Source organism: Bubalus bubalis, chromosome X (genome assembly GCF_019923935.1).
Source record: "Bubalus bubalis isolate 160015118507 breed Murrah chromosome X, NDDB_SH_1, whole genome shotgun sequence".
NCBI lineage: Eukaryota > Metazoa > Chordata > Mammalia > Artiodactyla > Bovidae > Bubalus > Bubalus bubalis.
The window spans coordinates 63,632,384-63,698,497 of record NC_059181.1 but is presented as its reverse complement, the minus strand read 5'-3'; the positions used below and the strand labels follow the sequence as shown (position 1 = coordinate 63,698,497).

The following is a 66,114-nucleotide window of genomic DNA, read 5'->3' as shown; positions in this document are numbered from 1 at the left end:
GAAAGCTGAGCACCAAAGAATTGATGCTTTTGAGCTATGGTGTTGGAGAAGACTCTTGAGAGTCCCTTGGACTGCAGGGAGATCCAACCAGTCCATTCTGAAGGAGATCAGTCCTGGGTGTTCTTTGGAAGGAATGATGCTGAAGCTGAAACTCCAGTACTCTGGCCACCTCATGCGAAGAATTGACTCATTGGAAAAGACTCTGATGCTGGGAGGGATTGGGGGCAGGAGGAGAAAGGGACGACAGAGGATGAGATGGCTGGATGGCATCACCGACTCAATGGACATGAGTTTGAGTGAACTCCGGGAGTTGGTGATGGACAGGGAGGCCTGGAGTGCTGCAATTCATGGGGTCGCAAAGAGTCGGACACAACTGAGCGACTGAACTGAACGGAACTGAAGCTATACAGTAGAACCTTGTTTATCCATTCTCTGTATAATGGTTTTCATCTGCTAATCCCACACTCCTAGTCCTTCCCTCTCCTACTCCACCCCACTTGGCAACCACAAGTCTGTTCCCCATGTCTGTGAGCCTGTTTCTGTTTTGTAGATACGGTCATTTATGTCATATTTTAGATTCCACATAAAAGTGATACCATATGGTATTTGTCTTTCCCTTTCTGACTTACTTCACTTAGTATGATAATCTCTAGGTCCATCCATACTGCTGCAAATGGCATTATTTCATTCTTTTTTCATAGCTGAGTAATATTCCACTGTGCATATGCATCATTTATACACACACACATATCTTCTTTATTCATTCATCTGTCAATGGACATTCAGGTTGTTTCCACGTCTTGGCTGCTGTGACATAGTATGAACATAGACATGCAGGTATCTTTTTGAATTACAGTTTTGTCTGGGTATATGGCCAGGTGTGGGATTGCTGGATTATATGGCAGCTGTATTTTTAGTTTTTTGAGGAACCTCCATACTGTTTTTCATAGTGGCTACATCAATTTACAGTCCCATCAGCAGTGTAGGAGGGTTCTCTTTTCTCTACATCCGTTTCAGCATTTGTAGACTTTTTTGGGGCTCCCAAATCTCCATGGATGTTGACTGCAGCCATGAAATTAAAAGATGCTTGCTCCTTGGAAGGAAAGCTATGGGAAACCTAGACAGTGTACTAAAAAGCAGAGACATCACTTTGCCAACAAAGGTCCAAAAAAACTACTGCTTTTTCCCAGGAGGCATGTATGGATATGCGAGTTGGACCATGATGAAGGCTGTGCACCGAAGAATTGACGTTTCTGAATCGTGGTGTTGGAGAAGACTCTTGAGAGTTCCTTGCATCACTAGGAGAGCAATCCAGTCAATCCTAAAGGAAATCAACCCTGAATATTCATTGGAAAAGACCCTGTTGCTGAGAAAGACTAAGGGCAGGAGAAGGGGCTGACAGAGGATAAGATGGTTGGATGGCATCACTGACTCAATGGACATGAATTTAAGCAAACTCCTTGAGATAGTGAAGGACAAGCAAGCCTGGTGTACTGCAGTCCATGGGGTTGCAAAGAGTCGGACACGATTTAGTGACTGAACAACAACAGACTTTTTAATAATGGCCAAGCAAATAAACTTTGAACATGCTAGAAATCTCCTCAGCCCCCAACACGGGACCGGACAGAGCCTTCTTCTTATTATCTCTGCTCTTAGAAGACTAGCCACAAATGTGGTAGAATGGCTGGCATGAAGCATTAAGGGGTAACACGCTACTGGATGTCGCCAGATTGAAGCAGAACTATAGGTAGTCTCTGCTGGTTCTTGGCACTCAAGCAGAACACACGGGTTTAACCATAACCATCAAGTAACGCTAGTCCTTTTCTGAGAAAATGAGCCCTCTTAATTTCAGGGCTGACATGGCTCTGGGCACATGCTGCTGCTGCTAAGTCACTTCAGTCGTGTCCGATTCTGTGCGACCCCATAGACAGCAGTCCACCAGGCTCCCCCGTCCCTGGGATTCTCCAGGCAAGAACACTGGAGTGGGTTGCCATTTCCTTCTCCAATGCGTGAAAGTGAAAAGTGAAAGTGAAGCCACTCAGTCGTATCTGACTCTTAGCGACCCCGTGGACTGCAGCCTGCCAGGCTCCTCCATCCATGGGATTTTCCAGGCAAGAGTACTGGAGTGGGGTGCCACTGCCTTCTCCATCTGGGCACATAGTATGTGGTTAATAAATATTTGCTGAATGAATTAATGAATAGAGAGAACACCCTGCTAGAGTCTGATGGAGAACCGGGTTCATGGTTCAGATGTGCAGGTGGGATGAAAAGATTATAAATGTCACGCTCCTTGCTGCTTGAGGCACATCACAGAGTCATTTCTGAGGAGAGTGATGTGATACCATCATACTTGTCCTATGAATGTTCTGAGAGAATTTATCAATATCCTGAAGCATGCAGACAGAACTGGCAGAATCAGTAATGAAAATTGCTCTTCGTAAATATCCAGGTCAGTAAGGAGAAATTTTTCCTGCTTGCCTCTCTCCATGGGTTAAGTCACAGAAGGGTTTGAAGCTACCAAGGCGTGGAAGTTCTCTTCCCATTGCCCTCCACCTGGCTCACATTTATAGAGCCTCACATTTTAATTTAGAGTCACAGCCACTAGGAAGCCTTCTCTGACAGCTAAGTTACTGGGTGTTCCAGTTACTATTGCTTGTAAAACAAATTACCCAAAAACCTAGTGGTATAAAACAGTCATTATGTTCAGATTCTATAGGTCAGGCTTTCAGGCAGGACACAGTAGAGATGGCTTGTCTCTCCTCCATGAAATCTGTAGCCTCATTGGAGCCTCTGCTGAAAAGACTTGAAGGCTAGGGGTGGTGGGAGTCATTTGGATGTATCTTTACTCACATGTCTGTTAGTTGATGATGGCTGTCAGCTGGAATGACTACGTGACCTCTTTCTGTGGGGTCTCTGCATGGGCTAATATGGGCTTCCTTACAACATGGTGGTTGGTTTATAAGAGTGAGCATTCCCAAAAAGAACCAGCTTGAAGCTGTATCACATTTTAAGACCTAGCCTTGAAGTCACATAGCATCACTTCCATGGTCACAGGCCCACCCAAATTCATAAAAAATTAAAAAAAAAAAAACCAGATACCCCTTCTCAATAGGAAGAATGTCAAAGTCACCGTGTAAGAAGGGGATGTGGGATGGGAGATAGAGTTGTGGATATCTTTGTGGACTATAACCTTCCACACTGGGTGAGATGTGTTTCCTGACTCCAGCTCCTCCTGAACTTAAAAACTGCTTGTCTGCCTCCTCCTGAGACTGTGAGCTCAGTGAAGGAGCTGTGTGACTCACTCACCTTCTGTTCCTAGCACAGGGCCTGGCACACACGGTTATTGAATTGAACCAAATAAAAAGGAAGAGTCAGAAGGACTCTTGGAACCCCCTTTCATGCTGGCTGTTGGCAGCATAAAGGAAGTCTGACCAGGGCAATAAAAGAAACATGACAGAAATGTACCCAAACATATTTCTGCAGCCTAAGGCTATTCCCTGTGAGCATATCACGTATGATAAAGGAGTTTGCTTCCTTACGTCTCTCAGGTTGTACAGGAAATAACTTTAAGAATTATAACTGACTTCATGTGTTTCTCTTCTTGAACTTTTTGGCAGTATGTTTCCTCCTTATATCTCTGTGCCATAAAAATGGCAAGTATGAGAGGAGAGTACCCAAAAGGCTGCCTTTATTTATTATTTTTTTAATACACACACTCATGGTACAGCAGAAAGAAAGGAGTCAGAAAACCCCAACTTCAGTCTTGGTTTCAGCCACTGAGCAGAAGCCCTGTAGCTTTGATATGCTGGCTAATTTTTCTAAATCTCAGTTTTCTTGCCCATAAAGTGGGTAGAAAAAAGGTGATAACACAATATACAAAAAAACAAGATGCTATTACAAAGTATGTTGGTTTTAAAATATACTCACACATTCTTTGACATGCCTCCTTTTAGAAGATGGACTTTAATTTGTCCCATAAATGTGGGCCTGACTTCGTGATTGTTTCAAATGAATAGAGTATGGCAGAATATGCTGCTGACTTTCAAGGCAAGGTCTCAGAAGTCACTCACAAGCCAGCCATCATGTCATGAGGACACCTGAGAAGCTCATAGAAAGGCCCATGTAAGGAGGAGGAGAGGACGCCCACCAGTAACCAGCACTTCTTCGCCAGGATGGGGGAGTAACCCACCTTGGAAGGAGACTCTCCGGCCCTGTCAAGGCTCCTTCAGATGATGCGGTCCTGACCCACCAACATCAGGACTGCAGCCTCCTAACAGACTCCGCACCCAAGCTGCCCAACTAAACACCTCCTGGATTCCTGACCCACAGAAACCATGGGAGGCAGCATTTACTTTTAAGTTACTAAGTCTTGGGGTAACGTATTATACAGCATTAGGTAACATATATAATTACACCCCACTAACCAACCAAAGGCATGGCCAGCATTTGTTTCTCTGAACACATGATGGGTTAGTTTTGATCCAAATACTGTCACTCAAGGTCAGGAGGGGCAGCGGTGAGGAGATACCCCTCGTCTAAGGTAAGGAGCAGGGCTGCGCTTTGCTGGAGCAGCTGTGAAGAGATACCCCACGTCCAAGGTAAGAGAAACCCAAGTAAGATGGTAGCTGTTGCAAGAGGGCATCAGAGGGGCAGACACCTGAAACCATAATCACAGAAAACTAGTCAATCTAATCACACTAGGACCACAGCCTTGTCTAACTCAAAGAAACTAAGCCATGCCTTGTGGGGCCACCCAAGACGGGCAGGTCATGGTGGAGAGGTCTGACAGAATGTGGTCCACTGGAGAAGGGAATAGCAAACCACTTCAGTATTCTTGCCTTGAGAACCCCATGAACAGTATGAAAAGGCAAAATGATAGGATACTTAAAGAGGAACTCCCCAGGTCAGTAGGTGCTCAATATGCTACTGAAGATCAGTGGAGAAATAACTCCAGAAAGAATGAAGGGATGGAGCCAAAGCAAAAACAATACCCAGCTGTGGACGTGACTGGTGATAGAAGCAAGGTCCGATGCTGTAAAGACCAATATTGCATAGGAACCTGGAATGTCAGGTCCATGAATCAAGGCAAATTGGAAGTGGTCAAACAGGAGATGGCAAGAGTGAACGTCGATATTCTAGGAATCAGCAAATTAAAATGGAATGGAAAGGGTGAATTTAACTCAGGTGACCATTGTATCTACTACTGTGGGCAGGAATCCCTTAGAAGAAATGGAGTAGCCATCATGGTCAACAAAAGAGTCCGAAATGCAGTACCAGGATGCAATTTCAAAAACGACAGAATGATCTCTGTTCGTTTCCAAGGCAAACCATTCAATATCACAGTAATCCAAGTCTATGCCCCAACCAGTAACGCTGAAGAAGCTGAAGTTGAACGGTTCTATGAAGACCTACAAGACCTTTTAGAACTAACACCCAAAAAAGATGTCCTTTTCATCATAGGGGACTGGAATGCAAAAGTAGGAAGTCAAGAAACACCTGGAGTAACAGGCAAATTTGGCTTTGGAATACGGAATGAAGCAGGGCAAAGGCTAATAGAGTTTTGCCAAGAGAACGCACTAGTCATAGCAAACACCCTCTTCCAACAACACAAGAGAAGACTCTACACATGGACATCACCAGATGGCCAACACCGAAATCAGACTGATTATAGTCTTTGCAGCCAAAGATGGAGAAGCTCTATGCAGTCAGCAAAAACAAGACTGGGAGCTGACTGTGGCTCAGATCATGAACTCCTTATTGCCAAATTCAGACTTAAATTGAAGAAAGTAGGGAAAACCACTAGATCATTCAGGTATGACCTAAATCAAATCCCTTATGATTATAGAGTGGAAGTGAGAAATAGATCTAAGGGACTAGATCTGATAGAGTGCCTGATGAACTATGGATGGAAGTTTGTGACATTGTACAGGAGACAGGGATCAAGACCATCCTCATGGAAAAGAAATGCAAAAAAGCAAATGGCTGTCTGGGGAGGCCTTACAAACAGCTGTGAAAAGAAGAGAAGCAAAAAGCAAAGGAGAAAAGGAAAGATATAAGCATCTGAATGCAGAGTTCCAAAGAATAGCAAGGAGAGATAAGAAAGCCTTCCTCAGAGATCAGTGCAAAGAAATAGAGGAAAACAACAGAATGGGAAGGACTAGAGATCTCTTCAAGAAAATTAGAGATACCAAGGGAACATTTCATGCAAAGATGGGCTTGATAAAGGACAGAAATGGTATGGACTTAACAGAAGCAGAAGATATTAAGAAAAGGTGGCAAGAATACACAGAAGAACTGTACAAAAAAGAGCTTCATGACCAAGATAATCATGATGGTGTGATCACTCACCTAGAGCCAGACATCCTGGAATGTGAAATCAAGTGGTCCTTAGGAAGCATCACTACGAACAAAGCTAGTGGAGGTGATGGAATTCCAGTTGAGCTATTTCAAATCCTGAAAGACGATTCTGTGAAAGTGCTGCACTCAATATGCCAGCAAATTTGGAAAATTCAGCAGTGGCCACAGGACTGGAAAAGGTCAGTTTTCATTCCAATCCCAAAGAAAGGCAACGCCAAAGAATGCTCAAACTACTGCACAATTGCACTCATCTCACATGCTAGTAAAGTAATGCTCAAAATTCTCCAAGCCAGGCTTCAGCAATATGTGAACCGTGAACTTCCAGATGTTCAAGCTGGTTTTAGAAAAGGCAGAGGAACCAGAGATCAAATTGCCAACATTCGCTGGATCATGGAAAAAGCAAGAGAGTTCCAGAAAAACATCTATTTCTGCTTTATTGACTATGCCAAAGCCTTTGACTGTATGAATCACAATAAACTGTAGAAAATTCTTCAAGACATGGGAATACCAGATCACCTGACCTGCCTCTTGAGAAACCTGTATGTAGGTCAGGAAACAACAGTTAGAACTGGACATGGAACAATAGACTGGTTCCAAATAGGAAAAGGAGTACATCAAGGCTGTGTATTGTCACCCTGTTTATTTAACTTCTATGCGGAGTACATCATGAGAAACGCTGGGCTTGAAGAAGCACAAGCTGGAGTCAAGATTGCCGGGAGAAATATCAATAACCTCAGATATGCAGATGAAACCACCCTGATGGCAGAAAGTGAAGAGGAAATAAAAAGCCTCTTGATGAAAGTGAAAGAGGAGAGTGAAAAAGTTGGCTTAAAGCTCAACATTCAGAAAACGAAGATCATGGCATCTGGTCCCATCACTTCATGGGAAATAGATGGGGAAACAGTGGAAACAGTGTCAGACTTTATGTTTTTGGGCTCCAAAGTCACTGCAGATGGTGACTGTGGCCATGAAATTAAAAGACACTTGCTCCTTGGAAGAAAAGTTATGATCAACCTAGATAGCATATTGAGAAGCAGAGACATTACTTTGGCAACAAAGGTCCATCTAGTTAAGGCTATGGTTTTTCCAGTAGTCATGTATGGATGTGAGAGTTGGACTGTGAAGAAAGCTGAGCGCTGAAGAATTGATGCTTTTGAACTGTGGTGTTGGAGAAGACTCTTGAGAGTTCCTTGGACTGCAGGGAGATCCAACCAATCCATTCTAAAGGAGATTAGTCCTGGGTGTTCTTTGGAAGGAATGATGCTAAAGCTGAAACTCCAATACTTTGGCCACCTCATGCGAAGAGCTGACTCATTGGAAAAGACTCTGATGCTGGGAGGGATTGGAGGCAGGAGGAAAAGGGGACGACAGAGGATGAGATGGCTGGATGGCATCACCGACTTGATGGACGTGAGTCTGAGTGAACTCCGGGAGTTGGTGATAGACAGGGAGGCCTGGCGTGCTGCAATTCATGGGGTTGCAAGAGTCGGACATGACTGAGCGACTGAACTGAACTGAACTGAACTGACTGTCTTGCCTGCTCTCAGTGACTCAAAACATATTTATATGTGAGGTGGCAGGCTGAGGAGGAGGTGGGGGGCGGTGGCTGGTGGGGGAGTCCAATTTCACCTTCAGTAAGAGCCACACTAACCCGACCTTTTATCTTTAAGTAAACTGACTTTGGAAACAGGCCCTTACCTAGTCAGTATTACAACTGCTTTTTAATAAGTGGGAAACAGCAACAGTAACACAAACCACCAAATTAACAACAGAATGCAGATGGTCAGAAGCCAAAGCAGACGAGGCGGCCAGGAAACCGGACTCCAGGGAAGTGACTTCAGCGCTGACCGAGCACCATCCAGTGGTGTGGCTGCATCGTCATCCACTGGCTGCGAGGGTAGGCTGGAGGGCAGGGGTGGCTCACGGCTGGCCTCTGGAATCTTAATCTCTGAGCTCTTTCTCACCTGGACGACATGGCTCTCCATCCAGTACTCATCACTGAGGGCCATTTTTCTCACCTGGTGTCCCCAAAAGAGCAAGACCTGTGCCCCTGGCTAGCCATGTTTTGTGGCGGAGCCCCTCCCCACCGTCCCTAGCCCTTCGCTCGTCTGTGGGCTAGGTGTGTGGCTGCAGTCAGGTGTGGGGCCGGGGTCTGTAGGCAGGCAGTTTTCTCTGGGCAAAGACTAACCAGCTGGTGTAACAAACAATCTGCAATACCACTGTGTTAATCATCTGTGTTAACCCACTCGGCTAATTGGCCCCGACACTCAAACGCCAGCAGTCGTAATCAGCAGGTCTCCGAGGACCAGAGGCCTCAGGGAAGGAGTCAGAAGAGCCCGGTTACAGCCGTGGCACTTGTCACTTCCCCCCTACCCTCCTGCCAGAATCTGAAACCCTGGGAGATGAAACACGAGTTGGGAACTGTTCCCACCTGCTCTCCTGAGAAAGAGTGACTTTTCATTTGCTCTGCTACCAACCTGCCAATCCTTCAAAGGAAGGGACATTTGGTCTCTTCCCTTCACCGTGAAACATCACGTTCTTTTCAACATTCACTGTTGAAAACCCTCCTTATTTAAATGGCATGATTTGTCTCCCAGATAACTTATGGTCCTCTCTCCTAACTCATTCACTGGTTGGACTGACCTTGATGAAAGTACTCACAGAGATTTAGTGATGTTTTAATGGAGGCCTTGTCCCCATCTTGCCCCAGATTATACTCAGGAGTTTCTGAAGGCTGTGACGGCTGCAGGGGACACAGGTTCTGGCCATGAAGCAACTCAGGCAAGCTGTCACGCTTTGTTTTTCTGCTGGTTAAATCCGAATGCTCCTAATTAGTTATCCTGCCCGCTAAGGCCTGAGTGGACAATGGCGCGGGGATCAGGGGTGCTGAGAGGCCATGAATACAAGTTCCTCGGGCTCCTGAGGTCTCGGCACCAGTGACTGGGTTGTGGGCACCGAGGCGCTGTGTTCCTGCGGGCTGTGGATTCAAAGACGTCAGCCCTTGTGTGAATAAAGGTCATCACCTGTTACTTCTTCGGTGAAAGGGCAGCTGCACTGGGTGCCCACTTAGGCTTGGCCTTTGTCTGCTGACTCTGTGAATAGCGCCCACAGAGAATAACATTCTCTGATTCTGTGTTTGCTTGGTGGGGCAGAGCCATGCAAAATAACTTGCATACTTCCTCAGAGAAGAATTCGGCCAAGTATGTTTTTAAAAAGTGGCCTCGAAATGCCTTAAACATCACCTTTTGTGATCATACTCACTAGCAAGAACACACTAGAAAATCTTCATGGTAGGGCTGGCCACCGCTTGTGTTATTTCTTCAGGAGCCAATTCTGACAAATGTTTAAGCCCCAAGGAGGACAATTCCTGAGTTCTGTGGGAGTGGAAAACTAGAAAAAAATCTAGCTGAAAAGTTAGTGAGCTGTTTGGGAAGGTTTAGTGTTCAGAAAATTTGCAACATTGAACAACCTACTGTTGTGCCAATATGTAAAACATTGAGATTTTATTTGCTTTCAGAATTCTGTGCATTATTTTACAAAGCAGCATTTCTAACATTGTTTTGTTTAAGGGCTTATGTTAAATTAATTTGTTTGCTTTTCTTTTATGGGGAGAGAGTGCTAATGAGTTCAGGACTGTGTACGTACAAGCGTGTGTATCCATCCATCCATTCATCCATCTGTCCATTGTGTCATCGGAACATTCACATGCTCAGTTGCTTAGTATAAATGTTCACTGCTTTAGCATAAAACAAACAATTCAGACCACCCGAGGCCCCTCTAGAAAGGCAGCGGGCTTCTGATTTACCCCTCTCTCTCTCCATGGCTCTTGAGGGCTGTGGGTCCTCCGCTCTAGCGCTCTTCCCACTTCACATCTCTTTCGGAAGTACTCCAAAGTTCAGATTCTTCCACCTTTCTTCATAATTAAAACTCACCTATTGGAATTTATCTCCCCTCAGGTATCATTCTGTGCTTTTGACTTAATAAGACAAAAGAATTTGTGCTAAAATAATAATTTACTCCTCTCAGGAAATATATAGGCATACCTCAGAGCTACTGTAGGCTCAGTTCCACACCACTGAGATAAAGCAAATATCATTGTAAAGCGAGTCACATGAATTTTATGGTTTCCCACTAAACTGCTATTAAGTGTACAAGCATTATGTCCAAAAAAAAAATCACACACCTTAATTAAAAAATACTTTATTAATAAAAAATGCTGATCATTATCTGTCAACGCAGGGTTGCCACCAACCTTCAACTGGTGAAAAACACAATATCTGCAAAGTGCAATAAAATGAAGTATGCCTGTGTTTCATATTAACTAGAATCGCATTGTCTTAAGCTGGAGGTAGGGGCTAGTCTGGACAGTTAGGGCCCAGGAAGGTGAACAATGGGGAAATCAGTTCTGAGATTGGCCTACAAGAAGAGCGTGTGTGTGTGGTGTGTGTGTGTGTGGGGGGGGGTGTGTGTGTGTGTCTGTGTGTGTGTGTGCTGGCAGGTGAGACGGTGAGTGGTGGAGGGAGTGGTAGGGAAGGGCTGCTCTAGCCAACTGCCTCACCCCTGGGATCAACCAGTATCCTTTCTCATGAATCGTGTACAAATGGAATCATTCATTGCTTAACTTACATACGTCCCAAAGGTGAGTAACACCAGAAGAGTTAGTCATTTACATACATCTTAGGCTTTTGTCACAAGAGCACAGGTAGCCAAAATTTAGAAGTCAAGTCTGACCTTTCCTTTCAGCAAGTAGAAAGAACTTTAGAAGAAGCCTTCATTCACTTACACAGCCCGAGGAATGACATATTAAACCGTGGTTCTGATTTGCTCCTTGAGAGCAGCTAGGATCCAGTGAATGCTAATTTGCATATACTAATGTATTCTACTGATAAAATGTGGACTTTGCTTATCAGTGTTAAAAGAGCCAAAGGGATCTGAGTAAGGAGATGTCACACATGCAACAGAGGAAGGGGAGAACTAATACAAAAAGCCAAGCATGGAGGGTTATGGGATTGTTTCCGCTGTCCCACTGGAGTGTATCTTTTTGTTGTATTTCTGTTGTAAAGCCATCCCATGAATCTCCAATAATGCTGGGCAGATTGAAAATAACGAAACACAATTTCTATTCTACTTTCCTTTCTCAAAGCATCAAACTGGGAAAAAAATCTCTAAAAAAGTAGCCTCGTTTCCCCATTAAAAACATGCACCAACACTTGTCCATTCATTCTCACATGCTTAAGATAGACACTGCCTGCCAAATCCTTTCTGAGGAACTGCTGTGTCATTTTAAAACACCACTATCCATTCAAACCTCCTGAAAATGTGTAAGATTTTATTTGAAAGGAAAAAAAAGCACATTCTGTCAGGTTTATATTCAAAGAGCAAAGATCGCATGTTTTTCTAACAATATCTACTTTACTGAAAAGAAATTCATTTGCAATTCCAAACTTAAATGAATAACTCAAGCTGGTGTACCCACCCCATCACCCAGCTGCTGGGATTCGGAGAGTCCCTGCCCCCATCTTCTGTGCCCTGCTGCTAGGGCAGGAGAAGTACTTGTTCTGTCCTACATTTTACAATGCTGTCACTGATTGCTGTATTGCTTTAGTTGCTAAGTCATGTCTTTTGCGAGCCCATGGACTGTAGCCCACCAGACTCCTTGGTCCATGGGATTTCCCAGGCAAGATTACTGGAGTGGGCTGCCATTTCCTTCTCCAGGGGATCTTCCTGACCTAGGGATTGAACCTGCATCTCCTGCATTGCAGGTGGATTCTTTACCATCTGAGCCACCTGGGAAGCCCCTGCCACTGATTAGGAATGACTGTGGGAGTTAACTGCTACACGTGCCACCTGCTAGTTAAAGCCAGTGAGCAGCTTCCTTACTGGTGAGATAAAAAGACAAGTAAGCCAGAGCAAGAGAAAAGTCATATGACATCCCTTATATGTGGAATCTAAAAAGAAATGATACGCATGAACTTATTTACAAAACAGACTCACAGACTTAGAAAAGGAACTTATGGTTGCCGGGGGGGAAGAATGGGGTGAAGGGATAGTTAGGGATGGACATGTACACACTACAATATTCAAAATGGATAACCAAGAAGGTCCTACTGTATAGTACAGGGAACTCTGCTCAATGTTATGTGGCAGCCTGGATGGGAGGGGAGTTTCGGGGACAATGGATTCAGAATGTATGGCTGAGTCTCTTTGCTATCCATCTGAAACTCTCACAGCATTGTTAATCAGCTATTGTTGTTGTTGCTCAGTTGCCCAGTCATGTCCGACTCTGTGACCCCCACGGACTGCAGCACGCCAGGCTTCCCTGTCCTTCACCGTCTCCCGAAGTTTGCCCAAGTTCATGTCCATTGCACTGGTGATGCCATCCAGCCATCTCATCCTCTGACGCCCTCTTCTGCTTCTGCCCTCAATCTTTTCCAGCATATCCAATATACTGGATTATATCCAGTTAAACTCCAATACAAAATAAATGGTTAAAAAAAAGACAAGATTTGGCACTGTCATAAGCTACCAATGGTGCCAATAACTGGCAACACCACTCACTGGCCAGTGGGCAAGTGATTAAAGTGCCCAGAACAACTGAGGAAGTCTCATTTGCTGAGGAGTGTCAGTCTGTGCTATTTATTTCCCATGTTCAAGTGTACAAAAGTAGACAGAGTGCATGCAAAGAGGCCAATGAATTCAAATACTAAGAAGACGGGAGAATTTTTTCTTGAGTGTAATATCAGAGGCATAATCTGCTGATTCGCTGAAGTGAATCTATCTGCTAAAACTTTGGGGACTATTACTTATAAACATGAAAACAGCAAGAAAGAAAAAGGTTGCACATTTTTTGATACCACAATTCTTTCAGTGTCTTTAGTTAGGGTGGTAATGTTGTGTACTATATTATTTTAAGATTTTTGGATATATACTTATAAATCCCCTTTTATCATGTTTGTTCAATTTTTACCTTTTTCTCTCTGGAGAGGAAGATATTTACATTTTGTGTTTTAAATAAAAGCTAATAGGAAAACTCAAATTCACTTGAGAGAAATTTGTAGAAAGGAATCTAGGCCCTTAGGAAAGAGATACTTATATTGACATTTGTAGTCGTGGTTCAGTCACTAAGTTGCATCTGACTCTTGCAACCCCATGGACTGTAGCCTGCCAGGCTCCTTTGCCCATGGGATTTTCCAGGCAAGAATACTGGAGTGGGTTGCCATTTCCACTACTCAAGATTAATTCTTCAGTTACTTACTTGAGTTTCTTCCTTTCCCTTGCAAAATTTATAAACTGAATTCATTTTTCTATAGTCATTTCACTTGATAGAAGAGACGCTTTTATTTGTTGTTCCATTGTTAAGTCGTGTCCTACTCTTTATGACCCCATGAACTGCAGCATGCCAGGCTTCCCTGTCCATCACCATCTTCTGGAGTTTGCTCAAACTCATGTCCATTGATTTGATGATGTCATCCAACCATCTCATCCTCTGTTGCCCCCTTCTCCTCCTGCCCTCAATCTTTCCCAGCATCCAGGTCTTTTCCAGTGAGTCAGCTCTTCGCATCAGGTAGCCAAAGTATTGGAGCTTCAGCTTCAGCATCAGTCCTTCCAATGAATATTCAATTCAGGGTTGATTTCCTTTAGGATTGACTGGTTTGATCTCCTTTCTGTCCAAGGATGCTTTTACAGAGACCTTTATTTTAGGAGTGAGGATGGGAATGGAATGGAGGAAATATTCTGAAACTCCTGAAGCTGACTTGAAACAGAGTGGCATAGCATCCAGACAGAGGGGGAAATGGTACAGGACAACCTGGGCTGGCAGCTGGGTTAGTGAGGTGGGATTTCCTGCTATGTCTGACATGCACTGTCACAAAGCAATAGTATTTTTCCCCATTCTTGTGTTCACTTATCAATTTGCAAGAACAGTTCAGATTCAGAAAACAGACCAGAAATTTACTCTGAAACCAAGGGAAGATGGGGCAGAGGTTTCCTTCAATACTGATAGCCTAGATGTAGATAGATCAAAAGCTAAATCCAATTTAACCCACCTCAGGCAGAAAAAGTAATTGAATTAAACTTCCTCTCAATATGATAGATTTGGAGATCTTAAAGCCAGGCACAAAGAACCAGGTTAGAGAGAACTGTGGAATAAATAGACGCATGGAGCTCTGGCCACCCCCGCCTACAGGGAGTTTGATAAGCTGTAGATTGCCTCTGTTGCTTTACGATGGAGGCTGAAACTGATTAAGCTGCTTATGGGGCTCTGAGGCTAATGGTCTCGCCCACCAAGATTACAGCTGCCACTGATTTAGGTAAGCTGCTTGGCATTGTATGGTTTGATTATTACAAGGGGGAACAAAAAGAAAAAAGACAGCAGGGTATAAGAGAGCTTTTTAAAAGAGAAGGCTTTATTATGCCAAATAGCTACACTACTTTGACACCCTAAAATGAATATGGAATTACTGATTCTTTCTTTTCATCTGGTATCATAACTTGTTTTTGAAAGGCTTCCTCAAAAAGTACTCACTCTGGAGCCTACTCATTCTATTTCAAACCACCTTTACAGAATATACCACTTGTGCCTTTAAACTCACTTCTCCAGTGCTAAGAGTCTGGGTCCTTAGATCACTGATCCTGATCCTAGAAATACATAGGTGTACACTGGGTCTTGTAACCAATTCCTCCCCATGAATACCACTGGGCAATCACAATTAAAACTGCATCTCTTTCCATACCAGCCAGCAGATCACTGTTTGATTATGTGGTAAAGGGCAGCAGGACTGAAGGGGTGGAGAGAGCTGGTAGGTGCAAATAGATTTTAAGTTGGATGCACAAATGGAAATCAAAACCCTAGTGTTCACTCAGCCCTCTCTAATAAACACTCTAAAACTATTCCTACCATTTAAAATAAGTTGCCTGCCTCTGGGGAAGCCAAAAAAAAAAAAAAAAAAAAAAACATAAAATCCTTGAGGTGAAATTACTTTTCAAGGTTTTATTTATTTTTTCAGTCTTGAAAATGAGTGAAGGATCTAAACACAGATTAAGTTGACCTTCTTTCTTCAGGGCAAAACAACAAAGAAAAGAACCGAATCACAGCAGTTTGATATGTTCTGAAAGTTGTCACAATTACTACTACTATTATTATTACATAATAGACCAGGAGCTGACTGTGGCTCAGACCATGAACTCCTTATTGCCAAATTCAGACTTAAATTGAAGAACGTAGAGAAAACCACCAGACCATTCAGGTATGACCTAAATCAAATCCCTTATGATTATACAGTGGAAGTGAGAAATAGATTTAAGGGCCTAGATCTGATAGATAGAGTGCCTGATGAACTATGGACAGAGCTTCATGACAAGGAGACAGGGATCAAGACCATCCCCAAGAAAAAGAAATGCAAAAAGGCAAAATGGCTGTCTGAGGAGGCCTTACAAATAGCTGTGAAAAGAAGAGAAGTGAAAAGCAAAGGAGAAAAGGAAAAATATATCCATTTGAATGAAGAGTTCCAAAGAATAGCAAGAAGAGATAAGAAAGCCTTCCTCAGTGATCAGTGCAAAGAAACAGAGGAAAACAATAGAATGGGAAAGGCTAGAGATCTCTTCAAGAAAATCAGAGATACCAAGGGAACATTTCATGCAAAGATGGGCTCAATAAAGGACAGAAATGGTATGGACTTAACAGAAGCAGAAGATATTAAGAAGAGGTAGCAAGAATACACAGAAGAACTGTACAAAAAAGATCTTCATGACCAAGATAATCATGATGGTGCGATCACTCACCTAGAACCAGACATTCTGGAGTGTGAAGTCAAGTGGGCCTTAGAAAGGATCACTAAGAACAAAGCTAGTAGAGGTGATGGAATTCCAGTTGAGCTATTTCAAATCCTGAAAGATGATGCTGTGAAAGTGTTGCACTCAATATGCCAGCAAATTTGGAAAACTCAGCAGTGGCCACAGGACTGGAAAAGGTCAGATTTCATTCCAATCCCAAAGAAAGGCAACGCCAAAGAATGCTCAAACTACTGCACAATTGCACTCATCTCACACACTAATAAAGTAATGTTCAAAATTCTCCAAGCCAGGCTTCAACCATACATGAACTGTGATCTTCCAGATGTTCAAGCTGGTTTTAGAGAAGACAGAGGAACCAGAGATCAAATTGCCAACATCCGCTGGATCATCGAAAAAGGAAGAGAGTTCCAGAAAAACATCTATTTCTGCTTTATTGACTATGCCAAAGCCTTTGGCTGTGTGGATCACAATAAACTGTGGAAAATTCTTCAAGACATGGGAATACCAGATCACCTGACCTGCCTCTTGAGAAACCTGTATGCAGGTCAGGAAGCAACAGTTAGAACTGGACATGGAACAACAGACTGGTTCCAAATAGGAAAAGGAGTACATCAAGGCTGTGTATTGTCACCCTGCTTATTTAACTTCTATGCAGAGTACATCATGAGAAATGCTGGGCTTGAAGAAGCACAAGCTGGAGTCAAGATTGCCGGGAGAAATATCAATAACCTCAGATATGCAGATGACACCACCCTTATGGCAGAAAGTAAAGAACTAAAGAGCCTCTTGATGAAAGTGAAAGAGGAGAGTGAAAAAGTTGGCTTAAAGCTCAACATTCAGAAAACTAAGATCATTACATCTGGTCTCATCACTTCATGGGAAATAGATGGGGAAACAGTGGAAACAGTGGCAGGCTTATTTTTTTGGTTCCAAAATCACTGCAGATGGTGATTGCAGCCATGAAGTTAAAAGATGTTTACTCCCTGGAAGGAAGGTTATGACCAACCTAGACAGCATATTAAAAAGCAGAGATATTACTTTGCCAACAAAGGTTCGTCTAGTCAAGGCTATGGTTTTTCCAGTGGTCATGTATGGATGTGACAGTTGGACTGTGAAGAAAGCTGAGCGCCGAAGAATTGATGCTTTTGAGCTATGGTGTTGGAGAAGACTCTTGAGAGTCCCTTGGACTGCAAGGAGATCCAACCAGTCCATCCTAAAGGAAATCAGTCCTGAGTGTTCATTGGAAGGACTGATGTTGAAGCTGAAACTCCAATCCTTTGGCCACGTGATGCAAAAAGCTGACTCATTTGAAAAGACCCTGATGCCGGAAAAGACTGAAGATGGGAGGAGAAGGGGACTACAGAGGATGAGATGGATGGCATCACCAACTCAATGGACTTGCGTTTGGGTAAACTTCAGGAGTTGGTGATGGACAGGGAGTCCTGGCGTGCTGCAGTCCATGGGGTTGCAAAGAGTCAGACATGACTGAGTGACTGAACTGAACTGAATTGATTATTATTATTTAATTGACTCTTGAAAGAATCCAGGAAATACGGAAAAGAAAGCAATGCTTTCATGTAGCATCTGAAAACATGTTAGAGAATGAGCTGTTGATTTAAATGATTAAGCAAAGCCTAACATATTCAGAACTTTGGGTTGGTTTTCTTCCTGGCTATTAACTTGGTCAATCATTGAAAGGATATATGTATACTAATAAAAGTATAAAAAGATGATTTTCACTCCTACATGCTCTGTTCTGTTGTTTTTTTTTTTAATGTAACACCATCCAACTGTTTGGTTTGAACACAAGTCAGAGTTTAATATATTCATTGTCCTTGAGGTCTTTTTTCCTTGTACAATTTTTTTTACTGATTCAATTCACCTATCATAAAATTCACTCTTTTGAAGTATACAATTCACTAGCTTTTAGTACAGTTACAAAGTTGTGCAACCATCACAAATAATTCCAGAACATTTTTATCATCCGCAAAGAAAGCCCCACACCATCAGCTGCCACTGCTCACCCCATGGCTTGTCCTGGGCACTGGCAATCACTCACCTTCTTTGTCTCTAAGGAGTGGCCTATTTTGGACATTCTAAGAAAAGACTACATAAAATAAGGACCATAAATATCTATTCTTTTCTGTCTGGCTTCTTTCAGCATGATGCTCTTAAGGCTCATCCATGTTGTACCCTTCATTCCTTTTTATGTCCAAATACTATTGCTTTAAGTGGATATACAACATTTTGTTTATCCATTCATTAGCTAATGAACACTCAACTTGTTGCCACTTTTTAGCTATCATGAATAATGATGTTTGAACACTCCCGTACAAGTTTTTATGTGGACAAATGTTTTCAGTTCTCTAGGGTATGTACCTAGGAGTGGAATGGCTGGGTCACAGGGAAACTCTACATTTAACTGTTTAAGGGACTGCCCAGACATTTTTCTAAGTGGCTGCACCACTTGCCCTTCCTACCAGCAAGTGTACGAGAGCTCCAGTTTCTCTAAATCCTAGCCTGCATTTCTTATTGTCCTATAATATCTTTTTACATTAAGCTTTCTCATTCTGAATAGAAAATAACTATCTGGGCTTGTGAATATAACTACACTAATGATGACAGAATTCAGTACCCAGAACGTAAGCAACAAAAACACGTGCCCAGGGAGAACACAGGCATGCAACGGCCCCATGAAGCGCTTACCTGCTGCAGATCAGCGAGGGAATACAGGTGGATCTGTTGAAGGAGGTATTCTCTGGGGAAAATTCTGAAAACAAGGACAGAAACACAAATTGTGGTACTGCCACAAAACACTTTTTTCTGAGAAGTTTCTAAGTTCTCATTCAAGAATCCTTTTCCACATAATAACTCCTCCTCCCCACATCCTCTGAGAAACCGATAATAATACCTTTTCCAGATATTTTTCTTTCTAACACAGATACCAAAGAGGAAGTAAAAGTGTGATCTTTGATTTCTGATGTACTCCAAGATACTCGGAGTACAGTGCAGTGGTCCAGGCCTGAGGACCAGAGCGCCAGGTTTCTCCCTGAAAGGTGTGTCATCTCAGGCAAGTCCTAAAATCCATGTACCTTCAGATTCTTCATTGTTTAATGAAGATGACTGAACTCGGTATCTTAAATATCTTTCCAGCTCTATTATTCTATGTCTAAATGAATAGATTGTGGAGTTGAGAAAATCAACGAGAGTAGCAACCTGTGTGTCTTTTTCTAGAGGCTCCTGTGGCTTTCACTAATGAGGATGGTGGTGCCAGACCTCACATTAATGAACTATCCTCTTACGTTTATAGGGATGAGCTTTGGAGACCAGGTATGGATGGAAATAATAGGACAAAATATTTCAAGTTGAGGCTCCCTGACAAAGTCCAATATCTTTGGATGCTGTCAGTTCATAGAATCTGGAAAAGTGACAGTGAGTGAACATGGGGAAAAAAAAGAATTAGGGACAAGTATATAGACACTAAAGCATAGATGGCTACAAAACACCACACACACACACACACACACACACACACACTCATATAAAACAAAACTCACAGTGTTAGCATTTTCTGTCTTTGCCTTAGGATACAAGAAAATTGCATAGAACCACCCAAGTGAAAGAAACCATCTCAACTTAATGAACATTAGTGATGATCTACTATATGCCAAGCATGTGCCAGGCAGTGGAAGACAGTTATGAACGAGACAGTCCCAGTATCAGAGCTCAAGTAACATAAAGTCAAGTGAGGGAAAGATCATAAACCGTTAATTACAATTTGGTGACTGGATGTAAGAGCTATGCACGGGGTACATACTTTTAGACTGGTCCAGCATGGTAGGTGCCCACCTTGGCTGTCTATTAGAATTATTTAGGAGCTTTTAGAAAATAATAGGGCATAGGAATCAGTAGAACCCAGAAATCAGTCTTAAAACAAAAACTCTCCTGGTGATTAGAGCAGCCAAGGTTTAGAATCACTGGTCTAATACCTAGCTCATTGGGGAATTCATTATTCAGTCTTTCAACTAAGTGTGCATTACTGGACAAATCCTAGAGATTAAATCCTTCATCCTTCCATTCATCTTTCTATCCATTCAATTCTGATTAAGCACAGATATGTGCCAGCTACTGTACTAGCCCACTGAAGAAAGAAAGGGCATTGAACCAATGAGAAAAAGTCCCCGGCAGGGAGGCCCCCAATAGGCATTTTGTATTAATAGTTTGGCTTTCTCCTGGGAAGAATGATAGCTTCTGAAGAATTCTGCTGAAAATCCCTGTTTCATCCACAGAGTGAGAACAGACCATTGAGTGACACGGTCCTTGTACTCTGAAGAATAGAATTCACTTCCTGAGGCCGGGATCCCTTCACCTCTAATGGTTCGGGGCTGCACATGTGACAGGAAGCAGCACACAGTCCCTGCCCAGCTGGGAAGGGTGTAGGCAAAGTGCTCAGTCCCTCCATGAGGGATGAAGCTTTCCTACTGAGAGGCCCCTGATGTAGAAGGTAGACCATGGGCCCAGGAGGGCTCGTGAGACATGACCAACTTCCATTTTCAATTCACAATCTTAGGGTACAGAGATTGTCAAGAGACCTGTTCCTCATGACCCCTGCAGGGTTAACAATGAGAAGAGCCTGCTTTGGGTGTGGCCCTCAATAAACATCTCATTTTAGTTCTCACAATAGCCCCATGTGGTAGGTACCACCTCCATTTTACATAAGAGGAAACTGAGGCTCAGAGGCAAAGACTAATTTGTCCAGGGTCATAGAGTTGGGCTTCAAGGCCAGGACTTTCTGACTCCAAAGGTCTGTGCTTTCTCTACTTTCCTGGAGATAAGGATGGAAGAAGGAGAGACGTGGGTATGAACTGACTGTCTAATATAGCTGTATAATACATCTCTCTTCCGGGTAGGTGTTTATTACCATTTAGGCCAGCAGCAATATAGACCAATTGTTATTTTTTAAAAGAAGGATACTGACACTGATGTGCTGGGTCATGCCCACTTCCTGAAGGCAGTGGGGAGGGTGGCAAGACTGCAGGTAGGGACAGTCCTGACCAGGTACCTGTGGCCTAGGGTGACCACATGGTGAAAGGAAATGGGTGAGTACATAGACACAAGAGACCCTTTGGGAGGACTGACAACACTTGGAATGGGTGAAAAAGGAGAAAGGAACTGAAGGTGATTCTGAAATACTTAGCTGGGATGTCAGGATGGTGATGTCACTGGCCAACACAGGGCATGCTGCTGGGGGACGGGATAAAGCACTGAGATTTATCTGTGCTGGACAGCAAGTGCTCATGTGGGGGACAGCAAGTGTGGCCCTCAGGGATGTGGGGTTGAGAGACGCGGGAGAGCCAGGGGCACTTCTGACATCAGCACAGAAGCTTTGGGGATGGGGTGGGGAACGGACCTCCGAGGAACCCCAGTAGGAGAAGGCTTGGCATGAACAGGGGTTGTTTTATTTTGTCTATCTTACAAAGCCTAGAAGTATCTGAAGTACACTTTGGTAGTCTGCAATTTTTCTCATGCTTGAAAAACTGCTTTGAAAAGAACCAGGATGTTCACATATACTTGATTTCCCAATACATCCTCCCTTTGTGAAATGTTTGTGATCTTATACCTATTACCCGGCTTCCCCTAATCTTACACAATCATGAGCCATGGTTCATTGATAAAATGAAGAAATGAACAATTATGTAAATTAGAACTTATTCAGATTTCACCAATTGTTTCACTAATGTCCTTTTTCTCCCCAAGGGCCTAATCCAGAATACAAGATTACATTTAGATATTTTTAAATATATATAAACACTTGCAAGTTGAGACCCAAACATATGTGCAGAGAAGCAAGCCTAGGATTCAGTCTTTCTGTGGGGTCACTAGGGCAGCAGAATATGGTCATCTAATATGGGGACAAAGGATGTTTGAGTGTGGTTGAATAGGAGGAATTATCTTTTTCAGAGGCAACTGCTTCGTAATGAAGTCTCTTAAATAAAATGAAAGCAATGTGCCAGCAGAGCTAAGAAAAAGAGAGTGAACCAAACAAGTAGGCTGGAAAATCATTTCAAGGTGAGCTCCTGTCTTTTCTGTTGGTTTGAACACATGAAGGTCAGCTGGAGAAAATGTTAGAAGGAAGGTGACTGAAATGAACCCTAGCAGGGTAGCATATCGTTAATGTTTTGCTACTTAAAGTTCTTCTCTAAAATCTTTAAACTTCCACAACTGAGAGTATACAGGATGTAAGAATTAATTACAGATTTACAAGTGGAATCACACTGGTTTACCCTTACTGGGGTACTACAGCCAGTTGGTGATCCAGTCAACAAACAGTACTTAGTGCCTGAAATGAGCCAGTGTTGTGCTAAGGGCTGGAGATGGATACGTTCAATGAACACAGCTGATGAGCAACAAAGAGGATTTCTACTTTCTCCACTCCAGGTGGGTCCTCATTGCCTCCAAACACTGCTCATTCTTCTCACAATAACTAACCAACTTTGGGCACAGTCATCTCACATGCTCCTTTGAGTTCAGTTCAGTCGCTCAGTCTTGTCTGACTTTTTGCAACCGCATGAATCGCAGCACGCCAGGCCTCCCTGTCCATCACAAACTCCTGGAGTTCACTCAGACTCATGTCCATCGAGTCGGTGATGCCATCCAGCCATCTCATCGTCTGTTGTCCCCTTCTCCTCCTGCCCCCAATCCCTCCCAGCATCAGAGTCTTTTCCAATGAGTCAACTCTTCGCATGAGGTGGCCAAAGTACTGGAGTTTCAGCTTCAGCATCATTCCCTCCAAAGAAATCCCAGGGCTGATCTCCTTCAGAATGGACTGGTTGGATCTCCTTGCAGTCCAAGGGACTCTCAAGAGTCTTCTCCAACACCACAGTTCAAAAGCATCAATTCTTCGGCGCTCAGCCTTCTTCACAGTCCAACTCTCACATCCATACATGACCACAGGAAAAACCATAGCCTTGACTAGACAGACCTTTGTTGGCAAAGTAATGTCTCTGCTTTTCAATAGGCTATCTAGGTTGGTCATAACTTTCCTTCCAAGGAGTAAGTGTCTTTCAATTTCATGGCTGCAGTCACCATCTGCAGTGATTTTGGAGCCCAGGAAAATAAAGTCTGGCACTGTTTCCACTGTTTCCCCATCTATTTCCCATGAAGTGATGGGACCAGATGTAATGATCTTAGTTTTCTGAATGTTGAGCTTTAAGCCAATTTTTTCATTCTCTGCTTTCACTTTCATCAAGAGGCTCTTTAGTTCTTCTTTACTTTCTGCCATAAGGGTGGTGTCATCTGTATATCTGAGGTTATTGAGATTTCTCCCAGCAATCTTGACTCCAGCTTGTGCTTCTTCAAGCCCAGCGTTTCTCATGATGTACTCTGCATAGAAGTTAAATCAGCAGGGTGACAATATACAGCCTTGATGTACTCCTTTTCCTATTTGGAACCAGTCTGTTGTTCCATGTCCAGTTCTAACTGTTGCTTCCTGACCTGCATACAGGTTTCTCAAGAGGCAGGTCAGGTGATCTGGTATTCCCATGTCTTGAAGAATTTTCCACAGTTTATTGTGATCCACACAGTCAAAGGCTTTGGCATAGTCAATAAAGCAGAAATAGATGCTTTTCTGGAACTCTCTTGCTTTTTTGATGATCCAGTGGATGTTGGCAATTTGATCTCTGGTTCCTCTGCCTTTTCTAAAACCAGCTTGAATATCAGGAAGTTCACGGTTCATATATTGCTGAAGCCTGGCTTGGAGAATTTTGAGCATTACTTTACTAGCGTGTGACCATGATCTATATACAGCTAAACTCAGCTATGTGTTGTTTCTGTGTGTAAATATATTTCACATATTTATTTTCTCTTTCCCTCTGGAAGAAATTCTCAGCCCTTCCAGAAGCACCGTATTTTCTGTCTCCTCTTTGGCACTCTTCAGTGTCTAATACTAATAATTTACAAGAGTTCAGTCCTAATGACACAAAGAACTGGAAAATGCAATATACACATATTGTGTATATTGTGTTTGGAGGAGATGTTGTGTCCAAGAGATTTAGTGGTGGCCATAAAAAATACAGACTTCATGTATACCTGTGGCGGATTCATTTTGATATTTGGCAAAACTAATACAATTATGTAAAGTTTAAAAATAAAATAAAATTAAAAAAAATAATAAAATAAAACTTAAAAAAAATAATAAAAAATACAGACTTTTAAGACAGATAATGCCAGTCAGCTTTTCTTCTCCATGAGGATGGAAATTATATAAAGAAAGCATTGAAGTCAAATATGAGAATAAACTTCCTGAGAGGGAAGATAGCATGGTATTTAAATATGTCTCTTTAATGTAAATAAACACTTTTTAATGTACATAAAAGAAGAAAAAGATTTATTTAAAGGGAGGGACTTGCTTTTCTGCTTAGAGGGGAGAAGGGTTTCAAAGGTGGGCTCAGGTAACCCCATCAGCTTGTTCCTCTTTCTCATTGCTCGTGTCTTTAAGGCAGACTGAACTGGTAAGAGCATTCTCTGAATATCTTCTTTTTTTAAATTTTTATTCAGTTTGGAAAGGTTACCTTCCATTTACAGTTACTGCAGTGCTCGCTTTGGCGGCACATATACTAAAATTGGAACGATACAGTTATTGCCAAATACTGGCTATATTCCCCATGTTGTACAATACACCCTGGAGCCTATTTACATCTGATAGTTTGTACCTCCCATTCTCCCACCCAATATTGTTGCCCCCCTCCCGAAATGGTAACCAAGAGTTCGTTCTCTATATCTGCGGGTCTGCTTCTTCTTTGTTATATTCACTAGTTTGCTGTATTTTTTAGATTCCACACATAAGTGATATCACACAGTGTTTGTCTTTCTTGGAATATTTTCTTTAGGCTGATGTCCACAGGGGAAGTGCAGGGCAAATAAGGACATGAAATCCAAGCCCAGGAAAAGCAAGGGCAACTTCCTGTTTGGGGGACGTCAAGGGCTTCCCCCCATGGCGGCTTCGGTGTACAAGGTGGCCCAGCTGATGGGAGCTCTTTAGGGAATGGATGAAACAAGTGGAGCCTCCCAGGGGTAAGTTATGGAAGAGCTGGTGGAGAAGTCGCAGGCCCGAGGTGTGCTTGGGGAGCATTACAGGGCTCTGCAGGGCACACAGCCACTTCAGGGAAAGCCAGGGAAGCCGCTCACGTGTGGGAGGCAAAGTCGGGCACCTCCTTGAGAGCCATGGCAGCACTGATTTTATAATTTTACTATTTGTGTGCTTAATAAAGAATGAATGGTTATTGAAGATTTTTGGTCAGAAAACAACTTGTGATCACCATATGGTGCAAGAATTCAATGCAAATGAAGTTCAGTCCTGTGACCTCTGTGACTTGCCACCATGGTGAAGAATCTAAAATCAGCACACATTTTCATTGTAATAAGCAGGTGCTGGGAACACATGGGACAGGAAATTTGGAGAAGACAGTTTTTTTCCCCCTAATACCTATAAATAAGTGAGATAAACAGACAAGTAAGCAAGTAACTCCAGCTCTATCATGGACTGCATGGGTGAGGGAGCCTGCAGGACACCTGTTCAGGAAAAGCCTCAGAACCAACACGTCAGAACCCACATGAAGGAGTGGAAGGGCAGGTATTCCAGGTAGAGGGGGCAGCGTGGGTAAGAGCAGAGAGGCGAGGACAAGCATAATTCTTTCAGGGAACAAGCTCTGTATGTGTACATGTGTGTATGTGCCCATGCTGGGAACCAGGGTACTGCAAGGTGTGAGCTTGGAAAGTGTGTAGCCAGACATGGGAGAGCTTAGATGCCTGGAGAACAGCCTACCCCCAGAGAGATAAGTGCCACAGGAGTGCCTCAAGCAAGAGGAAGACAGCATTAGATTTGTGCCTGCCTTGTTGCTGGTGGCACTAAGTTGCATCCGACCCCATGGACTGCAGCACACCAGCCTCCCCTGTCCTTCACTATCTCCTGGAGTTTGCTCAAACTCATTCTTTGTGCCTATAAAAGTTCATTGACAGCAGAAGGGGAGAGAGACTAAAGAGATGGGACAAATTTGGGGTAAACTAGCTGAGAAATGATGGGACCCTGAACAGAATTTAGATGGTTGCCCTTGGGTTGGAGAGAAAGGGAGCCTACCACAGACAGATTTCTGCAGTACCATCCACGTGCCATGAAGACTACCAGGAAACGGAAGCCAGGAAGGAGCCTGGTACTGCTTGTGGTAAATGCAAATTCCATTCACTGCCACAGGGGCTACAGAAGAGGAGTTGCCCATGAGGAGAAAGGGAAGCTCAGTTGTCGGGGAAGAGGTCTGGAACTGTCTGTGGAATGTCCAAGTGGAGTCATCCACGTATTCAGAGAGGAGAGCTGTGCGCCCACAGGTGAAGACATGAAAATGAGGAACAACCCAGGACAGCACACACTAGAGCAACAGAAAAGACTGCATGCCGGCAGAGCAGTTCCAAGAACAGCTGCAGGAAGAAAGCTGCAAAGGAGCAGTCTGATAGGAGAAAAGGCAGAAGAGCCAACATCCAGGAAGCCAAAGGAGGAGAGAATTTTAAGGACAAAAAAGGTCAACGGCATCAGAGGCCCGGAGAGGTCAAATAACCTGGGAAAGACACTCACAAGGCCTGAAAAGTGCCTGCTAGATTTGGCAAAATGGAATTCATTAGTGACCTCAGGAGGAAGAAGGACACCAGACTGCAGAGGGGCGAAGGGCTGTGGATTACTCTTTTAAGAAACTCACTTTAAAGGAGAGAAACTGGGCCATAGCTACAGAAGGATGCAGGACTAAGAAAGGATTCTTTTCTTAGAGATGGAAGCCACTTGGGCATATTCACGTGCTAATATTGAAGAAGCCAGTGCAGAATCAGAAGCTACAGAAAGAAAAGTGGGAAAAATGACAGAGCCTGAGCCTGGAAAGGCCTAGAGGAAATGGGACATGGACCGCACTAGGAGCTCTTCCAAATGAATGTTTGCCATGTGTGAGGGTGCATGTACATACACACACTCTTTTCTTTACTGAAATGCTTCAAGTTTCTACTAAGACTTTATGTAAAACATAATTACTAATTTCCCCAGTGTTCCCTTCAGACTTCAACATCCTAGGAACGGAAAGCTACAAATCAACTGAAGGTTGTCTGACTTGGCAGTGCTTTGGTAAACGGCCTCTGCTGCAGGAGGGTGCTGCCTTTGCTTTCTGGTGAGGAAGCTGTGTTTAGGGTTTTCTGTGCAAAGTGATCTCGCTGTACTGCAGGCCTAGTCATCATCAGGTCAGACAGCATTTCACCAGCAGGCTAAGCATGAGGACGGCCCTGCTCATGCCAATGTAATGGTCCTGACACCAGAGCCAGAGGACAAACCTCATAAGGAGAGTCAACTCCACGCCTCACTCACTGACCGAGGGAAAACTGCATCGCTGGCAGGTGGCACTGTCAAGTCCTCTGATACCAAAGGACAATGAAGAAACCTGCTGAAGGATCATGAAAACCAACCAGCCCAACTGTTTCTCGTGCCAACTACTTCTATTTTATACCTTTAGAATTTCCTGACATACTGAGCAGGTAAGTCAGGCTTCATTTACAGATCGTTCCGATGAGAAAAGTGAGAAAAGATTAAAAGGGAAAAAAGGTCATGAATGATTCAGATCTCTTATATTATATAGGTGGCACTTGGGGTTAAAAATGCAGAAATAATGGCCTATGAAATCAAAGGCAGTCTATATAAAACAAGTTGGGAGTCCTCTTCTATTTTGTACCAGGACACTGAGTCAAACACATCAAGACTCATTTAACCTGACTAATTTCTGAGGACTTAAACTCAGTTTCCACTGAGCCCTGATGCTCATGAAAGAAAAGGGACTAAGTCAGGCACTGAAGTAGGCACACCCTTTGCAGGATTTAATAGATTTAGTAATATCGCCATATCCCTAAAGCTCAGTTCTTTGAGCTGCATAACTGGCATTAAAAACCCAATGATTAAAATGAAAATATCTTAACACATGTAACAGATATGCTTTAAAGACTCATCTCACACAGGGTGAGGGGAAGGAGCAGGTGAGATGAATGGAGACAGCAACATTGAAACATATACATTACCACATATAAAATCAGATAGCCAGTGAAATTTTGCTGTATAATGCAGGGAGCTCAAAACTGGTGCTCTGTGACAACCTAGAGGGGTGGGATGGGGTGGCAGGTGAGTGGGACGTCCAAGAGGGAGGGGACATACGTATACCTATGGCTGATTCATGTTGCTATATGGCAGAAACCAACACAATAATGTAAGACAATTATCCTCCAGTTAAAAATAAATAAGTTAGAACTTCCCTGGTGGTCCAATGGCTAAGACTCCACTCTCCCAATATAAGGGCCTGGGTTTGAGCCCTAGTCAAGGAAGTAGATTCCACATGCCACAGCTAAGACCCAGAGCAGCCAAATAAATAAATATTTAAAAAATAAATAAGTAAAAAACAGACTCATCTCCCTCCCTTCTTCCACATGTATCTCTGTCTGTCTCTCCATCACACTCTCTCTTAAACACACACACACACACAGATATACACAATAAAAAAGACAACACCACCAAGGGAAAATCTCCAACTCTGATTCTAAACCATAATGATCTAAACGAAGATTATGTGTAGAAGTGCATAAGGAGTAATTTAGAAAGGAAAACCATTCATTCATGAAGTATTACTGTGTTTTCCAAGAGTCAGCGCTCCAGGTGAGGTAATTTGTATGGAATGGAAAGGGTTGCAGTATTTTTCCTTTGGAGGGCACACGTACCCACACTGAAATCGGCAAAAAGCACGGTGAAATATTCCCAGGGAGATGCAATTTGGTGTTCTTGATATGAGCTACAAATGTTCCCAAAATAAGTTACATTAGACTGGATATGGACAGGACTCTTATGTCCAGCCATGCTCCTAGTTAATGGAAGAACAATTTTAAATCAAAGGCAGATATTGCGATAGCCATCCATGTGGAAGAAACAAGCTTCAATCATTTCTCTAGATACTTCATTTTGCTAATCTCATTGGTTGAAAAAATAGCAAGATTGCATCAGATATTATATCTTGGCAAACAGGTATGGGAAAAAAGGGTCTCTTTTACATGTTCATTCAGAAACTGTGCCTAAGTTTCTTCAATCTAAACCCTGGAGTAGAAATACTTGGAAAGTAATTTGCATTGTTATTATTCTGGGGTCTGATTATAAAAGTGACAAATTATATCACATTATAGATCCTAGCTCAAATCCCTATGTTATGCCACAATTCCAAGAATATAACAGTTTTTCTGCCAGGAGTTTTATTTTTTTGTCATCTCTTAGAAAATGATTTTTTATAATCTACAGATTTCATTTAATCTCAGAATAAGATAAAATCACTTTTTAACTTGCTATGGATTTCTCAATAAATAAAAAGTTCTGCGTAGAGCGCCTTTCTCAAAGTTTATTAATGTCTTGGTTTGGAATGATGGTTTTGCAGACAGTCTGTAGCTCCTTTTTAGAGTGCTGATACTCGCACATATATACATGATTTGCTGAATGAGATCTCTGGAGAAAAACGAGGGGAGGGGAGGGGCTCAGGAGATGAGGCACTTAGCTGACTTGAAAACCTTGGTTCTTCGAGTCATTCAAGGGAAAAGGAATTCTTGAAGGAGACTGAGAATGGCTGCTTTCAAAAACTATCAAAATAACATTTTGTGTTTTAGTAGGTTTTGAGTCTCGATAGATTCACATAGCTAATCTATTGAGAGGAAAGCCCCAAAGACACTTTTAACTAGCTAACTCAAAAACTAGCCACAAAGTCTAGCCAATATTAAATCTTACAGAGAACATAAAAAGCTGTGTTCATTTACTGGGCTTAAAGAAGTGTTATTTATAAATTTGAAGTGCTAACAATCTCTGGTCTTTAATGAGACTAATTTAGTGATAATATTGTGGCTAAAATGGGCTCATCCTTCTAAAATTCAGTATTAACCAGATTTTGGCTAATGATCGGTTGCACGTTTGGATCTTAGATTTTGGCTATAGACACTTCTCATTTTTAGTTCAGAGACACAGCAAGTCAAGTCTGTGTAGACTATGTTTTAAGAACGAGGCTGCCAGAGGAGACATTAAGTGTATTCAAGTCATAAGAGCATGCAATCTTTTCTCTCTGTGACAGATAATCCCTCTACCTAATATGTCTGACTTACTGGGAGGTAGGGAGATGAGGAGTTGTTGCTATGAAATGATCTCTTTCAGCTCATGCAATCTTTTGTTGGGTACACTGAATAATATCCTCACATACTTCTTCTAAGATCGAGGGTGCATCAGAATGTTCACGCATCAAAATACCATTTTCACTCAGTGATTCATGATGCTTTAGACAAATATTTACTGGCATAAAAAGATGTTCACAATATACTAAGCAAAATGACTGGGTTAAAAGTAGTATGTATACTGGTTGCTGTTGGTGGTTTTAGTCGCTAAGTCACATCCAACTCTTTATGACCCCATGGCCTCTAGCCCACTAGGCTCCTCTGTCCATGGAATTTTCTAAGCAAGAATACTGGAGTGGGTAGCCATTTCCTTCCACAAGGGATGTTCCTGACCCAGGGATTGAACCCAAATCTTTGGCATCTCTGCATTGGCAGGCAGATTTTTTGCCACTGGTACCACCTGGGAAGCCTTGGCTCAGTGGTAAAGAATCTACCTGCCAAGCAGGAGACTTGGGTTCGATCCCTGGGTTGGGAAAATGACCTGGAGTAGGAAATGACAACCCACTCCAGTATTCTTGCCTGGAAAATTCCATGGACAGAGGAGCCTGGCAGGCTATAGTTCATGGGGTCACAAAGAGCCAGACATGCCTGGGTGACTAACACAGTCACACACACACAGCATGGTTCAAGGCTCTGGAGATACAGCAGGGCCTAAGACCACAAAACAGATAAAAAGCCATGACCTTTCGTAGCTTACATCTAGTGTGGAGAGCACAGGGTCTCTGGGCACGGCTATACAGGCTGAGAAAAGCATGACCTCCACAGCCATATGTGTGGCACCAGAGAGGGAGACAGACAATATAAAACACTACATTACATGGTAATAAGCAGAGACTAAAAAGATGAAGTGTGTGTGTCAGGGAGGGCGCTGGGTGCAGTTTCAAATAAAGTGGTCAAGGATGCCTCATGAACATGATGACTGCATATGGATCTAAGGGAGATAAGGAAGTTATCTTGAGGAAGAGGAAAACAAGCACAGAAACTCACGTGGGAGCCTGTGTGCTGTGCTCAAGGACTAAACAAGGCTGGTCTGGCTGGAACAGAGTAAAGGAGGGGGCACATATCGGGAGATGAGGGCAGAGAGGGGATGGGGAACCAGCCATACTCGTCCTTGGCTTTTACTTGGGTGAAGAGAGGTGAAGCTATCAGGTAGTCTGAGTCAGGGGTGACATCATCTAATGTACACATTACCTCTAACTGTAGTCTTAAGAACAGACTGAAGGGGGAGACCAGTTACCACGATAATCCAGGGGACAGTGACAGTGGCTTGGACCTAGCGGGTAGCAGGGGAAGTGATGGTTTTATGACGATTTCAATTTGAGTGGATATATTTTGAAGGTGACGCTGATAGGATTTGCTGGTAGGTTGGATTCAGAACTGAGGGAAAGGTGTTTGGCCTGAACAGCTGGATGGGTGGAGGTGCCAGTAAGGCAGATGGGGGGCTCTGCAGCAGGAGCAGTTTGCAACAGGAGTGGGGGAGGGGCTACTGGCTCAGTTTTGACCATATTAAGTTTGAGATGCTAGTGGACACCCAAAGGATGTTTCAACCTTTGGACTAAGCTTCCTGTCTAGTGAACTCAGTAGTCAGACAGACAGCTTTCCCTGGGGGTAAGGAGCAAAGAATTGGGAAAGGAAATCTGGTATATTAAATGACATTTCTGGGGACTGTTGCTAAGAGCAACTGAAGCAAGAGCAACTGAGCAAGCTGCTGAATTTTGCTGGAAGGAAGAGGAGGTAAGGACAGTCTGACAGGATAGACACATATACACATTTGCTCATATTTTTCTGGCATTCAGCAGGCTAGACAAAGTTAATAAAAATGCCGGTTTTTATGATAGAAATTTCTCACTGTTCAATAAAGCTGGTATTTCAGTGACAACTAATTCTGGATATAATTTCAAATAAAATGTGAGACTGAAGACAGCAAAAGGTGACTTATCCTAAGTTAAGCTGTCAAATTGTTTAGAATGGTCTAAGCAAAGAACTAAACAAACAAGTAGGACTACCTGTTCCCCCAGAACCATCACAATTGTGCTCTAAGTAACTGGGAAGGCAGGCATAATATTGCCTACTGGCTTCAAGTAGTGTTGGAGAGAAACTAGTTTTAAATATTTATCACAATAGGAACTTTGCATTCACCAGGCACCCAAAACCCCAATCATCTGTTAATGACAGAGAATGGGAAACACTCAGGCATCCACCAATTGATTTCTGTAATATCTTTCTTTGAACTGGATAATTTCATTTCAGCATTCAGAAGAAAAAATATGACTTAATTCAGGATTTCTGAAAAGCTAGTCCAAACAACTGGTATTGCTCTGGCAATGTTTTTCAACAATCCAAGGCAAAATGAGACCAAAAAAAGAATAGTAGATTGAATTTTAAATCTATTTGACTTTAAAAAGCTGTTTGATTGCTGTTCACTTTTTTTTTTGCATTATTATGTTCTTTTATGAAATGATGGTGAGAAAGAGATCGTAATATTTATTTTAGACATGGATAAGATAACCCTATAGACACCTCTAGATTTACAGATCTATGCGACAGAAAGGTCTGGAAAACACAAACCTAGAGGAAAATGTGCTCATTAGCACTAAGCCAATAGTCATGCCTTGCTCTCCAAGCCCAGCATTGGCAGTGAGTATGGCAATCGCACCTTCCCACACAAGAGACATTACTGTCTGCCACCTCGCTGCCTTCACACTCTCCTAGACAACCTCAATGAAGGCCTTCAGGAGAAATAAAAGGGGTTCCTTCCTCTGAAGAGTCTAGAAACTTCTGGACACCACTGCCACCAGCAAATGCCCCTGGGAAAGCAGCAGCAATTTGAGCATCAGAAAGCCTGGTTCCAAGTGTGAACTCTGCTCCTTGCCAGCTCTGTCACCTCAGGCAAGTCACGTAGCATCTCAGAGTCATAGTTCCTTCCATTCTTTCTAAATACCATGTCTTACCCATTTGAAGGGCTGTTGTAAAGACCAAAGAGTATATTTATGGGAAAGTACTTTTTAACTGATAAAATCATGGTTATCTCACCATCACAAATAAGTGAAATGGGCTGAGGATGAGAAACGCAGGGCAGCAACATATTATGTACCGATTGTCAGTGGGTTTGGGGAGATAACAGGAGGGGCAGAGACTATGGCAAAGTGGAGAGCCTAATACGTAATGCTGATTGCTACATCCAGGAATGAGGGAAGACTTGTGTACTCAGAGCTTCTGATTTCCTAACAGAAACAGGGAGCTTTATTTTGTGAGAGCATGAAGAGGCCTGATTATTTAAAGGTTCGCTTCGGCTGTTGTTGTTCATTCTCTAAGTCATGTCCCACTCTTTGCGACCCCATGGATTGCAGCACACCAGCCTTCGCTCTTCTTCTCTATCTCCCAGAGTTTGCTCAAATTCATGTCTACTGAGTTGGTCAGACATTTGTTACTATTTTGCAACTTTAAAACCTGGTGGGACCATCCCTGAAAGGCCAAACAAAACATGTCTACGGGCAACCCTGGTCCCGAGGTGACCATTTATGACTTCTGATTTATGCTTGGATCCCACAGTTCCTGTGTTCAGCGCGGCATGCAGACCGGAGGCCCTTCCCTGCTCTTCTCGGGGTCTCTCCTGAACATGTCCTTAACGGCTGCTCATCCGGATGTATCCTGACAGTGCGAAGATTTTCCACAGAGTACTTCACGCACCTCCACATGTGGACACTGTAAATAATTCTTCTCGTGAAAAGTTAACTAGACCTTGAACTGATCCAGCAGGGTCGCCATCTGGGAGTCCTCAGAGGCCGTGAATTGTCAGCACTATAAACATTTTAGACTTCGTGGAAGACACTGACTTTTTCTAAACTAATCACCCCTGCCAGTCAAGATTTGCAGTTCGGGTTCAAGAACAAGGCGTTCGTTTAACAACAGTAACAAAAACAGTGAGGATAAAAACCCGATGGTCATCGTAATGACAGGCCTAAAAGCCAACTGCGACTTCCCTAATAAGGCGATGACCAAAGTCGGCTCCCTGGCGGTCTAGCGCCCATACGATTAATCAGTCTGTTTCCAGGTTCCTCACGACAGCAATATTAACAGTTTGCTTTATTCTGTTTATACAGCACTGACAGGTCTTCAGCATGTTGGGCCTACTTGCTGGAGATTAATGGCAACTTTTATATGGAGGTAAAACCCAGGCAGGGAGAGAATGCCTTTTACGACTAGATAAGAACTGGATTCCCTTGCTCTATTTTGGTTCCCTTGTTGCTCATCAACTCTCCCCTCTTTTAGTTTCTGTCAAGGATCTGTATGGTTAGTTGTGCCCAGCAGGTCCTTCTCACTGTCTAAACTCCCCCCCAACCCCACTCTAGAGGTGGTACCCCAGGTGAAACAAAGGAAACCTTCAGCATCCTGCTTTTGAACAAGCTTATTGTCGCTGAAGGTACTGGTGACTGATTTTGTTTTTAAAAAGTCAGATTCCGTATAAAAGTGAAAGACAGGTAAGAGATGGCTTCTGGTGACAGTCATTTTAGCATGAGGGGGGCAATCCCCTCTGTTAAATGGTTATTTTTATAGACACTGAAGAAGGCAGAATGAATAAGCATGGTCCAGCTGTAAGAAGTATGGACATCCCAGAAAACCTTAGATGTATTTCACTAAACAGTCATATTTTAAAATAAATCCAAAAAAGCTCTTAACTCCCCCCAAAACCACCCCCCTCCCAAAGCTATGAGTCCTGCTTGCTACTGGTGTACTTTTCTGTGCCAGGTTGGAGAGCTTGGTAACCTCAGAGATTATATAAATATACAGAAACTAAGACAACAACAAAAAAATTATAGCACCTCTTCTAGGGCTCTGTAGGAATCATCATCTTACTCTTTGCTCTTAGGAAGTCTTAGGGAGCCTCTTGCTCCACCCATTTTTATGCAACAAATGCACAGATAAGTATGCACCGCATACCCAGAAACCACAGGCCCTGTGCCAGACTAGCTCTCCAACCCACTTCCTCTTGCTCACCCCTCTCCAGACACAGTGAGTAGCAGGAGAAGGAGCCCGATTCCAGTTACAGAGCATCAGGGGTGGCTTTTAAGTGGACTCTTTTAACAAAGATTTTTAAAGCTAGAGACAAGAACAATCTAGGGTAAGAAGCAGTATTAATAATAGTAGTATTTATTATTTACTGTGTACAGGCACTACTGTAAGCCCTTCAGTTGTAAAAACCCATTTAATTCCCACAACAGAATGTACTGAGGGGAGAATTAAATAATTATTTGTGTTTGTGTATACTGGGTTAGACTGGGGCAGATCTTTAATTCCATACTTGCACTTTAATAATTTGTCTGATGTGAAGGTTCAGTTGGAAAGGAAAGAAACCCAAGTGTGACAGACTAGTTAGAAGGATGCTGTAATGGTCCTGAGACTGAACCAGGGGAGTGCACTGGAAGTGAAAAGCAAAGGAAAGATTTGAGAGCTGTCCCAGAAACAGAACCAACCAAATCTTTTTTGTGCTGGTTTGGTCTGTTCATTTATTCAACAACAATTTCTAAAGGTTTCAGAAGGTTCAAACACTGTGCTAACTGACAGGGAAGTGAGAAAAAGAATAATCTGAAGATGACTGCTTCCTCCGAACTGGGCTACCAGCCATGGCTCAGTGGTCTAAAGTGACACTGTAACAGACATCCATTCATCACCCATCCCTCCTTACATCCATCCATTCAGTACTTACTAAACACGCACCGTCTCCCAGGCCCTACACTGAATGATGGTCATGAACAAGTCCAGGAAAGAGAAATGAAGGGGGGAAAAAAAGACTCCTATTTTCACTCTCACAGCCCCAGGACTGCCTTCTCTCTAGCACTTCCATTCCTTTCCTGGTGGTCTGGCCATAAGGCGTAGTAGTACATGGTGGTAAGCCACCAAATTGCTGGAACAGCATAGGTATGCTTAGTCATCCATATGGAGAGAGGATCTCCTATTTAATTTCTAAATGCATGCCCAGATTTGGCATATTTAACCAAAGCAAAACATTACAACATAAAGGTATTGAACAAGATTTCTGTGTGTAGATTTTAACTTTCTTCAAAAATACAAGCACAAAGAAAAACCAGCTTTGAGCAAAGCCAAAAGGTACTAAGAGTAATAGAACAAACATACTTTGAATGTCAAAAATCTTGTATCTAGCTTGGTTGGTAAATTTGTTGGAAACACATAATTTTATTGCCTTTCAGGCAAAGCCCCGATTTTTTAAAATTAAGATTTGCCTAGACTTTACAAGAGTAAATCTTGACTACTTTCTACTGTTTTCTGAAAAACAACCAGGTGAAAGAATGGCTACCACCATGAGGCATTTTGCTCTACCGCAGCTGCCTTTTCATTATTACTTTTATGAGAGCTTGTCTAGATATTACATATCCTTTACCATCTACATTTAGTTCTTTTCAAAACATCTTCTTCAGAGGCCTGGGGTTCTTCGGATATTAATTGGATTTCAAATAGCAAATGATCACTTTCCGAAGCTTCTTATTCACATACGCTTGCCTCCAAAAACCATGACTAATGTATGCCTTCAAGTTGCCATTAAAAAAAAAGTAAAAGATATGTTTAGGTACTTATGAACACCAACAACAATTTTTTCAAGTATAAGCTAGTTTGTGTATACCAAGGGTGAGAATTTAAATGCCAATAAAACCTAACTGTAAAAGAAGGAATTTGATGAGAGCAGGCACATTTTTTAACTTCAATTTTATGTTAAGGTTCTGAGCTTGGTATGGACTTGTGTGTTCCATAAACTTGGACATAACCAACCTATGGAAAAGCAGCCTATGCCAATGATAACATGAAAAGGCAGAATCCTGAGCCTTTTTATGGTGGGTTGTTTTTCTTTTTTTAATGTATTTTAATTTTAGCTCTACAGCCTGTATCATTTACCAAGTCTGTTTCTGTCTGTAAAATAAGATTTGAATAACCACTTACTAATTTCTCATTGAAAAAAAATGTTTTTGAGCTATGAAATATTTCAAACATGCTTATTTTCACTGACGATAATAGGAACTGAAATTGGAGAAACTATAAGATGCTACAATCAATGAAGACATTTCCATGAATATTATCTCAAGTTAACCTATAGGTAAAGAGAGGTCTTCACCATTGCGGGAACTCGATGCATGGGTTAAAAGCCTTCAGTTCCGCTGAGATATTATTTTCATTGTGCTTGGCTCAACCAGACAGAGGCCCTCAGAGGAAAAAGTCAGAGATGAGCCCTGAGGGAGAACCACAGAATTCCAGCTACTTCACGTTGTAAAGGCCCTCGGAGATCATCTAAGCACCCTCCTGGGGCGGGAAAGAAAAACAAACCGGAGCTGTCTGACATTTATGACTCTTACCTGCGGCGCAGATCCTCGGCCACCGCCGCCCGGCAGCTGAACAAATAGGCTCGCAGTGACTTCAGCCGCTGCCACAGCCGCACCACGGTGGCCAGCGGCTCAGCGTGTCCGTACAGCATGGGGTTCTGCTGCTGGATGTCGATCGGGGGCTCCTCGTACACGTACTCCAGGAACTCTTTGGCCTGCTTAAACACCTACGAGAGAAACTTCCTCCATCAGCACTGGCGCATCACCCGGCTCTCCACACCTCCTCCAGCTAGGAACCATAGCTTAAATCCCAAAATGACATCATTTTCTGAACACAGCCAAATGAAAAAGCCCATAGTGTAACTAAGTATAAAACGTGGCTTTTCTTTCTCTCTCCCAAGAAACTCAATTGGTAAAAGCAACCTGAGCATTGAAAGGAATTACAACATATATTAACTCTGTTTTTTGATTGTGTGATTCCCTGGAGAATCCCATGATCAGAGGAGCCTCGTGGGCTACAGTCCATGGGGTGGCAAGGAGTTGGACACAACTGACTAACACTTTCACACATATGATAAAATGACACAGAACTATACAGACTCAGTATACCAATGTCAATTTCCTGTTGTTTTTTAAAAATGTATTACAGTTATTTAAGCTACACCCAGTGGGCAAAGTGGGTGAAAGATACATAGGACCCCTCTGTGTTACATTATCTATACAACTTCCTGTGAATCTATAATTATTTCAAAATAAAAAGTTTAAAAAATAATTCATTAAGACTCTTTTAACAGCAATGCTGGTTTTAAAAACTAAAGCTATGTGCATATATATGTACATATATTCTATAGTATTTTTATACAGAGGTTACTTTAAAAAGATAGGTAAACCATGTACTTCGAAAGGAATGAAAGACTATCTCCCAAAAAGGGGGAAAAAAGGATATTATATACAGAACAATGTGCGTAGAAAACAAGCTCAAACGTACACTTTAGTGAGCAGAAAAGAGTTGCTTTTATTAGTAAAGGTCTAGACTTGGGCTGGGGGCTTCCCAGGTGGCACTAGTGGTAAGGAATCCACCTGCCAATGCAGGAGACACAGGAGATTGGTGGCTCAATCCCTGGGTTGGGAAGATCCCCTGGAGGAGGGCATGGCAACCCACTTCAGTATTCTTGCCTGGAGAATCCCACGGACAGAGGAGCCTGGTGGGCTACAGTCCATGGGATCACAGAGCCGGAAACGACTGAAGCGACTTAGCACACGCTCATGGACTTGGGCTGACTCTAGCCAATAGATGCAGCAAACTCTATTACCACTTCTGTCAGTAAACACCAAGAGTATAAAAGCTGATTTTAAAATGTCATTTGGCAGTAGAGATAAACAGAAAAAACCAAAATACACCTGAGCTACAGCTTAACTAATGCATGACCCGTGGGTGGTTTGGGGGAATCTTTACATACCAATTCACTGATACGAGGACATGGACCTTTCCACAAAGTTTCCACTGGAACCTCTCTAGTACTGGGAGTAAGACTGGAATTCAGCATAAACAGAACAAACAACTTTGCTCATTAACAAAACTGAAAATCCACTGTTCCCACTCTAGAAGAGTACTGATGAATAATAAACAGGGTATGCTCCCTAACCTCCTGGGATTCGCTGTTGAGTATGCTGCTGCTAAGTCACTTCAGTCGTGTCTGACTCTGTGCGACCCCATAGATGGCAGCCCACCAGGCTCCCCCGTCCCTGGGATTCTCCAGGCAAGAACACTGGAGTGGCTTGCCATTTCCTTTTCCAATGCATGAAAGTGAAAAGTGAAAGTGAAGTTGCTTAGTCGTGTCCGACTCTTCGTGACCCCATGGACTGCAGGATACCAGACTCCTCCATCCGTGGGATTTTCCAGGCAAGAGTACTAGACTGGGGTGCCATTGCCTTCTCCAGCTGTTGAGTATAATAGACCAATAATTAAAACAAAAATATACATGTAGCACATAGCCAGTCATCCACCACAAAGGAACATGGATGAGGTCCACTGGGAGCTTGAAGGAGGGAGACATCAACCATGCTGGCAGAAGGGAGCTAGGAGCCAGGGCAGGCCTGGCAAAGCAGGTGACACCGGCTCAAGGTCTAGAAAGATAAACAGAAATGCACTAGGTGGGTAAGGACGGGACAACAAGCAGAAACAACCATGAACTCGATCAATCTGTACATGCGCTAAGAAAGTGAAAGTTGCTCAGTTGTGTCTGACACTTTGCAACCCCATGGACTTTACAGTCCACGGAATTCTCCAGGCCAGAATACTGGAGTGGGTAGCCTTTCCCTTCTCCAAGGAATTTTCCCAGCCCAGGGATCAAACCCAGGTCTCCTGCATTGCAGGTGGATTCTTTACCAGCTGAGCCACCAGGGAAGCTCAAGAATTCTGGAGTGGGTAGCCTATCCCTTCTCCAGCAGATCTTCCTGACCCAGGAATCAAACTAGGGTCTCCTGCATTGCAGGCGAATTCTTTACCAGCTGAGTTACTAGGGAAGCCCAGTAACTAAATGTACGGTTATTATATGTTGATTAAAACACGTGTTTATGAAATTCACTATTACCATGTTCTTTATTATAAAGTTAATACGTAATTATAGAGGTGCAAAAGAAAAGCATCAATGCTTTTTTCTAATAAAAGTCATTTTCATCATAGAAGCAATTATTTTTGAGATGCCTGTTCTGTTGCGTGGTCCTCTGGGATCCTGCAGTTAAAGAGTAGAGAAGATAACAGTCTCTGCAGATGGTGCTCACAGAGCAGCACCGAGAATCAGCCAAAACCTTGGACTATGTAATCAGACTGGAAAGAGCAGCTCATGGGGCTAAATAATGCCTCATTTTGAGGTCTAGAGACACAGGTACATCCATGGCAGACACCAGAGCAGGTGTCTGGCCACTCAGTGGAGACCACAGTGGGCAGGATCCTGCCCTCACATAGCTCACCGTTCAGCAGGGAAAGACAGAACCGGGTTCAAATGTTTTGTTTATAATGGTTAAATATTTGCTATATTTAAAAATTTTAAATGAGGAAAAAACAGATGGTGTTTTGGAAAATGAAGTACAATCCACTTGAAACTGTTGCTGAAGAATGATGTATTGTACAATTCAATTAGTCTTTCTGGCTCTATTGAGCAGTGTTTATACTGAGCCAGGGCCCTGCTGAATTAGGTTAACAATGCTACCTTTTAGTAGGTGAACAGAAGGACAAAGGGCACTGGCCAGTCTCCCAGGCCTTAAAAGGCTTCTCTCTTCAGGTGGTACTTAAGCCTGAATGGGGAAAAAAAAAAAAGAGCCTTCTACAGAGACAGTAAAAGCAGTGAGACAAATGGGATGGCAGCTACTGACATCTGCATTCATACACTGAAATCCCTAGAAACAAAAACAGAGCTAGTCTCAAGAAAGTCTAAGGCCCTGTTTCCTGAAGTTACTAGCTAGTGTGGAGAATACAGAGCATACTATGACCCCGGCAGCCTCAGTATGTGAACAAATAAAGCCCTGCCATGCTGAGCTGTTTTTGGCTGCAAAGCACATGCTCATTTTTTGAGAACCAACCACTTGCATCAGTGAGGGAATTTGGGAGAGGACTCAAAATTCCATATGAAATGCTATTTTTGCAAAATAGGAAATCAGTGGGGATATAGTGATCGAAATTTGAAACCATCCTCTATTCTGGTATGAGCACTCTACTTTCAAACTCAACTGTAATTACAAAGCTTTTCTAAAAATACATAGTTACTTATGGAAGGAAGCCAATGATATTCTTAAGTGACGAAGTTTATGTGAGAGAAAGTTTCTTTCTCATTAATAGAACCATTTCATGAGCTATAAGGGAACACTAAGTATATTCTACTTAAGAGCCAAGAGCTACTGTCCTACTTCTTGCCTACCAAATTATGAAAAACATCAAAAACCCGAGTGCTGTTTCTGATACGAAAACTCACCTCAGAGGTACAAAAGGATAAGCCCAGTATTCCTTACTTAAAAAAAAAAATGAATGGCTTAGGCTGGCATTCTTTTCCATGATCCTACTCCACTTAGATCAGAAGCAATTTTTACAGGGTTGACAGTTCATTTTTCCAACCTATTGGCCTGTTAGTATCTTACTAAACAATATTTATTAATGATATTAGTATTATTAATATTAACTAGTTAATATTAGTATTATTAATACACCAGTTTCTTTCCATAGATATTTTAACTTTAGAATAGTTTAAGCTGTAAGAACTTCATTCTGCAACTGTGGTTTTGTTGCAGTTTGTGAACTGGTTCTCTCTTCACCTGGAAAATCCCATGGATAGAGGAGACCTGGTGGGCTACAGTACATGGGGTCGCAAAAAGCTGGACATGGCTGAGCGACTAACACTTTTTCTCTTCACAGACCTGCAGTCAACATGGTTCGAGAGAGGTGAGGAGGAGGAGGGCCAGGCAGAAGCAGGTCTCCTCCCCATCTCATACTTAGGAGGAGTTGGAGAAAATAGCACAGTTCAGGTTATAATTATCCATAAACCAGTAATGACAAATCTGCTAGATACACATATGTATTTATAAATAAGCATATTTGTCATTTGCTTTTAACAAGCTAACCATCATTGGTATAGATTTTAATATAATACATCTTCTGTTATGCTGGTGACAGGTACCTCTGAAAATAAAAATTCTCAAATGTCATTCAGGTTTCTGTAATTCTGAGAGGTTCTGAAATGGTGTCCTGGTATGTTCCCCCACAAAAACAGTCCTGGGTAATAATGTGATGGGGCAAAAGCAATGTGGTGACCAATGATAGCAATTTGGAGAGGAGGAGAATGATGTGGTGGTGGTGAGGACTTTAGTTTTTGTTAAAGGAGGAAAATGGATCAGAGTAAAATGGATGAGAACATAATCTTAGAATAACAATAACAGGTACAGATAAAATAGACTTGAGTGCCAAAGAATTGAAGTTTTTGAACTGTGGTGCTGGAGAAGACTCTTGAGAGACCCTTGGAGAGCAAGGAGATCAAACCAGTCCATCTTAAAGGAAATCAACCCCGAATATTCATTGGAAGGACTGATGCTGAAGCTCCAATACTTTGGCCACCTGATCCGAATACCTGACTCATTAGAAAAGACCCTGATGCTGGGAAAGACTGAAGGCAGGAGGAGAAGCGGATGATAGAGGACAATATGGTTGGATGGCATCACTGACTCAATGGAGATGAGTTTGAGCAAACTCTGGAAGATGGTGAGGGACAGGGAAGCCTGGCATGCTGCAGTCCATGGGGTCACAAAGAGTTGGACACGACTGAGCAACTGAACAACAACAGATAATCTAGTTCAGTTTTTTCTTAACCTGTGTCCCAAGGAATACCAGTCATATAGAAAAGATCCCTCTGAGGTCCGACAAAAAATATGTCACATGCCACATTCTTCTCTTGATGATTCGAAGTGCAGCGTGTTAGCATATTAAAACTCTGGGACATGGAGTACTAGAGAAAACCTGCTGAACCCAGCCACTTTCCAACCAATCTGGCTACAGACAGGGCAGCTGGTTAATGTCATGCAGACTGTAGTGAGGGGTAGGGGGTGGTGAGAAATGAGTCAGCCACAGTTCCCCTCGTCATCTGGAGGAAGGGACCTCTTTCTCTACCATTACCTGCACTTAATAGAAAATTGAGTCCAGAGAACTTACATGACTTCTCTGTGGTCAGCTCATGGTAGATCTCGAGCCAAAACTCAGATGTGGGGATACACTGCTCTGTGCTTGTTAGCATTGTTTACATTCACAGTTCTTTTTTAAATAACTCCACCAACTGTCTGTTCATCACTCTTTAAAAGAGGAGATCCCAGTTCCTGTTCTGTTCCTCTCTCCTCTCCAGTCACATAGAAAGCAAGTGGGCTACCAATGGAGAAGAACCCATAATTTAAGGAGGCAGTACACTGGTGTGTGGGTTTCCATGTGTCTTTAACTCTAAAACAAAACTAAAGTCCAATGACACTTCATTTATCTAGAAGTCACTTATTTGTACATTTGTTTACTGTCTTTTATCACCTGAAATTCATGATGCGGAACACATGTCCTAACGCCTAGAATGGTGAGCACAGTAAGTGTTCAGTAAACATTTGCTCAACAGATGAATGAGTACTTTACAGGGCTCTGGTCGTGACTCTGAACCACACACTTCTATCAGTTTGATTCTTTGTTTCTAAGTTCACAACATATTTAGAACTAATAACGTAGGAAAGGGGAAGGAGAGCTAGAGGCAGCTCAGTGACAGCAGAGGTGACAGCTGACATCCTGGTACTAAGGGAAGGAAGGACCTGCAAGGAGATATTAAAGTACAGCATACAACCCGACGCAAAGCAATGTGGCAACATCTATCAAACTCACAGGTGTACATACTGTGTCTAGGAAGTTACCTACAGAGAGTCCCATTCATGAATCAAAGAACTTACATTCGAAATAATGTATAAAGTTATTCACAGAATCACTGTCATATTAGAAAGACTGAGAAAACTTTAATGCTGATCAACAAGTTGGAAAGTTGATGTGTTAAATTCATGATGGAACATGGAATGGCTATTTTTAAAAAGCCCAAGGAAGAGTTTTATGATCTAAATGGAATGTTTTCTAAGAGCAGCATGTACACTATATTGCCTATTGCCATTTTTGTGTAAAACACATATATGTAAAATATCTCTGGAAGGAGTGATTTGGTTGCCTGTGGTAAGAACAGGGTGGGTGTGAGGAAGAGAAGGGAAGGAGACTATCCATGTGTATATGTCCTTTGTACTTTTGAACCTCGAAATGTGGAAGTACATTATGTTCAGAAAAAGAAGAATAAAAGTATAGCAGTACAAGGTAATTTCCTTACAGAAAGAAGTCTCCCATACCATGCTAAACCACACTGAAGTTATTGGTTACAAGATTTAGAACACTCATATTTATAATGATAATTCTGAGGTATTAAAAAAAGGTTAATTTCTAGTACAAATTTTCTGAAATAGAATCTACAGAGCTATGTGACAGTTAAAATTTATAAACTAATAAAAATAATGTAATCACATTACTAAAAATTTGGAGACTAAAGAGTAGGAGAAGGCTTCCCTAATAGTTCAGTTGGTAAAGAATCCACCTGCAATGTCAGAGACCTGGGTTCAATCCATGGGTTGGGAAGATCCCCTGGAGAAGGGAAAAGCTACCCACTCTAGTATTCTGGCCTGGAGAATTCCATAACTGTATAGTCCATGGGGTTGCAAAGAGTCGGACATGACTGAGCAACTTTCACAGAACAGAAAAGATTAGGGGAGGAAAAAATCCACCTATAATCACAGTAAAATAACCACTGATTGCTTTGGTATAAGGTTTCCTTCTAGCATTTTCCCCCATCTCCATTATGAAAAATCATGGCAAAGTTTTAAGAAGATCAATTCCAACCATAACACTTCTTGGTCTTATTAAAATAGGCGCTGTGGACTAGTGGAGGAGGAATCAAGAGATCTTAAGTTTAATTACAATTTGTTCTCAAAATCTCCCAGTGACTCTGAACAAGTGGCTTTTCCCATCAGCGAGCTATTCTCCAGCTCTGCAAGGCCAGCAGAGCTTGCCTTGAATGCCTCTCAAGATGAAGAGATAGGAAATGGTTTGTGTAACATGGAAAACCCCTAGCTAAATGGAATGTGCATGTTCAGGCTAGGAAACAAAAATATTTTTTAAAAGCACAATTTAGGAAGACTTCAGGCAAAGTTTGATTTCCTTACTACCTCTTTGCCATGCTTGATATTTTTGAAAGGGGGGAGGGTAAGAGGAAACACCATTGTCCAAAAACAATTTCATCAGAAAAATTGCTGTAGAATTGGAGGATAGAATTTAGCTGCTAGGTAATCCTGGAGCTCAATTCAATCTGCAGGATGTACACTGGAAAACAGATAAAATCCTGCTTTAAAAATAATTAGGATTATTATTACTCTGCAGGGCAGACAAGGAAGCGCTTAAGATGACAGATTTCATTCCTCTCTGCAAAACCATTTGTTCACTCTTTCAAATGGATATTCAAGCCAATCACGTACTTGCAATTAGGGGGAGCAGGCAGCTCTAACAGAACAATGTCTGGTCTTGGAAACTGATAGGTTTGAACTGATCCTCACAATTAGGAACATTAAGTTAAATCCCAGCATTTGAGCAAAGACAGACAGACACTGGACTAAATGGAACACAGTTACTTAATGTCAGTGAGAGATGATCCAGATAAAATCGACCAGCTCTGTTCTTGATTTAAACATCTTCCCTTGTCTGCTGAGAGCCTAGGAGGGAATGGTCTCACAAAAGACACTTTCCTCTTGGATGAAGTGTGGTACCTAATAACCTTATTACTTACCTGTCCTCTCAAAATCAAACCTTGTCAGTTGAAGGACCACCACCACAAAAATATCTGCTTTATAGTAAAATTATAATAAGCCTGAGCAATGGCTGGATTGATGATTTCAGGGGGCTTCAGCCTTCACTGCAAACAGACCTGGACCTTCTCCACTGCATGGGTTCTTAAACCACGCCTGAGTTTTTCACTTTCCTCATTCAGTGTCACCTTTACTGCTTTCGCTCCATTGATGAGCACATATTCTGAGGGCAGGTGCCACCAGCCTAAGCCCTCAATGATCACGGGGTTGGGGCTGCCTCACTCACTCACTCTCTACACACATCTCAGCTGTCAAAGCTCTGCTCCAAGGAGATTAAACTGTTCAAACCGAAAACTCAACTAGCGTTCTTGCCCTAGAAATAAATGTTTATCTATTACACACATGGCCAATATATTTATAGCCTGTATTCAAAGTGTCAAGTACAAGATGCAGAGGAGAGAATGACAACTCTGTGTGACAGAGGGGAAGGGAAGAATCAGGAGAGGAAAAAATGTTTAAGCTGGGTTTAGGATTTGAATGAGGGCAAGAGGGAGACAAGAGGTGTGAAACAGCCCGGCAGGACTGGGTGATGGGAAGGCGTACGCTCTTAAGAGACTCAGGGGTGGGAGGCAGTGGATGGAAGGGCTAGAAAGGCTGGAACTAGAGATCATAAATGTCTTTATGTCAGGTAAAGAGATTTAGAGTTATCTTATATTCAATCATTGTAAAAGCTGGCATTAATTGAGCACTTATTTACATTCTAGACAGCACTAGATGTTTTCTGTGAATTATTCATTTAAGCAAATAGTAACCTTAAGAAGTAGGGACTATCCCTACTATTGTGTATGTGCTTAGTCACTCAGTCGTGTCCAGTTCTTTGCCACCCCATGGACTGTAGCCCGCCAGGCTCCTCTATCCATGGGGATTCTCCAGACAGGAATACTGGAGTGAGTTGACATGCCCTCCTCCAGGGGATCTCCTTGACCCAAGTATGGATCAAATTCAGGTCTCTCACATTGCAGGCTAATTCTTTTTTTTTTTTTACATTGCAGGCTAATTCTTTACCATCTGAGCCACCAGGGAAATCCAATCAGATAGCTACTAAGTGACAAAGCTAAGACTTGAACCCAGGTAGTCTGGGTTCATTCTACAGATTAGGAAATGGAAGCTCAGGAAAGTTCAAGTTATTTGCCTCAACCAGTCAAGCACCTAATTAGAGGTAGAGAGAGGATTTTGATAAAGGCCTGTTGAACAAAAGTTCCTGCTGCTGCTGCTGCTGCTGCTAAGTCGCTTCAGTCGTGTCCGACTCTGTGCGACCCCATAGGTGGCAGCCCACCAGGCTCCCCTGTCCCTGGGATTCTCCAGGCAAGAGTATTGGAGTGGGTTGCCATTTCCTTTTCCAATTCATGAAAGTGAAAAGTGAAAGTGAAGTCGCTCAGTCTTGTCCAACCCTCAGCGACCCCATGGACTGCAGCCTTCCAGGCTCCTCCATCCATGGGATTTTCCAGGCAAGAGTACTGGAGTGGGGTGCCATTGGCTTCTATTAACCCCTAAATAAGTGCAATTCTAGAGATTCACACATGTGTTGTGGTGGCACAGAGAGAAATTCTTATTGTTTAGTTGCTAAGTTGTGTCCAACTCTTTGCAACCCCATGGACTGTAGCCCGCCAGGCTCCTCTGTCCATGGAATTCTCTAGGAAAGAACACTGGAGTGGGTTGCCATTTCTTCCTCCAGAAGATCTTCCCGACCCAGGGATCAAACTTGCATCTCCTGCGTTGCAGGCGGATTCTTTACCACTGGGATTCTTTACCACCAGGGAAGCCCATGGGGAGTAACTAACAAAGTACAGATGGGGAAAGCAGGAAGCATTGGAGGTTTCATCAAGGAGGACATTCTTCTATCGGCCCTGGAACAAAGAGCCAGGGTTCCTGAGATGGGTAAAAGTATCGGGAGCACATGTGGAAGGAAGATCTCTAAATGAGGAAAAGGGCTCTTCTTCCCAGCCCAGGAGGGGAGGCAGTAAGGACAGATACAGATGTAGGCAGGCTTGCAGGTATTCGAATTCAAATCTTCAGTTTCTCCTTGAAGTAGGAGGCATATGCTGAGAAGGACTCCTCAGGGAGGAGGCAGATTAAAGACATGTGGATGATTAACAATAACACAATAATAGTGGGAGACTTTAATACCCCACTCACACCTATGGCTAGATCAACTAAACAGAAATTTAACAAGGAAACACAAACTTTAAACAATACAATAGACCAGTTAGACCTAATTGATATCTATAGGACATTTCATCCCCAAACAATGAATTTCACCTTTTTCTCAAGCGCACATGGAACCTTCTCCAGGATAGATCACACCCTGGGCCATAAAGCTAGCATTGGTAAATTCAAAAAAATAGAAATCATTCCAAGCATCTTTTCTGACCACAATGCAGTAAGATTAGATCTCAATTACAGGAGAAAAACTATTAAAAATTCCACATATGGAGGCTGAACAACATGCTGCTGAATAACCAACAAATCACAGAAGAAATCAAAAAGGAAATCAAAATTTGCATAGAAACGAATGAAGATGAAAACACAACAAACAAAAACCTAAAGCTAAGGCTGAAACTCTAATACTTTGGCCACCTCATGCGAAGAGTTGACTCGTTGGAAAAGACTCTGATGCTGGGAGGGATTGGGGGCAGGAGGAGAATGGGACGACAGAGGATGAGAGGGCTGGATGGCATCACCGACTCGATGGACATGAGTTTGGGTAAGCTCCGGGAGTTGGGGATGGACAGGGAGGCCTGGCGCGGTGCAATTCATGGGGTCACAAAGAGTGGGACGCGACTGAGCGACTGAACTGAACTGAACTAGGACCCACGTGCCTCAGCTGATTTGTCCCGCATGGTTCCTGCCCCAGAATCACAGACGTACAGAATATTAGAGCTAGATAATCTCATGTAGAAATCTAACAGGTCTACTCCTGAGGGGTGTACAAATAGGAATCTGAGAGGAGAGGGACAGTGCCATGTCCAGGCCAGCAGGCAGTTCAACTCTACCTGTTCAGTCCCCACTTGGCTGTTTGTTAGGACAGAAGCACCTGCATCGCCTCACACTCAGAACTCTTGTGGATGTATGTTGAAGCTGGGGCAGCTTCTTCCCAACCTCCTGACTAATTTGAAACAATGAAACCGGTCCCATTTACTGTCAGTTATAGCTAGAGCCTTGTTCACTCACTTGAGCATCCCAGGTGAAGCACTCCCCCTCACTGCACCCACAGAATCGCTAGTGTTTTGGGGTCACCATGGATTGTTGACCTAACAGGCCTAACATAAGGCAGAGTAAAAGCACTTGATGAGCAATCAGGAGACCTACCTCTCTCCTAACCTGACGAAAAGCACTTCCCCTTTCTGAAGCTCTCGTTTCTCCACCTGGGAAAAGAGGAAGGTGACCTAGAACAGTGGCTCTCAACCTGGATTCCAAGAACTTCCTGAAATTGTGTGCAGAGTTGTGGGAGGCAATGTATACAGTCTTCTTGGGAGGGTGTATAGAGCTTTCAATAGATTCTCAAAGGAGTCCTATTATGGGCTGAATTGTGTGGCCCTCAAATGCCTATCTTAAAGCCCTAACCCTCAATGTGACTGAATTTGGAGATGGAGCCTTTAGAGAGGTAATTAGGGTTAACTGAGGGGGCTGGTAAAGAAGCTGCCTGCAATATAGGTTTTGATTCCCGTGTCGGGAAGTACCCCTGGAGAAGGGATACGCTACCCAATCTAGTATTCTTGGGCTTCCCTGGTGGCTAGACGGTAATGAACCCACCTGCAGTGTGGCACACCTGAGTTCCATCCCTGTGTTGGGAAGTTCCCCTGGAGGAGGGCATGGCAACCCACTCCAGGATTCTTGCCTGGAGAATTCCCATGGAGAGAGGAGCCTGGTGTGCCACAGTTCACGGGGCCACCAAGAGTCAGACACAACTGAGTGACCAAGCACAACACATCCAGAGGTGTAAGAGTGGGGCCCTAATCCCAAAGGACCTGACATCCTTATAAGAGGAGGAGTTACCAGATCTCTCGCGCGCGCTCTCTCTCTGTCTCCATACACACACAGAGGAAATGTCATGTGAGGAAACAGAGGGAAGGTGGCCAACTGCAATACAAGAGGAGTGCCTACACCAGGAGTTGAACTTGCTGGCACCTTGATCTTGGACTTCTGGTATCCCGAACTATGAGAAACTAAATGTCTTTTGTTTAAGCCATCCAGCCTGTGGTATTTGGTTTTGGCAACTCGAACAGACTAACACAGGGCCCATAACCAAAGGAAAAAAAAAAAAAAAAAGCTTCTGAGCCATTGCACCCACTGGTTGCCAGAAACCCATCCTGGACATTCATGTTTCAATACAACGTTTTTAGGCACTTGCAGATTTCTTGAATTCTTGCTTAGAACAGTGCAGTATATCTTTTATTGCAACATGCTTCCTTTTCGAATAGTTGTATAACACAGATTTGTATCTATATAAACCCAAAGACCAGACTTTAAATCCTGATTGCACCACCTACTAGATGTTTGACTTTGGACAAGTTATCACAAGTTTGTGCCTTGTATATAAAATAGGGATAAGATTAGTGTCTACCTCACATGGCTGTTGTGAGAATTAAATGACATAATGCATGTAGAGGGCCTAGCACATAGTAAAGTTTCAACAGATATTAGTAGCTTTTGTGATGAAAATGTAAGTAGCAGTCAGGGTTTTTTGCCCTTGTAAACAACACTGTTGTGAGCAAACTTCTTTATACACAAAGAATTTTTTTTTAAATACTTACCTAGATTAACTAAGAGAAAAAGAGTAAAATTACTAAAATCATAAATAAAAGAGGGGATATTATAACCAATGCGACAATAACAAACAGGATTACACAAGAATATTATGAACAATTGTGGCAAGAAATTGGACAACCTAGAAGAAATGAATAAATTCCTAGAAACACACAATCTACCAGAACTGAATCAAGGAGAAACAGAAAACCCAATAGACCAATAATGAGATTGAATTGGTAATGACAAACCTCTCCCTCCCACACACACAAAATCAGGAACTGATAGCATCACTGGAGAATTCCAGCAAACATTTAAAGAATTAATACCAATCTTTCTCAAATGCTTCCAAAAAATTGAAGAAGAGGGAACACTTCCAAACTCATTTTATGAGGCCAGCATTATCCTGATATCAAAGGCACCAAAAGAAAAGAACACTACAGGCCACTTTCCCGGACAAATGCAGATGCAAAAATCCTCAACAAAATACTAGCAAAACAATTCAATGGCACATTAGAAGGACCATGTACCATGGTCAAAAGGGATTTATCCCTTGGTTGCATGTAAAAATCAATCAATGTAATAAAACACATTAACAGAATGAAGGACAAAAATCACATGATCATCTCTACAGATGCATAAAAAATTCATCACTCCATGAGAAAAAAACAGTCAAAGAACTAGGAGTAGAAAGAAATTACCTCAACATAATAAAGGCCACAACTAACATCATCCTCAGTGGTGAAAAACTGAAATCTCTTCTTCTAAGGTAAGGAACAAGGCAAGGAAGCCTGCTCTCACCATTATGTTAGTATTCAACAACTGGAAGTCATAGCCAGAGCTGTTAGGAAAGCAAAAGAAATAAAAGGCATCCAAATCAGAAAGAAGTAAAATTAGCTCTACTGAAGAGAGCGTGATTTTGTACATGCAAAACTCAAAAGATTACACGCGCCCACACACACACACGTGCACACAACTGGTAGAACTAGTAAACAAATTCAACAAAGTTGTAGGACACAAAATCCAAAAGCAAAATTCAGTTGTATTACTATACACTAACAAAGAACAATTTGAAAAGGAAATTAAGAAAACAATTCCATTGACATTAGCAGCAAAAAAGGGTAAAATACTGAGGAATAAACTCAAGCAAGGAGCCAAAAAACTTGTACACTGCAAACTACAAAACATTGCTGAAAGAAACTGAAAAAGACAAATAAATGGAAAGGCATCTGTCTGCACAGACTGGAATACTAAATATTGTTAAGAAGTCCAAACTATCTGAGGTGGTTAATTTTATGTGTCAGCTTGACTGGTCCCACAGAGTGCCTAGATATTTAGTCAAACATTATTCTGGGTGTTTCTGTAGGGTGCTTTTTCATGAGATTAACATTTAAATCAGTCAACTGGGTAAAACAGATTCCCCCCCCTCCCCCACCGATAATGTGGGTGGGCTTTACCTAATCAGCTGATAGTCATAATAAAACAAAAAGGCAACCTGGGACATCAGCTTCTTTTCCTGCCTTTAGACCCAAACTGAAATATCAGCTCTACTGGTTTGGTTCTTAGGCCTTCTAACCTGGACTAGAGCTAAACCACTGGCCTTCTGGGTCTCCAGCTAGCCAACTCACCCTCTAGATCTTGGGACTTACCAGCCTCTATAATTGAATGAGTCAATTCTTTTACACACACACACACACACACACACACACTCCACTTGATCTGTTCTTCTAACACACTACCCAGAGTGATCTACACACTGCAAACCCTATCAAAATCCCAATAGCATGCTTTACCGAAATAGAAAAACTTGTCCTAAAATTTAAGTAGAATCTAAAGAGATCCTTAATAAGCAAAGCAATTTGGACAAAGAAAAAGTAGAGAACTCACACTTGTTGATTTCAAAACATTACAAAGCTACAGTAATCAAAACTGTGCGTTACTGCCATATTAACACATAGACCAATGGAGTAAAACAGACATCTTAGAAATAAACCCTCAATTTTAGAAGATGTGCCAGGCAGTGGACTTCCTGAGAGAGGGGGAAAAAATAGCTTTTTTAGATCTTTGGATCAAAGCAAGGACTCTGGAGTCAGATTGCTTGGCTTCAATTCTACCACTTATCCCCATGGGCCAAAAGACCATGGGCCAGTGGCCGAACCTCTCAGTACCTGTTTCCTCACCTGTAAGAGGCTGGTAATCATTAGTACTATAGTCCTAGGAGTGTCACAAGGAAGCATTACTATTTACGTACAGCACTTAGAAGAGTGCAGGGCACGGGGTCTCTGCTGTGTAAGTTGCTTTTCATAGATTCTGCCAAATCACCTCCCAAATGGATTTCTTGCACCACCGCCACAGAGGTTTGCTCCTAAACTCTCCCACTCTCAGAATGGTTAAGCACTTGGAAGCTTGTCATCCTAGTGTGTGAAGCCCGATCCGTGGTTTTAGTTTACATCTCCAGGATCAGCAGGGGTGAGCATCTTTGCGGGTGTAACTGGACACTGACTGAGACTCTCTCTTCTTTGAATTGCCTCAGAGTGGGGAAAGAGCTGAGGGAGTGAGGTCAACCCCAGTCTGTCCCCCAAATCTGCCTGCCAAGAACGTTTGATGGAGCAGTTGAGGCAGAGATGTTACAGAACAAAACCACGATCCCTTTGTCCTCTGGCCTCTTAGGGAGAAGTACGCCGACCACTCATCACTGAGTGCGGGATTCCTCTGCCCATTCTCCCATTGGGTCATAAGCCTTGTGGTGGAAGGAAGGCTGGCAAATGCTTTCAGCACGTGCTAGGCGCCCAGCACCCTCACTACCCGCCCCAACCCCGCCTCAGCCTCCCGCTCCACCCACTTTGTACACAGTCAGAACTCAGGGCTGTGACTCTAACCGGAAAGGGGAGGTGGGACAGGAGGAGGTGGGACGAGAGGCTTGACAGAGATACACTCGCAGCATGACCTTCACCAGCCAACTCGCCAACTGCCGGCATGGCTTTCGGGCTTGGCAACAAACCAGAGGAGGCCCTCGACCCCATTGGTTACACCTCGAGGGGGCGGGCAAACAAGGCGCGTGCTGGTTGGCGGGAACCAGACCAATGAGGAGGCGGCAGCGCTGGCACGCTGAAAGCCTCGCGTCGTTTGCGACCACCTCTCGCGTGCGGTGCCTGTGGTGCTTGACGGCACCTCCAGACGCCACCCGCCGCAGCTGCCCCGACCGCCATCACAGCCGCCACCGCGACCCGGTTGATAAACCGTCACCGCCCCAGGTCCGGAGGCCACCCAGATCGCGACATGAGCTCCTCGGATGATGAGGAGCTTGTTTGCGGACCGGATTTTGGCTCAGAGTGCGGGGAGCAGACCAGCGGCCTTGAGGCCGGCTCCACAGCCCCGCGGGGACCCGGCCCCGACCCCGGCCCCGAGCCGGGGGCACCGCGAAGCGGCGAGGGTGAGGGCGGGGATGGCTTCCCAGACCCTGAGGGCTTCGAGTCAGAGCGGGAGGTGCTGGAAGCGGGAGGGCCGGTGCTGTTGGGCTGCGAAGGCCGACCTGGCTCCCCGGCCGACGACACAGGGTACGCCCTGCAGCTATCTGACGAGTCATTGCAGGCCATCGTGCGGCAGCTGGCCGACCTGGACTTGCGGGGCATCCTCAGACACATGTCCCCGGAGAGCCAGGCGGTCGGCCACGTGTCTGCCTTGCTGGACGTGGAGGCGTGTCTCGGCAGTCGAGGCGCAGCCGCCCAGAGGTGTGGGGAAGCGGCACGGGCTGAGGCCAGCCCTCTCCGGGTCGGCAGGCCCAGGACGGGCCGGGTCTGGGGGAACCCTAAGAGAAGCACTAAGAGTAGGTTGAACGTGGCTGTGGATCGCCCGTGGCCCCCCTCAGTAAGCCCAGCCAGGCTGTTCTCCGACTCCGAGTCCTCTGATGAGTGCAGTGAGATACAGCCTATGAGGGTGAGCATGTATCCCAAAGACGGAGGCCAGGCCAAGCTGAACAGCCCCAAGGATCCTGGGGACACACCCAGACACTCGAAAGTCCAAGGCAGGGAGAATCTCCCTAACTTGCCAGGCATTTGCCTGTCCTCGGCTCCGCGAGGATTGATTTCGGTTGTGGAAAGGCAGGGCAAGCAGGGCGATGCAGAGCAGGAGGACATCTCACCTCCTAAGAAAATGCAGAGCGTACTCGGGGGGAAGGGGGGCAGCCTGCCCAGCTACCCGGGAGTAGCAGCAGCAGCAGCTACTGCAGCTGCCGCTACAGGCAGGCTGCCGCGGCCCAGTCCTAGGAGGAAGAGGGTCCAGGAGGAGAAATCCCTTGGGGCCGTCTCCAAACCTGCCCTGGGGAGAACCTTCCCTTCCTGGGGACGGGGAATCTCGGCCACTCCCCTGGCTCCGGCCACCTTACCCCCAATCTCCGGCATCCCGCTGCGTGGGAGGTCCCAGAAGTATGCCTTGGTCCCTGGGGGAGCCAAAGAGTCCAAGCACACCGGCGCCAGGAAGAAATCCGTGGCTAGGCGGGCCCGGGAGTCGGTGGCAGCAACGGCGGTGTCAGGAGAAGACAACGACCCAAATAGAGACCCAGCCACAAAGGGCCAAGTGAGTAGGCCAGGCCCCTCCTCTCTCCCCACTCTTCCCCTCCCACCCTCCCCAGGACACACGTCTTCACCCCGTGCTCCCCTCTCTCCATTCCTCAGGGGTCATCACTGGGTGACCCTCAGTCACGGGGTCATTAGGATGCCAGATTGGGGTCCTTTTACTAGGGACAAACGTTAAGGTAGCACTTTGGGTGTGCTGGGCTCGGTTCTCCACCCGTGGCCTGTTTCCAGCCTCCTCCACGAGGCTGGGGCTGGCGTGGAAGGGAATTGATTTGAGGGGACCCCTTAAAAGCTTCACAGAGCTTCGGTGTTGAGACGCATCACTTTCCTGAATCCTGCTTCCTGGCTGTTCCCCAAACCTTCCTTGCAGGGACCCCGGGCTTTCTCAGTGCCACACTGTTGTCCCCTGCTCAGCTCTGCCTGCTGGCCTGGGGCTGACTGACGGAGAATGTGCTAAAGAGATCAGCCTTTCAATTCTCTTTCCAATTCCCTGCCTCAGCTCGGTCTTGACTCATACGAGCTCTCTCACACACAGACATAGACACATAAATGCACTGGTACACACACGTGTGCGCGTGCGCGTGCGCGCACACACACACACACACGTACACACACACACGTCCTTACTCCAGATCAGTGAGAAATCTTTGTTTTTAGCTGACCACTGACAGGCCGTGGCCATCTTGTCCACGGGTGCATCATGGAGAACCCAGCACCGCCAACCTCAGCATCAGAGGCGGGCAGGATTCAGGAAACTCAGAGCGCATGGCCATGAACAAGGGAGAAGTCATGCCCGGAGGGCCTGGCCCCTCAGGTGAGTGTCCTGGGTTTTGATTTGGGGGGTGGAGACCAGGGGTGAGGGCAGAAACCTCTGTCTCTGACTCACTCTCTCTTTTCTGGGGGCTCAGCCTTGCTCTCAGGCCACTTCTCCCATGGGAAACAGGGTGTCAACAGGGCTGGCCCTGGCCCCATCACCTTCTGTGTGGGATTTGTTTGGCAGGGGTGATTGGTGGCAGTGCCCCAACAGCTACTCTGGGCGTAGACCTGCAGGCTAATAGGCTTTTCTGTGAAGTGCTGTTCGCCCACATTGCTCTCCCAGGTGCTGGCTGTGGCTGCCGCTCTGGGAGGCTCGAACCCAGAACCACAGTCTTTGGCGACCATCGTGGTGAAATGGCTGCCCCTGCGGAATAGGAGGGGCAGGCCCAGAGAAAAGGTTTGGGCTGCCTGCCGGGCAGAGCAGGGGAGGCTTGATGCTAGCAGAGGGTGGTACTGCCTCACCTCGCGTTAGACCCTGCTTGGCCCTTTCCACCTCACTGGGAGCCTGGGAAGCTGGATTGTGTGTCATTTCCCTGTCAGGTGACCAGAAACCAGCTGACCATCACCCAAGACCGAAAAGGCAGCAGCAGCCACCCGGAAGGCACGGCTGTCCTCGGGTAATGCTTCTTCTGACTCCTGGAAATGCACACCCAAACCCCATGGTGGGATCTGGGTCCAAGTACAACTGACATGTGTGGGCCCCCTCCCCGCCTGCCCCCTGGCCCCATCCCATACCCCAGGGAGGGAGCCCACCTCCTTTCCACTGAGGAAAGTCTTTCCCTTGCCAGTCTGGATACCTGGCTTTGGGATGGAGGGCCCGGGGGAGAGGAGAGGAGGAGGAGGAGAGGGGAGCCGGGTGTATACTAACCATTTCTCTTCCTCCTGTGTCTGCTGGCCTAGTGTCTGGTGCTAGAGAAAGAAATAGACGACCTTAAGAAGCAACTTGGTATGAGGAACCAGGGACAGAGAGCGGCGGGTTCTTAGTGCAGAAGCGGGGTGGGCCCTTGGGGTGGGGTGGGCTGCAAGTGCAGGGGGCCTCGCAGGGAGCAGCATTCCTGTGGGGAGGAGAACCTAGCAAGCCTGCCCCTGGAGCGTGCGGTGCATGTTGGGCTGGGCGTGCGGACAAGTAACAACGTACTGTGTGGACTGCGTGCACACTCTGCCAGCCATTCGAGTCCTAGAGAGTTCCTTCTGATAGGACTTGTAGAGATGCCTTGGTGATCTGGTGTGGCCTCTAAGGTTCTTGTTGGATATTTTGCGAGACAATTTTTGAATGGTTTGGGCGTGGCCCCAAGCTTGAGGGCTGCTGGCACATTTTATTTCCTTTTAGGAAATGGCTCCACATTTAATTCCGGCAGTGGGGCCCGATCGGGCCCAGAGCTCTTTCTTTGCATCAGGGCTGGGGGTACGTGGGTTTCAGGTTGCAGGGCTAGGTGGTTCCCCACGGGGACAGGGGGACAGGCTTCTATGTCCGTCTGTCTGGAGCACCTGTTTATGCCTCTCCCTGTTGCAGCCTCCTTGCAGCACCTGGCTGAGAAGTTCCGGATCCCTTGAAGTGAGTGTTACACGTTCCATACCCCTTCCCACAACGTTGGCTGTTGAGCAGGGCTGTGGGCTGGCCCTGGCTTGAGGCTCTTCCCTGACTGCTGTTTCACAGGTTGAGCCCAGTATCTTCCTGCAAGAGGAGCAGCTGTTACCTCCGGGGCCGGCAAGCTGTGGCCAAGCCTGTTGCCTCTTGTTCTGCCTCCACCAGAGCGTCCTCTGCCCCTTGTTTTGCCCCCTCTCTGCCCCAGTCTCACAGCAGTTGTGTTTTTTTTTTAATTAATTAATTTATTTTACTTTACAATATTGCATTGGTTTTGCCACAGCAGTTTCTGATTAAAGGACTTCTCCTATTCTGTGTTCTGCCCTCTCTCTGGGGGGTAGGGGTTAAGGGAGTGGGACAGGCCTGGTGGGGAGCTGTTCCACATCAGAACATTTTCCAGAACAGTACCTCTGGAATCCGTGGTGGGGACTCTGGGTCAGCCTCTGCTACCATCCAGGCCGTCAGGCCAGCGGAGCGCGCCCATCTGTGTGGGCTCTGTCTGGCCACATTGGCACGTCCTCCCTTTTCCCTGAAGGCCCTCTTCTAGTTCTCTAAACACCCTCCTCTGGGGTTTAGCAGTTTCCATTCATTGCTGCCATTCTGCCTCCCTGTCAGAAGGAACTCGTGACCCCCTTACAGAGCTCCAGTCTTTCACCCTTCCCTCACTGCACTCATTGTCCTGCTTACCCTGACCACTCTGCCTTCCTGTCAGAGCACCCTCGATCCCTCCCCTGGCTTGCCATCGATGACCTTGCCTGCGTGTTTACTTAAGCAGGTGGTAACAGGCACAGGTGTGCTCATCTTCCCCCTTCCCGGGCCCTCCCCTCTCAGTGGAGTCCCTACCCCACCCCCTGGTGCCACCTTGCAGCAGGAACCTGCATACTCTCCCCCTCTCCTCTTTAGCACTCATCCCCGAGACTCAGGCACCAAAACTTTCGCTTCCCCTTCCTCGGGTTCAGTAAAGGGCATGAGGATGAATCTTGGACCCAGTGAACTGGAGAGCAGGAGCGAAGGTAGGGGGAACACAGGAGAAAAGCTCAGGTTAGTTGCCGAGCTGGAAGTCAGGAGAGGCGTCTGGTGCCAATCTGGGGCAGAGTGCACCCTGACAGCTAGAGATGGATGGTCCAGTCCTTGGAGCTTTCATGGCCTCCCTGCCCTAGCCAGCTGACCAGCCTACACTCCTGCAGCCTGGATGTCTCTCTGCCCTTGAGTGGAAACAGGCCCGTCAGGCTCTATGACAAGTATGGTTGGTAAGTCTGTGTTCTTACAGGGTCTCCATCAAATACTGTTCCACCGGCCCCATGACATAGATTTTCCTGCAAATGATACTTCCCAGAGTGTCCCAGCTCAGTCTCCCAGACTACTTGTTAGGGCACACAAGACTAAGTCTGAAATCCATGTTCAATTCCACCCCCGCTCTGCCCCCCGCCCTGAAGTTTGGGGAGGACTTCCTTCTCTCAGCCAAGACCCCAGGGCTGTGCCAGCCTGCGACTCAGAGAGACACATTTGTATTTGAGTGAAGTGAGGGTAGGTTCTGCCTGACTCCCTTCCTGAAAGACCATGGTTTTATTTCACAAAAGAGGGTACGATGCACATTCAAAGTCGGTGCCTGGGCATCTCTGTGTGTGAATAAAAGCCGTCAGGGATAATGCCCCTTGAGGCAGAAAGATGTGAATCAGGGAGTAATGGAAGTAGAGACTGGTCCAGATTCTGTAAGGCATTGAGTGAGCCAAAGGAAGGGTTGGATCTCCTTTATTCAAGGGGTGTTGCCACGTTCCCAAAACATAGAAGGGGAGGATGCAGTTCACCAAACCTCAGGACAGGACATCTCAAAATGTTGGAGTCGCTGGAGGAGGCACTGGATCCTACCTTGTGATTCTGTGATGTCTGCCAACTGCTGAGGGTGTGGATGAGTGAAAATGGGAAGGTGGCTCCGGGGGCATGGCTGCCCATCTTAGAAACAGGAGACCCCCCCCCTAAACCTGGGTTACTTGTGGGGAGTTAGGGGTGACTGCACCTGAGCAATGGGGAGCACTTGGGTCCGCCCTTCCCCCATATTCTCACGTTGACTTCCTTCTGGGGCTCATAGCATGAGGTCAGGTGGACAGAGCACGAGGGTTGGGACAGTCACAGACCTCAGGGTCAGAAAAGAACATGCGTGGGACTTACTCCTTCCAGTCAGACCCCTCCCTGGAGCAGGTGGGCTTGATCACTTAGTTTACAGCTGCTCCAGTGGTTATTGCCTGGTGGTATAGCACATCTCAGAGAAAGCAATGGCACCCCCACTCCAGTACTTTTGCCTAGAAAATCCCATGGACGGAGGAGCCTGGTAGGCTGCAGTCCATGGGGTCGCTAGAGTCGGACACGACTGAGCGACTTCACTTTCACTTTTCACTCTCATGCATTGGAGAAGGAAATGGCGACCCACTCCAGTGTTCTTGCCTGGAGAATCCCAGGGACGGGAAGCCTGGTGGGCTGCCGTCTACGTGGTCTCACAGAGTCGGACACGACTGAAGCGACTTAGCAGCAGCAGCATAGCACATCTCGCTGTTGTTTGGGTGAGTTAGATTGGCAGAGACCTTCCAGCTGAGCTTTCTGCCCACCGAGACATGTAGGAAAGTTGTGCCCAGGGAGAAGGCCAGCACCAGCATCAGCACCACCCTTGGGCAGAGAGGGGCCTGGGACTGTGGTCACCAGGGTGAGGAAGTGGAGAAGCTCATGGAAGGGGAGGTGGGAGGGCATGGGCACAACCCCTCATTCACTTTTTACCAGGCTCCCTTCCCTCCTCTGAGCCCACAGTTCAGACCAAGTACCTCACTATAATGTTGCTGGAAACATATACATCACAGGCCGTGGCTCAGCCCCAAGCCATCCACTTCCAGCGGGAGATCTGTGGCAGGGCCTGAGGCATAGGCTAAAGAAATACATCTGTGCCCCAGAGGGGAGGAGGAAGGCCGAAGCCCAGCCTCATTCACTGCACCCCTGTCGCCTTTCCCCCTCATGCCCGTTCTCCAGCCTGGGAGACAGCGGCAGCTGCCTTGGAGAGCCCTAGGCCCTATCCTGCCTGGTTCTGCTGCCTAGCCAACTCCAGGGAAGATGCTTCCTCCCCGTCACACCCCCAGCCCACCAGCACCAGCCCCAGGTCTACTGCTTTCTCTGGACTCTTGAGGGAGACTGGCACAAACAAAGAATTTAGAGTAGATGAGCCCTGAAGACAGCGCTGGCTTGGGTGGGCACAGTAATCATGCCCCAAAATGTCCGACTCCTAATCCTTGCAGTTGGCTTATATATTCCTTTGTATGATAGCAGTTGGTTAAGCTTGCAGATGCAATAAAGGCTGCTACTCAGCTGACTTAAAGTGAGGAGACTCTCACCTCCAATGGGCAGGTCCGGCCGGGCACTATGGGGCTGCCGGGGTTGCCATGTGGGCTGTCCCTGTGTGACCCAGGGAGCAGCGTTTGAATGACTACAGTGTGCTTGTCGTACCTGTGCTTCTGCGATGTTGACGTCCTGGTAAGTACTGCTCAGATGCAGATGGAGGACTTTTACAAAGAAGATGCACTTTCTTTTCCAAGATTTACCATTTCTATTCCATAAAACAACCCTTGCAAGCATAGAAGAGAAATTGCATTGAATTAAATATGAGTTAAACAGACAATACATATACACATTATGGAGAGTGTAAGCCTTCAATCTGACGAACAGGTAGGTAACGATCAACCCATGGCACTATACTCAGGTGCCATGTACATTGCACATCCAGGAGTCACCTATATATCCTTTTCCCTCACAGAATCCTCAAGGATAGGTCTATCTACTGCCTATTCCATTTACTTCACATTCTTGAGGGGGCCAAACTATATAGAGAGAAAACAGATTGAGTGTTGCCTGCATCTGGGGATTGACATAAGGGGTTAAACTACAAAAGCCCAGAAGCAATTTTGCAGGTGATGAAAGAGTTTTTCGTTTCGACTGTGGTGGTGGTACCATAAGAGGATGTGCTTAGAGTGGCTCAGAGACCTTGTAAGTAAGTTGTATCTTAATAATTCCATATTATTGAGATACTAATACCCTTTTTCAACAGCACATGAGACAGTTTTACGCATGGTCATCACCAAATGGCCACTACCAAAATCAAATTGATTACAGTCTTTGTAACTGAAGAGGGAGAATCCGTATATAGTCAGAAAAAAACAAGACCTGGAGTTGACTGTGGCTCGGATCATCAGATTCACATAGCAAAATTCAAGCTTAACCTAAAAATGTGGTGAAAACTTCTAGACCAGTCAGGTATGACTTAGTCAAATCCACTGTGATAATGCAGCAGAGGCGACAAATAGATTCAAGGGATTAGAACTTGTAAACAGTGTGTCTGAAGAACGATGGACTGAGGTCTGTTATACTGTACAGGAGGCTGTGAACAAAACCATCAAAATGAAAAAGGAAAGCAAGAAGGCAAAGTGGCAGGAGGCCTTACAAATAGCTAAAGAAAGAAGAGAAGCAAAGATCAAGGGAGAAAGAGACAGGTATACCAAACTAAACGCAGATTTCCAAAGAACAGCACGGAGAGACAAGAAGGCCTTCTTCAACGAACAGTGTATAAAACTAGAAGAAACAACAGAAGAGGAAATACTAGAGATCTCTTCAGGAAAACTGGAGATATCAAGGGAATATTTTTCCCAAAGATGGGCACAACAAAGGACAGAAACGGAAGAGACCTAGTAGATGCTGAAAAGATCAAGAAGATATGGAAAGAATACACAGAAGAACTGTCCAAAAAAGATCTTAATGTACTGGATTACTGCGATGGTGTGGTCACCACCCAGAGCCACCTATTCTGGAGAGTGACGTCAAGTGGGCCTTAGGAAGCACTGCTCTTAATAAAGCTAGTGGATGCGACAGAATTCCAGTAGAACTTCTCAAAACCCTAAACGATGATGCCATCAAGTGTTGCATCCAATATGTTAGCAAACCTGGAAGACCTACCAGTGGCCACAGGACTGGAAAAAGTCAATCCACATCCCAATTCCCAAAAAGAGTAGTACCAAAGAATGTGCTAACCATTGGACAATTGCACTCGTCTGCCATGCCTAGAGCCAGACATCCTGGAATGTGAAGTCAAGTGGGCCTTAGAAAGCATCACTACGAACAAAGCCAGTGGAGGTGATGGAATTCCAGTTGAGCTATTTCAAATCCTGAAAGATGATGCTGTGAAAGTGCTGCACTCAATATGCCAGCAAATTTGGAAAACTCAGCAGTGGCCGCGGGACTGGAAAAAGTCCGTTTCCATTCCAGTCCCAAAGAAAGGCAATGCCAAAGAATGCTCAAACTACCACACAATTGCACTCATCTCACACGCTAGTAAAGTAATGCTCAAAATTCTCCAAGCCAGGCTTCAGCAATACGTGAACCGTGAACTTCCGGATGTTCAAGCTGGTTTTAGAAAAGGCAGAGGAACCAGAGATCAAACTGCCAACATCTGCTGGATCATGGAAAAAGCAAGAGAGTTCCAGAAAAACATCCATTTCTGCTTTATTGACTATGCCAGAGCCTTTGACCGTGTGGATCACAATAAACTGTGGAAAATTCTGAAAGACATGGGAATACCAGACCACCTGACCTGCTTCTTGAGAAACCTATATGCAGGTCAGGAAGCAAAAGTTAGAACTGGACATGGAACAACAGACTGGTTCCAAATGGGAAAAGGAGTACGTCAAGGCTATATATTGTCACCCTGCTTATTTAACTTATATGCAGAGTACATCATGAGGAACGCTGGGCTGGAAGAAACACAAGCTGGAATCAAGATTGCTGGGAGAAATATCAATAACCTCAGATACGCAGATGACACCACCATTATGGCAGAAAGTGAAGAGGAACTCAAAAGCCTCTTGATGAAAGTGAAAGAGGAGAGTGAAAAAGTTGGCTTAAAGCTCAACATTCAGAAAACGAAGATCATGGCATCTGGTCCCATCACTTCATGGCAAATAGATGAGGAAACAGTGGAAACAGTGTCAGACTTTATTTCCAGGGGCTCCAAAACCACTGCAGATGGTGACTGCAGCCATGAAATTAAAAGACACTTACTCCGTGGAAGGAAAGTTATGACCAACCTAGATAGCCTATTGAAAAGCAGAGACATTACTTTGCCAACAAAGGTCCGTCTAGTCAGGGCTATGGTTTTTCCAGTGGTCATGTATGGATGTGAGAGTTGGACTGTGAAGAAAGCTGAGCATCGAAGAATTGATGGTTTTGAACTATGGTGTTGGAAAAGACTCTTGAGAGTCCCTTGGACTGCAAGGAGATCCAACCAGTCCATTCTGAAGGAGATCAGCCCTGGGATTTCTTTGGAGGGAATGATGCTAAAGCTGAAACTCCAGTACTTTGGCCACCTCATGCGAAGAGTTGACTCACTGGAAAAGACTCTGATGCTGGGAGGGATTGGGGGCAGGAGGACAAGGGGACGACAGAGGATGAGATGGCTGGATGGCATCACTGACTCGATGGGCGTGAGTCTGAGTGAACTCCGGGAGTTGGCGATGGACAGGGACACCTGGCGTGCTGCGATTCATGGGATTGCAAAGAGTCGGACACGACTGAGCCACTGAACTGAACTGAACTGCCATGCTAGTAAGGAAATGCTTAAAATCTTGCATGCTAGCCTTCAGCATTATGTGAACCAAGAACATCCAGATGTCCAGGTTGGGTTTAGAAAAGGAAGAGCAACCAGAGATCAAACTGCCAACATTCGCTGGATCATAGGGAAACCAAGGGAATTCCAGGAAACCATCTACCTCTGTTTCATCAACTACGCCAAAGCCTGTGTCTGTGTGGATCATAAAAAGCTGTGGAAAGCTCTTCAAGAGATGGGAATACCAGGCCATCTTACCTGTCTCCTGAGAAACCTGTATGTGGGTCAAGAAGAAACACACACTGTATGGAACAACTGACTGGTTCAGCACTGAGAAAGGGGTACGACAGGGCTGTCTGCTGTCACCCTGTTTGTTTACTCTATATGCTGAGCACATCATGAGAAATGCCGGGCTGGATGATTTGCCAGCTGGAATCAAGATAGGCAGGAGAAACCTCAACAACCTCAGATACGCGGATGATACCACTCTAATGGCAGAAAGGGAAGAGGAACTAAAGAGCCTCTTGATGAGGGTGAAGGAGGAGAGTGGGAAAAGCCGGCTTAAAACTAAATATTGAAAAAAAAAAATGATCACGGTATCCCACCCCATTGCTTCATGGCAAATAGAGGCGGGAAGGTAGAAATGGTGACAGATTTCCTCTTCTTGGGCTCTAAAATCACTGCGGATGGTCACTGAAGCCATGAAGTCAGAAGACGTTTGCTTCTTGGCAGGAAAGCTATGACAAACCTAGACGGTGTGTTGAGAATCAGAGACATTACTCTGCCGACAAAGATCCATATAGTCAAGGCTATGGTCTTCCCAGTGGGCATGTACGGTTGTGAGACTGGAGCGTAAAGAAGGTGGAGCGCCAAAGAACTGATGCCTTTGAACTGTGGTGCTGGAGAAGACTCCTGAGAGGCCCTTGGACAGCAAGGAAATCAAACCAGTCAATCTTAAGGGGAACCAACTCTGAATCCTCATTGGGAAGGACTGATGCTGAGCTGAAAGTCCAGTATTTTGGTCATCTGATGCGAACAGCTTGACTCATTGGAAAAGTCCCTGATGGTGGGAAAGACTGAGGACAGAAGGAGAAGAGGGCATCAGAGGGTGGGATGGCTGGATGGCTGGATGTCATCACCCATGCAATGGACATGAACTTAGGCAAACTTCAGGAGATGGTGAGGGACACGGAGGCCTGGCAAGCTGCAGCCCATGGGGTCGCCAAGAGTCAGACACGACTGGGCGACTGAACAACAACAACAAACCCATATTATTAAACAATGGTAAAAAGTAGAAATCAACTGCACCAAAAAAAAAAAAAAAAAAAAAAAAAACTGTAGGAAAAAAAACAAACATGTGGAGGCTAAGTCACTGAAGAAATCAAAGAGTAAATCATAATATACCTATAGAGTAATGAAAGGGAAAACACAAAGCCTGGGGGATGCAGCAAAAGCAGTTAAGAGAGAATTTTATAGCAATACCATCTTACCTCAGGAAACAAGAAAAACCTCAAATAAACAACCTAATCTTACACCTAAAGCAATGAGTGAAAAAAG

At 44.5% G+C, this 66,114-nt stretch overlaps 2 protein-coding genes across 2 annotated transcripts; one reads left to right on the top strand and one right to left on the bottom strand.

Annotated features, from left to right (window-relative positions):
- Positions 1 to 17,942: 17,942 nt before the first annotated feature.
- On the bottom strand, positions 17,943 to 38,448 carry LOC123465399 (pleckstrin homology domain-containing family M member 3-like). Its single transcript, XM_045164423.1, has 2 exons — positions 37,779 to 38,448; positions 17,943 to 18,919 (listed from the first exon to the last, which is right to left on the bottom strand). The coding sequence occupies exons 1-2, from the start codon at positions 37,895 to 37,897 to the stop codon at positions 18,778 to 18,780; spliced, it is 261 nt and encodes an 86-aa protein (XP_045020358.1). The 5' UTR covers positions 37,898 to 38,448; the 3' UTR covers positions 17,943 to 18,777.
- Positions 38,449 to 54,215: 15,767 nt separating this feature from the next.
- On the top strand, positions 54,216 to 58,155 carry LOC112582916 (uncharacterized protein CXorf49 homolog). Its single transcript, XM_025278109.2, has 6 exons — positions 54,216 to 55,526; positions 56,183 to 56,339; positions 56,882 to 56,958; positions 57,242 to 57,287; positions 57,855 to 57,896; positions 57,999 to 58,155. Exons 1-5 carry the CDS (start codon positions 54,231 to 54,233, stop codon positions 57,893 to 57,895), a joined length of 1,617 nt encoding a protein of 538 aa, XP_025133894.1. The 5' UTR covers positions 54,216 to 54,230; the 3' UTR covers position 57,896; positions 57,999 to 58,155.
- The last annotated feature ends 7,959 nt before the right edge of the window (positions 58,156 to 66,114 follow it).

Bases quoted from the DNA above. Each gene is read 5' to 3' on its own strand.
- LOC112582916 (XM_025278109.2), top strand. From the start codon at position 54,231: ATGAGCTCCTCGGATGATGAGGAGCTTGTTTGCGGACCGGATTTTGGC. The intron at 56,340-56,881 runs GTGAGTGTCCTG...TTTCCCTGTCAG, and splicing joins CGGAGGGCCTGGCCCCTCAG to GTGACCAGAAACCAGCTGAC. The intron at 57,288-57,854 runs GTATGAGGAACC...TCCCTGTTGCAG, and splicing joins CGACCTTAAGAAGCAACTTG to CCTCCTTGCAGCACCTGGCT.
- LOC123465399 (XM_045164423.1), bottom strand. From the start codon at position 37,897: ATGCTGTACGGACACGCTGAGCCGCTGGCCACCGTGGTGCGGCTGTGG. The intron at 18,920-37,778 runs GTAAGAGTCATA...CCTTGTTTTCAG, and splicing joins GCCGAGGATCTGCGCCGCAG to AATTTTCCCCAGAGAATACC.